At 47.5% G+C, this 54,968-nt stretch overlaps 1 protein-coding gene across 2 annotated transcripts; it reads left to right on the top strand.

The window, feature by feature from the left end:
* The first annotated feature begins 1,651 nt into the window (after window positions 1-1,651).
* LOC144158866 (uncharacterized) lies at window positions 1,652-40,778 on the top strand. 2 transcript variants are annotated; one of them, XM_077690036.1, is made up of 8 exons: window positions 1,652-2,402; window positions 19,589-19,715; window positions 21,365-21,498; window positions 23,796-23,895; window positions 28,574-28,779; window positions 34,852-34,992; window positions 35,924-36,041; window positions 37,496-40,778. In XM_077690036.1, the coding sequence occupies exons 1-8, from the start codon at window positions 2,342-2,344 to the stop codon at window positions 37,728-37,730; spliced, it is 1,122 nt and encodes a 373-aa protein (XP_077546162.1). In that variant the 5' UTR covers window positions 1,652-2,341; the 3' UTR covers window positions 37,731-40,778. The 2 variants fall into 2 exon arrangements, with proteins under 2 accessions (XP_077546162.1, XP_077546163.1); XM_077690037.1 differs by lacking the exon at window positions 34,852-34,992 and having other exon boundaries at window positions 1,666-2,402.
* Window positions 40,779-54,968: the final 14,190 nt, after the last annotated feature.

Here is a 54,968-nt window from a genome sequence, read left to right as displayed (position 1 = left end):
GATGCGAGTACCTCTAAGCGAGGACAACAAAACGTAGTAGCGTCATAACGAACCTGGAGGGCATAGGCTGTCTGGGAGCGTCAGTGGCAAGAGGACTAACAAAACAGCAGGCTCAGTTCACTTGAAACACGCCGACAAGCGCTTTACTCTTATGCCGGCGAGGACGAACTGTCCGGTGCCGTCGGATTGGCCTGAAGCACCGGCATTCTCACATTATGAATGACAGCCTACCATTGTCCCTGAAGAAGAAAGTGTATGACGGCCGAATCTTATCGGTCCTCACCTACGGGGCAGAAACGTGGAGGCCCCCTAAGAGGGTTCAACTTAAATTAAAGATGACTCAGTGAGCAATGGAACGGAAGATGATAGGTGTAACATTGACGGACAAGAAGAGAGCGGAGTGGGTCAGGGAGCAAACGCGTGTTGCAGACATATTAGTAGAAATTAAGGAAAAAAAATGGACGTGGGCAGGGCATGTAATGTGAAGGCAAGATAACCGTTGGTCATTAAGGGTAACAGACTGCATCCCTGCAGAAGGCGAGTGTGGAAGGGGAGGAAGAAAGTTATACGGGCAGATGAGATCAAGTAGTTTGCGGGGATAAATTGGTCGCAGTTAGCACAGGACCGGGGTAATTGTAGAATAATGGGAGATGCCTTTGCCCTGCAGTGGGCGTAGACAGGCTGGTGATGATGATGATGACCTTAAAAGGCGAATTCCTCCAAGCGAGGGGAGAGGAAGGCGGCGTCATAAGGAACCCGGTGGACACAGACTGCATGGAAAGCATCAGCTGTAACAAACAGATCTTGCTGATGAGAAACTTGGCGGAAAGCGAAATCCAGTCGTAAACTAAGGAAGGGGGGACAACCTGGTCGCTGTCGTTGGTTCAGCCTCAAGCTCCGTAAGAAACAAATTCTTCTGAGTGAGGACAATGAAAGACAACGGCATCATAAGGAACCTGGTGGACTTGGACTGGCTAACAAGTGTCAGTGGCAAAATGCTAGCAGAATAACGAGCACAGCGACGCCTATAAGCGAGGACAACAAAAGGTAGCGTCTTAAGGAACGCTGTGGACATAGACTGTCGGAAGAGCGTCGGAAACGTTGCCCGGTAAGCGCCGTTAGAAAGAGTGATGAGTCCCGGAACAATCCCAAGGGGAAAGCCCAATGCCGCCTAAATGCTCAGCAATTAAACTTGAATGGGTAAGCGTAAAGCCGCAACCGTTAGACAGAAAGAAAGATAACGAATAAGGGACAGTAAACTGCCGTCGTAACACAACCTAGATAACCCCCGACAAAAACGAAAATCTACAGCCGCGTCAGGTGACAGATGAGCAATTAGTGACTCAACCGCGGAGCGGAGGAACCCGAGGAGGTTCCCAACAGGCCTTGTTGTCCTTCAGTGGCGTTGGCAGGGGGCCACACCCTCAAAACGGTTTCCAAACGGGACGCTATTAAGCGGAGATGCCGCGGCGAAGCTTCGTCGCCTTGTGGGGGGAGAAGGAACGAAAGAGATGAGGCGGCAGCTCCGGTAGCACGGCACCCCACCCACCCGGCGTGGACCAGCAACCAAGCGTGTCCATGAGGTGGGAGGGCAACGGCGCATGCGTGAGGAGGAGGCCTGGACCGTTACGGCCGAGCGACTTCCCCTCGCCGGGCTTGTGAAGTAAGCGCCAGCACCGCCGAAGAACTCGCGCAGTAGTCGAAACAATTGGACGCCGTGTAGAAGGCCGTTCGGCGGCAGCTGCAGACGACAGTAGCAGACGACACGCGACCGTAACCAACTAGGCGATCACAGGAGACTAGAGTTTCGATCGGTGCGGTGCCCGGCTTTGGTACAGACTTCTGGAACGTATTTTCTCCACCTGTGGCGTTAATCCAGCATTTCGTATTAAGGTATTTCAGGCGAAAGACCAATTTTCAGGTGTTTGTTATCAAGGATTCACCGGTCGTATTATCGACTTTCCGGAGAAAGAAGTGCCATCAGCTTATCAGCTCACGCCTAAAGCGAAGCAGTATTCGTCGCCGTGGGGCTGAGGATGCTCGTAAAGGACTGTTCAGTGACGCCGCTGGAAGTTTACTGAAGTAATTGTTGTCAACGCGGACCCGTGGATAGCGAACTTTAAGTTAGACTAGGAGCTGAGAAGAAGGAAGTCAGCCTGACCGTCGCCCCATCGATATCAAAGAGGCACACATCCAAGGTGACTTCAAATTCCGCAGTGCTTGCGAGGCTACGCACCACTCAGGACTTCGAAGAGCCCGAGATTCGTCCACAGTTTCAGCTGGGACCAGCACCGAGGATCTCCCTCCGTAACCACACTCCTCAAAGACAATTCTCGCTGCCATGTCTGAATCATCTGTGTGGACGACGGTGGTGCTGGTGGCATCCACCCTCATCTCACTCCGTAAGTGATTCCTCTCTTTTCGGTCTGCCGGGATCTGATAACGAGATTATTAAAGCCCCGGAACTTACCGCAATTTATACCCTAAAACCCCAACTAGTACATCATTAATCGTAGAGACTGCACTTGGATATTAGTGTGCTAGCGTGAACTGGAGCACGCATTGAGGAAATTTTTGAAGCACTTAACCTGAGTTCTGTTGTAATAGGAAATTTCACTCGTTTTTGTGGCAATTCCTTTTGAATCATAAGCGGTCAAAACTATGCCTCGGAGGACCTCCTTGACTGCTAATTCTGGGGCTGCCCGCATGGACTATCCGGCACCGTCATTCGTTTTTTCGTAGGGTTCAGATGCCCAATCTTGGAGGGAAAAACGTCCGGATCCACCTGCTAACTTCTAAGGACGGAATCTGTGGCAAGGGCGTTAAGAGGCCGATTCGATTTTCGGGCAGACGCGTTTCTGACACATGAATGTCAAAACTTGATTCAAGTTAGGGATAAGAAACCGCAGGTAATTTGAATTATTACGTATCAATGTTGTAGTGAAAGTTTTGTCCGAAATTATAATTCTGGGTCGTAGCATACGTATGATGCAGCAAAAAAACTTTCATTCAACCTTTAATGGGAGAACAACATTACAAAATCTACTAACCTGGCGAGAACCTTTCCAAAGTTCGTTTCCACGTCACTGCAGCGGGTGGCGACAAAATCAGGCTAGTCGCAATACGTAGTGCTCAAAAAGAACAAAAGCTGCATCTATTCCACACAATAGTGTGTGATGGATCAGGAACGCCCATTTCGCATCCGTTGTTTGGAACTGACTGTTTCATGTATTAACTACAGCAACAACTTCTAAAAGAAACAGCCGTTCCAAATAAATACATAATCAGTTTTTTGTGCTGAACCCCGATGATTAAGAGCATGTATGCTACCAACTCACACAGTGCCGTGGCTTTAGAAAAAAGTGTTTACGAATGAATGGTGGCTTTATCACTTAAATGAAAGCTCTCCCACTGTGCTATCGTAACAAGGACCACCACGCAGCCCTGAATATATGTATTGTTTAGCTTAATTCCATCCGGACATTTTGATTGGGAATAGGCCCAGACAGAGTACTCTATAACCGATAAATCTATGCTTAAAGCGTACAACCTTCGGCAAAATTTTTCATACAAAATATTCACTAACTAAAAACTTGAGTTTGGGCTAGTTGGTTCCATGACATATCGGACTAAAAAAAAACATGCGTTCGGGCTAGTTGGCTACATGACCTATCGGACTAAATCTGGAGTAAGGGCTAGTTGGTTTCATAAAATATCGGACTAAATCTGGAGTTTTGGCTTTTTTTTTCCATGTCATATTGGACAAAAAAAAACATGAGTTCAGGTATGTTTTCTGCATGGCATATCGGACTAAAGCATGAGTTCGGGCTAGTTAGGTGCATGACATATTGGAGCGGACATCTTAATTTGAGACAAGTTGGTTGCATGACGGTAGCGAAGAGTGGTGAATATTGGGTCAAACAGCCCTTCGTGGCACTGCTCGAGAATGAACTTAAATACCCTTATGGCGCATGTCACTAGATAAGATAAGACAAGTTATTTATTTGTCTTTGTACAGCACAAAATACAATACGATACGTGACGGACGGAAAAAAAGCTGCCCTTTGCAGCTTGAGCACCACTTACGCCCTACATAGGGCAACAGCAGTGATCTAGCACGCAGAGACGGAGCGACTGCATTTATCCACATTTTTACACAATAGCGACGGTAATATCAACCGTGTACATTACTATAAAAAGAAGCAGCTATAGAAAAAAAACCTATACAAAGCAAAATTGGTAAACCGACAGACCGGTAACCAAAAGTAAATCTTCAGTAATGAATAAGCCTGATTACAAAAAAGGCAGAAAAATGTACATCAGCTTTGTTTCCATTTTCAATGAGATTCTCGTTATAGAAATATTATTTTCTTCCAGTGTGTTTAAAAGTCTCCGTAAGGTGTACAAGACTGATTGGTAAGAATGACTGGTGCGACCGAATTTCAATGACCACAAGGCACTATGGCGTACACAGTAAGCTGGTTCATGACGAACAAGCTGAAAGATTGACAACATGGCACTGTTGTTGGCGACTACAGTAGTTTTGTACATTGAAAGATTTCTGAATGCGTAGAGTGAGGTCACCTTAAGAATATTAAACTCAGCAAAGTATTTGTCGGTATTAGCATTCCACTCCACATAAGCAATAAGCCGTATTGCTCGTTTTGCACTACAAGAATTTTCCATTTATTCTGCTTAGTTGTTCCCCAAAGTGCATGGCAGTAGCCAATAACTGGCAGCATAAATGCACTGTATATTAATCATTTACCCGTCTTGAAAGGCTGTATCGCTGTCGACGTATCATGCCATTTATATTCATTTTTTGTACGTATGCCGTCAATTTGCACGTCCCAATTTAGTGTTTCTGAGAATATAATACCCGAGCATTTTACACTACCCACGATCTCAACCCTATTATTACTGATCACAAGTTCAATATCGTCACCCGGAATTTTATTTTTTGTTTGAAGTATCACAGCCTTCGTCTTGTTTTCAATCTTAAGGCAGTCATTATTGTACCATTGACGAAGATAGTCTAAAAATTTATTGCCGTATATCGATAATTCAGCCACGGTAGGCCCTGTTACTAGCATTGTAATGTCATCAGCGTAAACCATAAGATGAACTGAAAGGGGGCCATAAGATATATTTAAGAACAACTGAGGACCCAAAATGCTACCTTAAGGTACTCCAGACAAAATTGACCTTGCATTTGACAATGAGTCATTGTAGTCTGCACCTGTATTCTGTTTTTTTTTAAATAAGCCTCTATGGGGTATAGGCAGCTTTCTCTAATTCTATAGTGGCTAAGTTTACACTGCAAAAATTTTGATGAGGTCGCAGGCTTTTGACAAATCGATATAAATTCCGAGAACAACATTTTTTCATCTCTAATAAGTTAATAATGATTTCTTTCTGTTTCAGTCAGCGCCATTTCTGTATATTTATTCCTTCTGAATCGAAATTGACATTCGGAAAGAATTGATTGCTTAAGGCGGAAGTTATTTATCGTGGAGTGAACATTTCTTTCTAGGGCTTTCGATAACACAGGGAAAGACAGGCCTATAATTCGACAAATCCGAAGTAGGGCCACTTTTGTGCATAGTGACTACTCTTGCAATTTGCATTTGTTTAAGAAAAAACCATTCCTCAGTGACAAATTCTACACGTGTACCAACACTGGAGCCAATAAATGCATTACGTATTTAAACGGCTGAATTTGAAAGCCATCTATATCCTTAGATTTACTGGAACGTAGATTTGTGAAAGCTGACAACACTTCTGTTTCACTTGTTGCGAACATAAACAGGGATACTCCAATCCTTGGCCCCTCACACACCTAATCATTTTCAACTCGGATAGTGATTACAGTATCCGAGTTTATAGTATCCGAGTTGTGTTGCCTACATCTTCGTGAACATCGTTTCCTATTTCTATTATTTTTCCTTCTCTTTCCTTCTTTATTTTTTTTGTTTCATATTCTCTTCTTTATTCTGCCTTCCTTTGGAATGTGACGTCATTCCTGTTTGTAATATATAATGCACACCGCAGTAATTATGCCCAGTTGTTAGTCAGCGCCTGTATTGTCTTCTTTTTCTTTTGCTCCCGTCCCTTCGCTATTTTCACTGATAAGGTAATAGAGAGTTTCCGTGCGTTTCGTGCATTCCGTGCATTCGGTGTTTTGCGTGCATACTGTCAGCACCTGGACCCGACTGCGCCTGCGCGCGTGGGCACGGCGGGGAGGCGCAGCCAATTCCCTCTATGTTCGCACCATTCGCTATAAACGGATTTCACAATATGCGAGTGCCTCTTCTGGCTGCTGGTTTATCAGCACAGTTAATTATTTTCGCCATTACCGAGCACGTGAAAGTGTGTTCCAGAAGTATGTCAGCTGTTCCAAGTGTATGTAGAAACAAAGGGCGAGAAAGAGGACGCAGTAGCAACCTAAGTCTTCTTTACGGAACGAAAGCTGTCGCCGTTTTTTAGGTCATGCATGGTGACAGAGGTTGCAAGAAGTTAAAATGCCCCCCCTCCCCCCATTCCGAGACAACTAATGAAGAAGTATAATTACTGTCGAGCCCTGTTTCGTCGAACACAGATGTGGTCAAATTTTTCCGTGTAGTATCGAACAAAAGTCGCAGGGGGAGACCATAACAAGGTTTAATAAACAAAAAAATACTCTTTCCTGATATTCCGAACGCCGGAAAAGGGTGGGCAACTCTGGGTACAGGGCATTTTAGCTTTTTTAAGTCACACGAGGCATTTAAACCCTTTTAGGCATTTCAACTCCATTTATCCGACGGATTATTGAACTCTGGATTTATCCGTTTATTGTGACATAACACATGATGCGCCTATCAGGGTTGCTAGTCAAGTTCTTCCCTTTTATATACAAGCTTTCTGAAGCAACAGGATAGCGCTGTAGCAATGTGCAGATTCGCACCTAATACCTCACCTCATTCCCGATCTTTGCACTAGTATTAACAACTTAGTGACTTTGTTTTCAATGCACCCCTCCTACAAAGCGGAGAACTACGAGTGATTATTTATCTGATGTTTTATGATTCTGCGCGTAATTCAATTAGAAGGACTGGGGACCTTACGATTGTAATGCCATAGATTGAATACATCCTAGCCGGTTCGATAACCAGGACTAATGGGAGGCCAAAGAATTTATTTGGTAAATAATAATTTCTCCAGGAGTGGCAGAAGTGAATATTTCTTGCGATCGCCGTTTTGTTTTGACAGGTAAGGAACACGTCGTTCGGTTGTCGTATAATCGTATTTCAGGGTTTATTGAACATGTAGACACTCTTTTTTACTTTTGTCGTTTGGAGAAAAAGCGATTCGAGTGCACAACCATTAAGGACGCCAGAACTTCCTAGGAGGATGAACTCAACATTTTGGCTGGTTTGTTGCTTCATGTCGCTGAACTCATAAATTGTTAGTATCTTGTTAAGTGTCAACTTCTTGTAACGTAACATAAACTTGTTAACATCTTCTTAACATCAACTTTTAATATCTTGTTAACTGTTCACCCCTCAGATTTTATTTCGTTTGTTACGCGTAATCTTCAGTCCTCACTCGTCGAGGCTAACAGTTATAGCCGCCCTTCCTCCCATTCCTCTTCCCCTCCCCTTCCTTCCCCCCCCCCCGTTTTCTGCACCAGCACGAGTACTGGCTGTGGACATTTGCATTTCTTAAAGCTTTATAAAATCAGGACATGTTCTGGGCCGTGTTTCGCGTGCAGTAAGGCCATCCTGTCGACTGCGCCAGTTATCGTTCCGCTAGCCAGCTTTCTGATAAAATAACTGGTCGCACGACTAAAAAATAAAAAGAAAAAATAGTGTTTTTTTTTTCTGTGTGCGTTGCGCACGCGCAGAGGGTTTATCCTGTCGACTGCGCCGATTATCGTGCCGCTAGCCTACCCTCTGATAAACTGGCTGCCCAAAAAACCAGGACCAGAAACCTGAAACCACAAGAAACCAGAACATGTTCTGCGATGCATTGCGCATACACATTTAGTTCATCCTGCTGATTGCATCAATTATAGTGCCGCTAGCCGAGCGCACCAATAAAATGATTACCTCAGAACAAAGAGATTACAGAATAGTTAACAGGATGAAAATTCATCGGAACCTAAATGGGCCCTGAAACACTTCCGATAAACGTTTTCACTCTTTCTTCGCGCCTGGAAGCACTGCTGAAGCTATAGTTATCGACAAAACGGAGCGGCACTGCGTGATTTGCTCGTCAAAGCAGGCACGCCTTCCGTTTCCGCTTTGCTTTTGTGACTTTCTTTTTAAAGTGGCTATCGAATGCGTTCATTGCATGCTGCAACTGAAGAAAAACCGGCCAACAGCCGCTACATCGCTCCAACGACGTAATTCGAGCGGTCGAAGAACGCCAAGACCAGGAAAACGAGCAAAATCCTTTGAGCAAGTTTCTAAATTATCTGATGGGCATAGAGTAGTAATTTTTGGCTGAAGTACTTTGCGACCTCCTAATCTAATTACTGGACGTGTTGGCTGACTACGTTCTGCAAGCATTTGAGATTTAGAAAAAAACCAGTTGAAAAAAGTGTTGCAGGGTCCCTTTAATACGAATACAAGGGACCTAGCCGTAGCACAAGGACAAGAAGAAACGACAGCGTCACTTGAGGCCCGCAGCGGTAGCGCACCACGCCGCAGCCGAAGTGTTCGCAGCACTGTCAACAATGGGACAATTTTCCTCCACCCTTCCCCGCCGCTCCCGCACGCGGTCGAGGTCTTCGCCAAAGTGCCCCGCCACTTTTCCTTTGTTTGCTCGAAGACGGCAGCGCAGAAGCCGCCGTGATGACTCCGCCGCCAATCCAACAAGCAAAGACAACAACAATATCGCGGAGGTCGGACCAATCAGCTGAATGTGATGCGCACTTTGCGTGGTAGTTCGCGGACATGTCCGAGATACATACGTTGATTCTGTGCGGACGTCACGGCACGCTACTATAAACTATGCTAGGCAAGACGGACGGACGGACGGACGGACGGACCGGCGGGCCAGAGAATTGAAGTCGACGGCGAGAAACTAGCGGCCGGAAAGGCTAGCGGGAATAGCGAACGGCGGCGCAAAACCTGATATTACGGTTGCCGCCAGTAACGAAAGGATGTTACGCGTAGGCTAATGACGGCTCCAGAAATAATTCTTTTCCGGCGTTTGTTTCCGAAGGAACTCCGGTAGCACGCCAAGACCCTTCCAAGGCCAAGGTGGGTTGCGCGCCCGCTTTCGGCGCCAACGGAAAAAGACGAACATAAAAAAAGGGGAGGATGTCAGTATGTTTATGCTGACGCTAGGCTTTTTTTTTTTTTGGTTTAGTTTCCAAGAAAGCAATGAAAGGCGGAAATGGGAGGAACAGGGCCACGGAGTTCATAACGAATTTGCAATGATACAAGGCTTCACCGTCTGCTAGACGAACGTTCTTTTTAACGGAGCCGCTCCGCGGACACGTGGCCACGCAGTAAAGCATGACGTCAGCGCACAAGTCGGCAGAAGTGACGTCACCGGTAATTGGGATGACCGAGTCACGCATGACGAGCTCGCTCAACAACGACTCATCTGATTGATGGCCGAATGTGGAGTAATCGCTGCATTGTTTTAATTCGTCGAGAGAAAGGTAACGTGCAGCCGGCAATCGTTGACGTGAATGAGGAGGAGTAGGACGAATTATGACGTCACGTGGTGAATCGTAGTTACCAGCCAGGCAAATTTGACAAGCTAGTGCCAAGGTCGCACGCTAGCCATCTCTGAGTTGAGACCCGCCTGGTATGATTCAATCGTTGAGTAGTTCATAGGTGTGGCATGTAAGAAAAGTAGCAATGTAGCAATATGGAATGACAATGAAGGTGTGTCACCATGTACTCATTTTTTTCTTTTGTCGCGACCAAAAACTGTGGCGAAATTTTTCTTGTGGTCCAAATATTCGTTGTTTAAAGAATTTTCGAACGAATTATTCCTCGTTTACTAAGTCTTATAAAAAAGTTGTATAAAGTCATGTGGTGGCCAACCTTTCCCTTCGCAGAAACTTACTACGAAGTTTCGTTTTTTTTTTGTTTCGCCATGAACAAGCCACGATTTCTTGTCCGTAGTAATCTATAGTTTTCATCAGTTGGCTAAAATTCTGGTACTTTTATGTACAGTCATGCATAGTGTAAAAGGCTAAAACGGCTCAAGAAAAGCTGAAAGCCATCTCAAGTAGCAAAGGCTTGATGCGGGCAAAAGGGTTCGACATATATCAAAAGGTTTTAAAGCGCAAAAATATACACAAACGGAGAATTAAGCATGACCGACAAGACGGCACTTCAAACTGAACTTTATTTATAAGAAAGAAAACTGTATTTATATCTTCACCACACGCGACGTCAAGGATTACGTTCTGGTTCCTTCAGCAGGAATTAATTCTCTCTCTCTCTCTCTCTCTCTCTCTCTCTCTCTCTCTCTCTCTCTCTCTCTCTCTCTCTCTCTCTCTCTCTCTGTAAGGGCAATAAACATTTCACTCATGCACTCCTGATTCGCTTTCTTGATAAAGTACGCTTCGAGAAATTCTCGCTCCAGCTCATGGCTGGCCCCTCACAGAAATCTGGTTTGCTTTATCATCGGGATGCAGTCGCAAGTTATTACACTGTTTCGATATGTGACCATCAGCATTGTTCTTTACCACCCAATTATGTTCCCGCGGTCCGTCTAGTGACATTTCGGAGAGAGAGAGACAGTGAATTCCTGAAAAAAGATACAGAGAGTAATCATTGACATCATGTGTGCGCAAAATAAAAGTACAGGTGTTTTTAATAGTACCTGAGCTACACGCTCATTCCAAAGGCCCTGGAAAGGCCGTTGAACCTGTTGTCTATCGAGTGCCCTATTACACTACAGCTGGAGACTTGCGGGAAGTGGCATAACAAGACTCCTTGGTTTATTAGTTACCGCGGCGTGTATGCAAATAGGACGACGCGGAGAGGCGGCCAAGCGTTTCCGTGTACACACCGGCGTGCCTTAGACGGTCCCGGGCGTGACCCATTTTCGACAGCTCACACCGTCGTTCTCCTCAACGTATACCCTTACGCTCATCAGGCCTACTCGCCTAACTCGACGCGCAGTCACAGCGTGCACACACAATGGAAGCTGTCGAAGCTTCATACGGTCTTTGCAACTCACGTTTCACTCGCTGTGGGAAATACCTCATCCCCGGGTGCGGCTAGTTAAATGGACATCCTTAATTGTGGCGTTAGTCTATTGTATACACTTACCGAAAGAAGAGGGGCTTTTAATGAACAGTGATGTGGTGGGCTGTGCAAGTTCGTTGTGTTCGTCTGTAAAAGATCGCTATAGATATGAAAGCGCACGAATAAACTGTTCAATGTGTACTTACCTGCACTCATTTTCTCCTGCTCATTCGCGCATGCTCGTTTTCATACTCGGGCTTGTACTTGTACCTCACGCGTACTCGTACTTGTTGTAATAAAAGCTAACGTGGCCGTGTGGGCAAGTTTGGGAAGTCCTCTTACCTGGGGATATAACATGAGGTTATTAAGGAAGGTGAGAACGAAAAAATCCAGGGCCATCTCCACTAACGTGAAACCTGGGGAGGGGCGAAGCATGCAGAGTGTAAGTGGCACCTTGGCGTTTTTGCCCACGGAGACGAAATCGTCGGGGTGTAGAAGTATACAGTTTTGCTGTAAAATCTCTTGTCTTTGAAGCACGAAACTCTCTAACGCGAGGCGTAAACGAGTGTCTAGACTTAACTCATAAAAACTTATCAACTTATGTTTTTAATCCTAGAACCCGAGATTACTTCTCAAGTCATGACATGTGTTTTAGCAAGCATGAGTGTGGATGCGTGCGCGGGAGCTCTTGAAGATTTGATGCTGGCTTACCGTAACTAATTGAAAATCAAGGTGCGACCAGGAACGGGTGAACGCGATATCGAGTAGTTCAAAACCAATAGTCCCATTTGACGACAGTGGGTGGTCATAGAGTAGATGTACTTACGAAGAGTTCACATTCACTCTCAAGTACTTTGCCATTTTTTATGAACGTGTGCTATCATGAGTGCCTACTCCTGGTTAAGTAGGGGCTAAACAGTCATTCCTCAGCGGCACAGGGATCACATAGAATCCAGTTTGCACTCATGACTACTCCTCATGGTCCCATTTTTAGGCTTGACCTATACTCTTGCCTTTAGCCTGGGCGTGAACATACCAAGTATCATTGTCGCATGCGAGTTCGTGTGAGTTCGAGTACAAACGAGTACAGTCGTACACCGCCCTGGCTGGATCAACGCTTTCCGCACTTACCGTCCTCTTTCTTCCTAACGTCAGGTAATTCAGTCACAACTTTCGCACTGCCCGGAAGGTAAAGGTGGTACTCAAGTCCTCCACGCTGGTTTAAACTGTTTTTCGTCAAAATGTTCAAGCTACGGCACGCCAAAGTAGAATATTATGCTACAGCTAAACCTGTGGACGACTGTACGATAGCACGGAGAAATCTTCCCATGAGTCCTCATTGGTATGGCAGATCTTTATGCGCGATCCCAGTTTGCCTCACGATACCGTCCATGTGTCATTGCCGCTGTCCCGTACTCTCCGAGTGGCAGTCACGCACAACTGTAACAAAGCTCGTGTAAGCCCGGACAGGCTGCTCAGAATGCTCTTTTCTTCTTGACTTCCGCAAATTAGGAGTCACGGCAATTGCGCCGCCCAAACGCATTGTGGCTTGCAGTCACAGCCCACCGCTCAAATTCCGGCTGTATGCTCACAGCATTGTGAGCGGACATAGCTGTGATCTATGTACAAGACACTGAGCATTTGTAATGTAGTTCCCTTCGAATTGGCGCTGTGCAAGCGACAACCGCAGGATCCACGCTGAACCGCGTCGTTTTTGTAGCGGGGGCAACACTAACCGAGGTTGAGCAGTTTTGCGTGGCTCCTGAAGAGCCATGCTGCGCATGCGTGAGGAGCAGTGACGTCACACGGCGCACAGAACGTTGCTCGCTGCCCGGCGTCTCACACACCCCACGCGCCCAGCTTCTTCGCCGACCTCCGTTCTGCACGTGGCGGCCCGGTCCACTTGATGATCATGCGAGGGGCGGCCGGGTGTGGAACCGATGGCTCGTGCGTGGCAGCAACACCGGCGTGCGCCTGTGGAACCAGCTTAGCTGTGGTGCGATTGGTGACGCTGCGCCGGAGCCACTTGATAAATAAACATGTGTCACATAATGAGTATACCACGTTTTTTGCACGATACTGGACTAGACACACGTCTTGGTCTCCAGGAGTGGCATTCTTCGGTACTATGCACTCTTAGCTCGAGGAGTGGCTTCTCGCATAAATTTGTGTCTTGGTGTGACGGTCGTGTTTTTGTTGTTTCACTTCCCTATCGTTTCTGCCACGTTTTCATTGCGTGTTTTTACTTTTCATCTCGGCGCAGTAATGGAATTCAAGGGACGATTTCATGCGCCTACGTGTGGGCTATGAAACGCGCAATAGAACAAGGATATACGAATTAACTTAAGCCACCTGGGTATCTTTACCGTATGACGCAACCCCGACGCACGCAATCCCGACACAGCATAGTGCGACACCTTACCCGCTAACCTTATTTATGAGGCGCCCTGTAGTAGAGGGCTTCGACCTAATTTCGACCACCTGGGGATCTCTAACGTGTGCCGAAATCTCGACACACGGGCGTTCTCGCTTTTCGCCTCCATCAAAAATGCAGCCACCCAGGACTCCGCCGAGTGAGTGGTTCAATCAAGTGACAGACAGACAGACAGACCAAACATTTTGCGCTTACAGTCATCCAAAAAAGACTCTCGTCTTTAAAAATTGATTTCCCAGCGTATAGAGACTCTCAAAAGCGGGCAAATGCATTGGAAACCCGCTCCCAGAAACGCACTCCACGCCAACACGCCTCGCCGTTTTACCAGCAAGCGTGCAGCCAGCAAGGCCCAGCCAAGCGAACCGCCCACTGCGTACCCACAGCGGTGCAGACAGCGAAAGTGGTTGTTGCGCTGGCCTCGGAGGACGGTCGGGCGATTGGGCGGCCGACCTTCCGAGTCGCGTGGCCAGCGGTGCGGTACCTGACTCGGCCACGGGGCCCTCGAGAGTGCCGAGTCATCGCCGCCACCGCTGGCGCACGCTCCGCGGAACTCGGAACTGACGACGACGGGAAGGGGGCGGGTCAGAAACCCTGCAAACGCGGCGGCTCCCGACACGAAGTCCGCAGAGAAAGGCCTAATTACGCTACCGGCTAAGACCGCGCTACAGCCACTGTTTTTTTTTTATCGTGTGCTGACGTATAACGGAAAGGTGGAAGGACGCTCTACCCTGTTCTTGGCGGTACCGCCACGAACACCGATGAGCAGAAATAACGATAATGATGATAACGATAATATATTGTTAGAACTTTTTTGTTGTTGTTGTTGTTGTTGTTGTTGTGAACGTTTATTTGCACGTGGTTCTCTCCTTACGCTGTGCGGTGGAAATGGTTTTGGAAGAGAGGAGGGTAGGAGGACAGGGCGAGAGAAAGGTGTGGCCCAGGGACGATGTGGTTTGGTTCGCCGGGATGTTGTTTTAGCAGTGGGAGACTGAGCTGGCCAGCCCGGACTAGGAATCCTGGACTAGGGACGCTTCACCACCACCCTTTCCCTTTTGCTCAAATAAACGTTTTCTATTACACTCTCACCGACCAACTCAGACCGTTACAAGCCCCGTAGTCAAGGGGCCGGTGTCCTTCCCTTCCGTCTTTCGTACTTTTTCTTTCTCTTTTTCCTACTTTTCTTCTTTCCATACTGCTTGCTTGCCTCTTTTATGTTGTTGTTCTTGTTGTTGTTGTTTTTGTTGTTGTTGTTTCTGTCTTCATTCCTTATTTCACCACTCCTGATTTCTTCAATCAAATTCCCTTCGCGTCTTTCTGCGTCTTGTTTTGTTTTGATAAGCTCTGGTTCTTACACTCGAAGTTGAAGCCACCAGGACCGAGGGCGCTCGCGAAACTGAGGAGGCCTAACTCAGTGGTCCCTGTTTAGGTACTTTTTTTCTTCTAGGTTGGGAAGACGTCGCGTCTTATAGACGACCGTTTCGAAAAAAAGTAAAATTTGATAGTTCAGTCTATAGAAAAACCCGATGAGAACCACTGCTGACAAGGAAAAAATCACCTTTTCCCTCCTTTTGCCCCTGACTTGGTTTTTCGAGGACCAAAAAATAAATAAAACGCTGCAGTGCCCTTGACGTTGCTCCAGCTGCAGTAGCAAGAACACCAAGATATGGTATACATCTCAAAGTTATAACTTTATAGGTTAACGATTGGGGAGACTTGTTCTCGACCTCGAGCCCATAGCCTGTCGCTTGAGATGCTCATCACCGTACGGCGAAACGTCACCGTACAGTCGTAAGCCACTTCGAGCTCATTATTTCACAATGGCCCGGACAACGAAACCGTACAAATGGAGTGGTTCGGGAAGAATTCTGGAGAGTCGCAGCCGCGGCCAGTAACTCGTACACGCCGATGTCCGGTCGCTTAGTTGCGCATGCCGGCTCGGCCGCAACAGGACTAACAATTCTCCTTTACGAGGCCAGAACAAAGCCTTTAGTGCCATTAGGGTTTTCTGTCAAGCAAGGCAGGTATGCGAATATTGATAATTGCACCTACAGTCTTTGTCAAAACTTTCTAGGCCAAACGTGTGCCCTATGTACCGCAAATAATTTAAATAATAAGCTTAACGTTTAACTGCCACAAAATTATTCTAGTGCAGTAAGAAAAAACGGTGTATTCTCGAGCTTTTTCGCATAAAACGTTTTAGCCTCGCTCAAGACGTAGGCGTGCGCAATGAGTTTTTTTTTTCTTTTTTTTTTGCGGCCAGTGCACTTTCGGCGTGGCCTGTAAAATTCTGACAAAGACTGAACGTTCCATTGGACGAGCGTGGCAACACATATCGGACTTATGCGTTGCACTTTATACATTTGAATGTTTGTGTATTGCAATATAGTACTGTGTGTGCTTTGAATACGATGCATATATGTTTACTGCGTGACATTCCAATGTTTGTAGACGCATACATTCTATGGGCATATTGGTACTGTATGTAAGCGCATATATTTTACATAGCATATTTTTCATCAGCAACGTGGGATGTTTCCAATGTTCTAATGCGATTTTTATTTTCTTTTGGCTTCCTGATTAACTGTAGAGTTTAACAACAGCGTTACTTGGATTGGATTTGATTGGATTGGCTACACTGGCCGAGGTTGACCAGTTTCGCGTAGTTCCTGGAGAGCCGTGCTGTGCAAGCGCGGGTATTGGATTGCATTACATTGCATTGCATTGCATTGCATTGCATTGCATTGCATGGCATTGCATTGGATTAGATTGGATTTGGATTGGATGATAAGCAGCAGTAAGTATGATAATCAGCTAATCCTAGACAACCAGGAACCTAAGAATAACCAGCTGAACCTTAGCTCACGGTATACGTATATCATGGCATAGCCACTCGGCTTTCGAAGCCTCTGGGTTACGCCGCGGCGAAGGGACCGTGACAGGCTACACCGTAACGCCGTGGCGATACGCTTGGTTCCATCGAGCAAGCTAGGACAACAAGGCGAGCGCCTAAAGTGATGTGCACTTTAAAAATGGGAAGAGCCAGTGGCCGTGGTAGAACGGGCTGTAGACGCTTGGAACCTGAGATGGTAGTCCACGGCAAACCCGCCCCGCCAGGCTACTTGTAAGCCGGCCACAGCTTGCGGGATCTGGACAGCCGAAGGGTACGCTCAACGGGACGACGCAACCGAGCGACCACCCGCCCTGCGTGGCTCGTAGTCTCGAAGATCCGGGAGATGTTCATGAGATAAAACTACAGTATACTCGGGACAAGCCAGACTTGAAAGGACCCCAGTATTTTGTATGAATAATCAGAAGTTTGAAATACCAGAAGTTCTTGTAAAAATGACTCGGGCAACATGCACACTTGTGTTGCAATGAAACATTCACATATATTTATAATACAACATTTACACAGAGAATTGAAGTGTCAGTTACACTTTGAAGAAAATAATCACGAATGGATCACGGGTCTGTCCCGCCTGCCGTCTTGTTTCTTTTTTCTTCCTCGATCCACGCGTGGTTGTTCAGGTGGGCGGTTTCGCTTTGACACGCGTATACAGGTAATCGGCTTTATATGCTACTGTTAGGGATTTGAGGAGGCAAATGTGCAGCTACAAGAGCCAAATGCAGCAGATATTTTCCGGCAAGGACAAGCAAACAGTACCAATTAAACGAATTTACGCAATGAATCAGTTTGAATTCAGCGGCTTTAAAATAAGTTTGAAACAACGCGGGCCAAACAATATTTTCAAATTTGTTTGAATTAGCCGAAATTTTGAATTATCCGAGTTGGAATTATCGCACGGCAACTTCGCGACACCACCCCCTACGGAAAAGAGCGCCCCCAAATTTAACAAAGTTGTGGAAAACGCTTAAAAAATACCCACATGAAATCAACTAAAAATAACCCGCCGGGAACAAGATTCCCACAGTCCTAAACGCAGGGAAGGCGGGGGGGAGGGAAGGGGCGGAGGAGGGAGGGAGGAGCGGTTACGAAATCCGAATTCCTTAGCGCACTGGTTTTCGGCGGCAATCATGGTTGCGAAGAGGTACCGAAAGAGCCAGGCTTGCAGTTTCGCCCGGGAATCTCACTAGTTTGTTCTGAGCTGCGACTCTCCGTCGCCTCGCGCAGCGCGTGCTCACGGAACACCCCTGTGTATGAAAGCCTTGCACAGGAGTTAGGCATGCCAGGAGGGAAACGGGCCACCAAGGGAGAGTAGGTGCGCTTTCCGGAGAGGCTTCCTGGGGTTCTAGACAAAATTCTAGTATGGTTTCCAGCACAGGTGTTGCCTTGGTTGCCGTGCATCAAAGCGCGACAAAATTTAGGTGGGTTGAAGCCCGATAAGACCCCCCCCTTTCGCTCCGCCCCTGAAGCTACTCACAACATGGGGTCGGGGAGCGCATGTCAGCCAGACGGGGCTCGAAACCTTAAATTTGTACCTATATTTCATACGCAGTTTTGACAGGCCACATCGCTCATCTGTGTGATGTGTGGTGTGCGCTCGAATACGGCGAAAAATTTCACCGAAAGTTCGCACTTGCGTACCTACGCAAGTCTCAAGCACACAACTTTATCCGACCCGATAAGTCCTCTGGAAAGGGCCTCAAAACATCGATGACTTGGAAGAGCTAGCCCACACTATATACCCTGCATCTAACTCCAAAGAGGATTGAAAGCTATCAACCTTTTCATCCGTTAATCTTTAATAAGATCATGCCACGTTCTGGGACGTGTTGCGCATGCGCAGTTACATTTTCCTGTCGACTGCGCCAATTACAGGGCCGCTAGCACAGCCCACTGGTAAAATGGTAGCTCCAAGGGCGAAGAAGTTAAAGAGGTCTATGGAACAGACATCCCACTAGATAAACAAAAAAATCATTGAAAACTATAGAACAGGTACCTCACGCATTCAACCTTCCGGCTAAGGCCGAAAAGCATTGACGACTATTAAAATGCTATCTGCTCTACACGTTTCTTACAACGTCATTCCTATTATACAAGACATTTTATTGAGAACACCCAAGGAAACTTCCCCAGTCGTGTTGTCCTTGACATCAAGGCTGCGTTTGGCAGCGCTTCCCGTGAAGCTGTTTGCCGAAAGAAGGCACGCTGAGGGCTGCGGGGCGAACGTGTGCTTGACTATATGGGGCCATTTTGCGAGGTATGTTTAACGATATGTCGACAGAAGGCGGTGCCGCCAGCCAGCGTCCGGTCAGAGTCCCAAGCCCAACGGTTTTCGCTGTTTACCTTCTCTACCTTGTACATGGGCTGACTAGACTTGTTGTACCTCTTTGTATGACGACGATTCTGATGACAGGTTCCCGGGAGGCCGGGAACGGCACCAACATGCGTTCAAAGTGGCACAAATTTAAGTCATTATAGCAGTAGCGCAATATCTCGGCCAATTCGTATTGTTCTGTAAAGAAGAGGTAACGGGGGCCAGTTGGTGAATGTTGCTTAAACGAAAAAAAAAAAAACAGCGAGAAAGGCAGGACCAAGGAAGACTAGATACACGGAGCTTCGCTCGCTTTGCCTTCAAAATGTGCTGCGCCTGTGTAGAAAGTGTGACGCATCCCGTTAGCATAGCGGCGTAAATAAGCGTAGTGGCGGAAATATGCACACAATAAATTCCGTCGCAATGGCAGCATCCCTCACATTCATCTGGGCTCACTGGCCCTCACCATTTAAAACACGTTCTGTCATTATTCCACTCACTGGCTTGGTGGCGAATTTATCTTGCTTTATTTGTACCGAAACGACTCGTATGATACGCGCCTTGAGTAAATCAAGCAGTGCCAGTTTAGACGTTTTTACATTAGATAACTGTTGCTACCTATCGAAAGGTTGCTTTACTAGAACGGTTATACCTGCTGGCGCGCAGAATTTGAAAGAGATTAAGAAAATAAAAACAGTGTTAGAGGTTGTAAAATCGAGCATGCATGGTCTTCTGCGCAGGCGCCGATCCCGCGTTCGGCCAGACGTGCAGTTTGGAGCGGGCGCAGCAGTGCCGCGACGACCTGATGAGGCAAGTGCGGCAGGAGAGCCGAAGCTTCAGGGGACAGGAGATCACGAACATCTGCAGGTGAGCCTTCTTCTCAGGGGACGAGGGAGAAAAAACAAAACAAAACAAAAAACAAACAAAAAACATACGAGTCATTGTACTTTGTATAAAATACATATTACACACATGGTTAGAGAATCTACACGAACTCTTTTTTTCATCACTTGGTAGTGGTAGTGATTGTGGATTTGTGATTACTCAATGAAACCCGAAAGGACTAGAGTTTTATCCTAGCAGAAAAACAGGTGGCCGTCTGTTCTCCTCGCGTAGATGCCCATGTACTGAGAGCAAGCGGGAATTCTTTTACTTCTACGAATTCATTGGGGAATAACTAATGATGACAAGTAAATAAAACTAGGCGTATTGATAGAGTCGCCTTAGCGGCCAATTGTAATTTAACTGTTTTGGGGATAGTTTTCATAAAGAAAGAGTTGCAGCTGTTTATGCGGAGCATTCGCGAGAAAATTGTCTTTGTCACGAAACCTTTTTTTGTTAGCGAACATGAAGAATCCACGGAACCCTTCCTATATAAGGCTTCGCTTAAAAAAAAAACAGACTTCAGGGACTTGTAATGCGGGAACAGCATCAATAGTATGTATTCTCCAATGCCCTGCAACTTTCCTTGGGTGGAAGACTTCAGGGACTTGTAATGCGGGAACAGCATCAATAGTATGTATTCTCCAATGCCCTGCAACTTTCCTTGGGTGGAAGCGCAGGAAAATGAGCACGCCTTGTTTATATATTGTCTGCAATATATAGGTTACCACTTTCGAATGCAACAACTTCACTACAAGTATAGCCTCGTTATACGTGCCCTGACTATTTTTATTTTGCTTGCATTGAAACAGTTCTTGCTGATCTTGTTGTCCTTTTTACTAATTTTTTACCCCAGTCAACTGGACCACCATACCCCCGTGAAAATGGAAAGAGCATTTCTAGCAAAAAATCATAATTTCCGGCTTCATTTCTGACTAGATTATTCGATTCTAGCTGGAATCGACAGCTTCTAACTAGAAAAATTCTTAGTCTAGCTAGAGACGATTATTTCCAGCTTGCAGGATTTTTTTTTTCTAGGTGGACTGAGAAATGCTAGCTGGAAGTATAGCTCAGTCCAGCTAGAAATGAACTAGAAAGTGAATTTCTAGCGAGAAGTTCTGCTATTTCTAGCTAGATTATTTCTATCTAAAGAAAATTTCTGGTTCAATATTCCAGCTAGAAAAAGAAACATATTTTCACCTGAGATGGTAATGTTTGTTTGTTCCTTTGTTATTATGTACCACGTAAGCTTGTTTAAATATTGCTTTCGTGGTTCTCTAGCTGCCTTCCAACACCAAAACTGAGTAACTTAAAGTGGTTCTCAACAGTGTTTTGTGACTCAACCGAATTCTTATCTCACTTAACTAAATGACTAAATATTCTATTTATAGTGTTTTTAGTTTCGGCCTTCTTTCTGTACGTAAACTCCTTGTCAGAATAGTATATACTTGAACATCTTGAAACAACAGCTCAATACGGACAAGTACACGAGAAGAAACTAAGGCACACCCAACCGTCGACTTTCACTCATGTCCGTAAAATTATTGCGCTGTGCTTCAATATTTTCAAGACCAACTACGAACTATCCTTCAACAGCATATACAATTTACAAACAAACTGAATCGGTAACGCAGGTCCGTCCGGGACAACATGGCGTGCCTGATGTGGCACTCGTCCAACTGCCAGTCGAGGGACCAGCAGGAGAAGAGCGGTGACGTCATCCTCTCCGCCAAGTCCTTCCTGGACAGGTCCTGCGACCTGGACGGTGGTACGTGACCAGTGCGTGAATTGGCCAGCAGGAGCCTCGGAATTCACGCATGCACTCTTAGGAGAGAAAGGGGACTTACCGCAAAAGAAAATGAATGACCGGATGCGTAATTACCCTCAAGTCACCGCTTCCCGTTCGCCCGATGCACGGGAGTACGTCGTACAAGGCCAGCCGTGCTTTTTGACCATTGTGACTGTGACGCGCGCACTTAGGAAGAACTGATTTATTCAGAAAAGGAGGTGTAAGCGCGCAAGTTGACGTTGCGTATGAGAATACAATAAAATTAAACCTGAAAGTCCCTATTATTAAACAGTTTTAGTTTCACGTGCGTGCAGAGTTCACGTACGCAAACGTGAAAAGTATACGTAGCCCACGCGCATGCAGTTTGAAACCCTTATAGTTACACTAGAGTGTACTAGAAGAATCCTTCTAGTACACTATAGTTACACCTACGCGCCGCACCCCGCGCGTAGTACACATTAGAGTGTACTAGAAGATCCTTCTAGTACACTCTAGTGCTATGATGCAGGCACTCTTTGCCCATAGCCGTGCGTTATTCCTAGCGCCATCTACTAAAAGACACAGACACTGCGGTAGCCACTCGTGATCTCGCGATCCCGTTGCTATGACGACGACAAACGCCAGTTCGTCAGGCTTAACAGCTGAAAAATCGCGCTCCTATCTGAAAAGCAAAAGCTTTGGTCGATTTAAACTTTAGTTGAGGGTAAGGATGGGTCAACTGAGGGCAAAACAAATAGATTAGAACACGATATCGGAACGAGGGATAAGCGACGAAGCTATTATCGCTGCGAGGCGGGAGGGCAGGGCTCCGCCATGTTGCTCAACTCTACGTACGGAAGCAACGTAAAGACCACAAAGTAAAAATTCGAAATTCACGTGCGTCCGTGAGACTCACGGCGACCATTCGCGTTCTGAGGATGCGCACTCGTCATCTGTAAAAGCTCTGCGTTCGTGAAGCTTCTACGCACTAAAACTGTCTATTAGTCCAACCTGACCAATACCCTTTTCCATCCTTGCCTTACTTTTAACATAACCTCCCTTATACCTGTACTACGCGGCTGCTTCAAAGGCCTTCCGAAGGTATTCGTACCAATTCTCTATCGAATAATTCTAAATTAACAGGGCGCACGTGTAATCGAGCGTTCAACTGCCAATTGAAAGTTGCCATGGCGTCGAGGGGCCTAACAAACATAACCGAGATTAGTTAAGACTCGTGCAATCTCCCACTAAAGTCATGCGCTTTAATTAATCCGCCCTTCCTCGCGCGTAAAATTTCAGGATACAACAAAATAAAAATCAACGCAAACAGTAGAGAATACCGCATCAGCTATTGGGTAGCCTGAGAAATGAATTTTTGTTATAACAGTCTATCTTCGGAGGCTTAATCAAAAGTAGCCTGCAATTGTGAATAGTATTTGACAGGCATCAGCAAGGTAACTTTAGCCCGTGGAATCTTCTTTATCACAATGCTATCGTAGAAAGTCCCTCTTCCTTCTAGATACAATTTATAATACAGAAATACAGTAACAAAATTGTTGCGCCCACCTCCCCGCGAGGGGAACCCTGTGTAGATGCGACGCATCGTGGGGTTCACTTGGTGTTTCCGTTGGATTGATTCTGAAATCGCGTGAAACGTGTCGGGAACGCGTATGATTATTGTTATTATGTTTTATTGGCCAATCTTTGTCAATCTCTTTGAGTGGTATGCTTGGGGCTTCGCTGTCGCAATGACCTTTACTCCATCATTGTTGCTGTAAGTGGGAGCTTCTTTTCTTTTATTGCAAGTGTTAATCATTGCCCCATCATGCGTTGTATCAGTAGCATCTTGACGTAGTTTGAATGAGTCAAGGATATAAGGCGCGTTCGTAGCGTTCGATTCTCTCTCGGTTTTGTGGCGCAGTTGGAAGAGCACCATGTACCTCGCGTTCCGCCCACAGGGTCGTGGGATCGAAACCGGGCGCCGCTAACTATTACAATTTTATAGTGTAGGGGGAGGGGTGTGGACGGACAACAACGCCGTATGGAGGGACAAGGCGAGTGAATGACATGCAGTCGCATCTAACACAATAAATGCCGAAAATAAGCCCAGTCGGTACAAATTTTCATAGTTTGGCCTATAGCTGTGCCGTAAATGTAAACGTCAGGAGGAAAAATTTCTCGCATCTCTTGCGATTGCTTCGCGCCAGGGCGAGTCCTGTCCGCCCTTTTTCTTGCATTTCGTTTTTTTTTTTCTTTCTGGGTTCTTATACGAGGAACTCTGTCACTTATGCACGCAGGCTGGCGAGTGAGCCGCTGCTTCCAGTACGACGACGTGAAGCAGTGCGAAGCCAACTTCGTGGCCGGCGGCAAGGCATCTATCGTCAGCGACTCTTGCAGGTGACGAGAGCGGCCAACGCCCATCACGCCTCGCGCTGCTATTCCTTACGCAACGCTCACCGCTGCATACTCATTCATTTCAAATGAGTCTTCCCTGAACACACGGGTGCGCCGAGACCTTGTTATCCCTGTGGTGTGCGTGAGTGACGTCATACTGCAGAATGAAACAGAAAGAAAGGAATACGCATTCTTTTTAGTCCTCCACCATCCTCTTTTTGCGGATGTTGTTCTCCGCAAGTGGCCCAACTCACGACGCCCTTCAGCGCTGCTGCCTCGTAGTACGAGTCAACCGGCAGCGGTGGCGTAAGCGGACGCATTTGTTAAAGGTGATAACATCGCGGGCGTATTTTTGCGGAGGTGGTCATTGACGCTTTCTCGGAAATAAGTGTGCGGACGAGAAACGGACACATCAATTTCGCGCGGACGCGAACGGTGGAGCGTTTTAAAAGGTACCCGCGTAATCGTTTTACGCGGCCCAGCAAGGTAGTGACTGCCATGTTACTGCACTGTAAATTGATTTACAGTCCTCTTTCTATAACTAACACCATTACACCCTATAAAAAACAAAAAACGCCCTTTCAAAGGGTGTAATTAACGATAAAACACCCTTTAGAAGGGTGTATTCGTGTTCTTGCTCGGTGTAAGGGTGTTATAAACGAAAAAATATCCTGGAGGTTGTGTTTTTCTTTGTTGTTTTTTTGCTAGAAAGTAGGGGTGTTATAAACGACAAAATACCCTTGAGAGGTGTTTTTCTTTGTTCTTTTTGCTACGGAATAAGGGTGTTATAAACAATAAAATACCCATGTTTTTCTTTGTTCTTTTTGCTAGAAAGTGGGGGTGTTATAAGCGACAAAATTCTCTTGAGGGGTGTTTTTCTTTATTCTTTTTGCTAGGGTGTAAGGATGTTATAAGTGACAAAATACCCTTGAGGTGTGTTTTTCTTTGTTCTTTTACCTAGAATGTAAGGTGTTTAAACGACAAAATACCCTTGATGGATGTTTTTCTTTGTTCTTGTTTTTGCTATGGTGTAAAGGTGTCATAAACGACAAAATACCTTTGAGGGGTGGTTTTCTTTGTTCTTCTTGCTAGCATGTAGGGGTGTTATAAACTACAAAATACCCTTGAGGGGTGTTTTTTTGTTCTTTTTGCTAGAAAGTAAGGGTGTTATAAACGACAAAATACCCTCGAGGACTGTTTTCTTTGTTCTTTTTGCTACAATGTAAGGGTGTTAGTTATAGACACTCACTTACACCCGTGAGGGCGTAAATCATTTTACAGTGTACCGTGGCTGTACTATCAGGTCGGCAATGCTCAGTAGGCCTTTTTTCAGACTATTGCTGAGCGAGCTCTATATCATTTGGCGTAGCTAGGCAGTCAACGTCGCTACTGCACTGCTCCGTGAAGCTACACGCGACTATAGTTGGCCGAAGACCTCGTTCACGCCACAAGGTGGGGCATTACCGCAGATTGTGATGACAAGCCGTGAGAGTGCGTTCAATTCATAATTCCAGGCTGTTATTTCCAGCGAAATTCATGGCGGTAGAGACATGTCAGGACATTGCGGGGACACTCATGGAAGTGAGCAAGTTGATTTATATACCGTATTTGCGCGATTCAAACGCGCACCTAGCTTTTTCGCTAATCGTAGCTTTCAAATTTGTGTGCGCGTTACAATCGGGCGCAAAACCGAAATCGGCTTCTAAGCGTCCAGCTGCATCACATCACCATGGACATGAACTCCTCCCAAAATCCCACTCAATCTAATCCAAAACAATCCGTCAACATCACGCAAGTAAATTTTGGCGTACCCATTCCCCAATGGACGCGCCTTAACCAGCTGTTGCACATGTATAGTGTATTTCTAAACAACCTTTTCAATTTAAGATGTTTTTCTTTAAATTTCCACGGGAAAGCTCACCTTCGCGTTACAATCAGGGGCGTGTAAAAATCGTGTAAATACGGTACAAATACCATGTGGTTCTTAAATGCGGGTCCGCGGACGTCAAAGGGTCCCGTCAGAGAATTTCAGGGGTCTGCGAAGCCCGCCTCAATACTCTCTTTCCCTCTATGCTGTTCTTTATTTTTGACAAACCTTGCCGGCAACACAAAATTGTTGCTTTGTTGCGCAACACGTAGCACACGTTGTTGAAGCGCGCTTGTTAAAGTCGGCTTTTTTGCATAACACATCAGCTGTGGGAGAAAGCGAGATGCACAAAAGGAAGGCATATAACAGATCACGGTTTCGGCGACTTTAGGTGCAAGAGGGAATCCATTGGGAGATCCAGAGGTGGGGGGAGGATGCGGGGGCGTTCGGATGTCCTGAACCCCTCCTTAATTTTCTAATTTATACTCGCAAGATGACCCGTCAGGTCGTAGAAAGTCTAGAGTGTTTTCGCGAGAGATGGTATAGGCGTGGCCGGTCTAAAACTCTAATTTTGACATATATTTAATATATCGCACCTCGTACAAAGAGCAAAACATTCAGGAAGTTATTTTGTGAAAAAATATTTCCCTTAAAAAAAATTTCCCAAAGCCGGCGCGGTCACTGGCGCGTTGAGCGGCTCGTGGAAAATTTGAAACTTTTACCCCTGTTAAACAAAAACTACTGCAGCTATCACCCGAGTTCTTTTTATGTAAAGACTTTGTATACCCTAAAATATGTTAACGTATTCGTGCTTGGCATTCGGAGCAAATTCCTTTTAACAAAAATTCCGAAATTTGAAAAAAAGAAAGGAAATTGCCTAAATTCCAGCGGTCGAAGACTGCGAATACCGGGAAAGAGAGAAAAACCCTTTTGAGCAAGTTTCTAAGTTATCTGATGGGCATAGAGCAGTTTTTTGGCTGAGGTACTTTGCGAACCCTTGATCTAAGTACTGAAGGTGTTGTTTGACTGGGTTCTTCAAGCATTTAAGATTTCAAAAAAAAAAAAAAACTTGGAAACAGTGTTGCAGAGTCCCCTTAAGAGTCGCCTGCTCCGCCCTTAACCATGCTCGAACCCACTCCCCCGCTTTTGAGAGACTGGGCTTGGTCAGGTGTGCGTCAATTCAACGCTTGCACAAATAAGTCGGACTTCCCATTAACATATGTGCCGATATTCGAAATGGCAAGCCACCGCCAGCTGTGGCAATTCAGCCGCCAATATTTGTGTTCACTGTCGCCGTGGTGTGCTCGTCAATGACGTCAGTCCCACGCTGCGCAGTGAAACAGTGATTGGGGCGTGACTAGTAGATGGTGACATCGAAGAGAAGCTGAAACGAGCAAGGCATGCTCACAAGCGCTCCGCCACTGAAACTCAAGAAGAGATGGCGCCGGCATTGGACATTCATCTGTGCAGAGTCGGTGAGGCAGTAGTGGCTGCAGACAGCCTCCTGTAGGCACCTCTCCGTTCCGCTGATTCTTACAGAAGGAATTCTAGCTGGACGAAATGGGAAAATAAGGTATAGGGATGAGAAAGGCCAGCTTGGGGATTTCATACATAAAATCGAATAAAAATCTAATATCCAAATTGAACAATATTTTGCCCGGGAAAAATTTTGTCCTGGCTGGAGGCCACATACACGGCTGGGGGCCACATAAAACCCTGCAAATGGGTGTTGGGTGAACTCACTGAGCACAATTCGACTGAGTACAATTTCGTAGCGCGCACAGCAATGGAGAAAGTACGGACCGCGGAACATACCGGCGAAGATTCATCTGGCGACACTGGTGGCGCCATCTGGCACTGCTCCTGAGAAACACATGGACGTGCGTTCCCATGGCCAGTTCCAGGTGACTCCACAGTACCTGAGCGGTGCGCTCGGCGTGGCGTTGTTTTTTTCCACGGCGAAATTTTTTTCCTGTAGTGGCTTTAGTGTTTCATTTTCCATCGCGAAAAACAAACATCCACGTATTCTTGGGAAAAGAACACTTGGAATATCACCGACGTATTGGTGTTGTGCCTCCGATATGCGTAATGTTTTGTTTTGGCTAAACAATGTTGACAACTATGAATACTGCCACCACATCTAAATGTTCAGAAATGTCATTGCGTATGGGTTGTATTCATTGGCGAGGCTCGCATGCAGACAACCATGTGAGTGCACCGTCACTGGTTACGTCAGGCTGGGATGAATTGTCCGTGCCAAGCACATGATGTGCGTTGGACGTTCGAAACTGACCCCACCAAGCGCAAAGTAAGGCTTCGACTCCAATGTGAGTGCGATTAATAACATCTCTATTGGCACCAGCGTTGAGAATCGGGTTGAAACGGAGCAGACGACGAACGCCGGTGTTTCTTTTTTCTTGCGGTGTGCGAGTACAGTGGCACAAGCCTCGCCATGTCCGTGGCGCTTCGGCCATGTCTGTGGCTTTTTCCAGGGTTGCCAAGCGAAGAAATTGACAGCTAAATTTTTCAGTGAATATCATCTATATAAACGGTTTGTTCAACCTCTGCATTAACTTTGGCCGGTCGGTTGAATCGAGAGACAGACAGACAGACAGACAGACAGACAGACAGACAGACAGACAGACAGACAGACAGACAGACAGGCAGAAAGACAGACAGGCAGACAGACAGGCAGACAGGGAGAAAGACAGACAGACAGACAGACCAAAATTTCCGTGGTAAATAATCCCAAGAAAGACTTCCGTCTTTAATAAAGTTTTATCTCTCTCTCTATCCTCCTCTCTCTGGCTGCAGGAGCTACGTGGCGTTCAAGCGCTGCGTGAAGGAAGTCGCCGGCCGGAGGTGCTCGGTGGACGAGGAGCGCCAGCTGTCCTCGTACCTGGTTGACCGTGCGCGGGAGCTCAGCTGGCAGTGCGGCGCCAGTGCGGGAGACGCCAGGGACGTGCACAGCATCTACCGGTCCGCCTCGCCCGCGGGGGGATACGCCCCCTACACACAGGGTAATTCAGTGGTGCTGGCGCACTGGGTCAGGGTATTATATAGCCGTTTTCCAAGCAGAATCAACGCCAAATGGAACACGAACGCATACGAGCATGCAAGGAACATTCTTACCTCGCAATTTCCTTTCCAAAGAGGCAAATATACAGACGAGGTTGACTGCCGATATTTCTCGCTTCAATTGCGCACGACTCCGGCCGCAGCGAGTTTAAATCCAGGCATCATTGTCCGCGTTTGATTTGTCGTTGGCTGTATACACGGCGTCAAATTTATTCAGAGGCAGTGTATCAAAACCTGACTGTAGCATCTCTGTTGTCCAAATGTGACTGCTTCAGCTGGTTCGTTAACCAGAGAAACGGTCTAACCTTGAATTAATGCTCACAAGAAGACGAAGGGTGGCTGCAAGGACAAGGGCTTGTCCGTGTAGCCACTGTCTTCATCCATCGTCTAATTGATCGCGCTCCAATGGAGTACCAATGGAGTACCAACTCAATCCAATGGAGTACCAACTCGCTCAAATTCTCACGTTAATAGGTCTAACCTTGTATACAAATGTATGATACTGTTTACACAATGTACTACTATCGAGGCTAAAGTGTGAGCTAAAAACTCACAAAAAGAATTCATTAAATGCAAGATCAGGACCCGTTGTCGAAGGAACTACACGGGTCGCCGAGAAACATGGATAAGTAATAGTATCGCTTTAGAACCTAGCTTATAAGTGCATAACGTACAACCTCCACCATGAATTTTCTAACACTGCAGTCTATCGTACCAGGCACAGTGCGCATAATTCACGCATCTAGAATCATATGTGAAGAAAATTTGTTAATGTGTACGTATCACGGCGCAGCGACTATAGTCATTAAGACAATGCCCTTAAAACAATGAAAAGCACCCAATCAGTCGTACGCATCCACGGCAATTGACACACTACGAAACAACTACCAGGGGAGAGACAAAATGTATTTATTAAGGTAGGTTTGGGTGGGGTGGTTCCTCATTTCAGGTCGCCATAGGTAGCACAAGCATTGGCCAGGAAAAGTTTACAAAAATTTCATGTTCACAGAATGTTCAAGTGTTCTATTTTTCTAGCACGAGTGGTTTTAGATTCGACGTTGGTATAGTAGTAGGGTATACCTGATATATGTGTCATTTCGCTTGTGATAAAAGAACTACGGTATAAATGGTGTCATTCACTATTGTTTAAAATTTGTCATTATAAAAAACACAATAGTTTTGGGATGTGAATTCCGCGCTCATCATTTATGTAAGGAAGATTGATAAGTAACCTATTTTATTTCATTACCCATTGCTTTGACCAAGAATTGTATAGCTGATATTCATTTTGTGTTTTTCGTACAAAAAAGAAGACGGAAAAAAGTTCGTTTAACCCAATCCATCATACCATAAGCTAAGGAAATCATCGTACTAGCGAACACTAAACAGCGACAAAGGAAAAGAGGCGACGAAACATACGCTAGAACTTCAACTCAGTTTATGCAACAGAAACACGAAAAAAGGCTATATGTACATGAAACGTGGAAAGGGTAAAAAGAGCAGCGAACACAAACAAAATAAAATAAAATAGAATCGCACTCGTCACACTTGCTCATATAACAGAGCCACCTCACAGTGCCCGCCAGTATCACTCGGCGTAAATTAAACTTACACGTGTACTATAAACTTACCATAAGCCCCGTGCACAGCACATCTTGCCACGATAGTTCGGGAAGCAAGATTACTTTTTTATCAGTTTATTATTGCGCTTGATATAAAATGATAGAATGCTTCACAACACTTGCAAGACGTCATTTGTGCCCTGCGCAGATATAATAGTTCGTTGGATTAAAGACAGCAAGAAAAAAATTGAGTGTGAAGTCGTAGCGGCTAAGTAGGTAGCCAACCCACCAGAAAAGACAATCGGAAAGTGGAAACGTCCACGAACACAATTACATCACAACACTCATTCTTTGGGTAATGCATGCGGTAGGTAATCTGGGCGCTAAATGCGCCTAAACTTCTCGGTAATGGCGCGGCTTAAAATGCGTCGTTAGCCTGGCACCACATCAAACAAGCGGATACATTTAAGCATGTTCTCTGGCCAACTTGTGAGTGGTTTTGTTTCCTAGCGCTCTTACGTGTAAAAAAAGCCACTAACACTGAAGCTATTTTCATTGAGCCGCTAAGCATACACTGCAAAAGCTGTAGGGCTGACTTCAAGTCCTTAAAAATGATCGCATGCCGCACTCGAGGCGATTTAGTATTCGTTAAAGCCACCCCGACCGCAAAACACTCCGGTGTTTTAGTTGACGCCATGCGGTCGAAAGGAGCAGCCCAAAAAACATCAAGGCGGTGATCCCAAAGGTACCGGCGCTGGCCTTCAGTCCTATGTCAACAAAGCCGTCATTAGGTCTTCCTACGTCCGGTCCAATAGCTCAAGTACCAGTGCCCTCGTCTCGGCTACATTGAGTAAATGGCCTTGAGCGAATGCCACGGACAGCTAGTGCGCACTCCAAACTCTCGAAAGACCAAGACAGTTTCGAATGCTGCTGTTATTTCTGCCACTGTCTGTATAGCACACTCGGAGTGTTTAGTGCCACGAAGTATGTGTGATTGAATCCCTAAGCGTAAGCACACGAGCAATAGAAAGGGCAGAGGCGTCATTGCTGTCCACCAGCCGAACGAATTCAGCACGAAAAGTACACGTCAAACATTACCTCAACGTCCCTCGGACCAACTCGTGAAGAACAAGGCGACGTCAGACATTTTCGATAAACTGCCCATAATATGCGGCGGAGCGGCCAGCTTTGTTTAGAGAACTTGAAAATAGCGCCGGCCCGTATTCCTCTTTGGAAGTTGTGCTGCTCCCACACCGGATTCCTAAACGAGTGGTCTAGCGCTGGTCCTGCGGGTTTGTGACTCTTGGTGGTTTGGCGCGAATGGTTTTAAAAGCATGCTGTTTAGGCGATGTACAAACTGCTTTCGCCTGGAACTTCACAGCCCTCAGCACATGCTGGAACAAGGACGAAGTGGCTATCATTATACAGCTGGGATTGCCAGCGGTGGAGTACATGTCAGTCCAGAAAAAAAAGCGAGAGTCCGTGAGCGGTGTTGCATGTTATGAAGCTTGAAAAATGGGACCATTTCAGCTTGACGTCTAAGCTCAATTGTCGAAGATGAAAAAGAACCACGGAAACCACTGTTCTGGTGGCCCTGTACCCGGTAGGGCGCATGCGATGTCATTTCAGCTGTGTTGATCTTTAAATATTTTGGTTACGGATTGTCTCAAAATGGGCTACTATTCTTCCGTTGACAGGTTTTGTAAAGTTTGTATTTGTACTTTATGCTTCGGGTAAACGAGCATGGAGGTGATGGGAAGGATAAAAGTTAAAAACCAGGCAATAGGAGTCATTTCGATTTCGCCTTGTAACAGTTAGAATTCAGAGTCTACTGCATATGGGGTGACTTTGAAGGTCAGTGGAAGAACCAGCCCTGGCTTTTTAACGCATCTTCTTTATACTGCAGACTTTAGTCTCACAAGACCAAAAAGGTGCGGTTCCACTTGTTCCCATCTCGACGGACAATGATATTCTGCTGACTCAGCCTGGTGTGTCCTTGCACGATGTCTCTGGAACAATACGCGTTTCTTTTCAGCACATTTGGGATAAGCGTTATCTACAGTGCACTGGGTTACTGTGCTTCACGATGAAATTGACATCAACACCGCTTAGAACTTACCAACAAACGTGCTCGATATCAGGGCAAATGAGACCCTTCCTCGGCGAATTCTCACTCACCCTTTAAGAAGCCAGGATGTAGGCCGAAGAAGAAGCAACGAGCAGCGTGGTTCACTGATCCACAAACCTTACTAAATTGGTGTCTTGCATAGAGGAACGTGTAGGCTCTTCATATGAGCCAAGCGGTAAAGTTCCTTGGATGCGGAGCCACATGGGGAAAACAATGCCGCGTAAAAACATGCTTCCAGAATAGTATGTCATTGAGACATTAGATATTTTGCTGTGGCGGCGCAGTTCTGTCGTAGGCAGCAGCATGACGGTGTATTCAGAGTACAACGGAAGAGGACTGTGGTGGACCACCTTGCTGGACCAGTGGGCACGGAACAAAGGCGTCATATCTGTGCCCACCAGCTGGTTATGTGAACGTTCCGTACTCACATGACGGTCGATCACTGACTAACACACCGAAGAATACCGATGGCCGTTTTTCTACTCCATCGCTCCAACTGGAGCTGCCCAAGTGTTTCAATAACCCTTCACGGGTAAAAGTTCGCTCTGTGGGGCTCCAAAACAAAGATGTTGACTCAACATGTTGATCTTGAGGCTTGTGTTCAAAAAGCCAGTCGTTGTTTACATATTCACGCTTAACACATTACGTGATTATCATATCGTGGACTCACGTCGTTGCAGAGGCGCTTTAAAGGGCTGACTTGTTAGCACCCTTATTGTGTATTCACGATTGGCTGCGCTCCTGATTAATGAAATACACACAGAAGATGCAAGACAGTAAAGACGCCTCATTTTCTTCACTTGCACGGCTAAACGGGAGCGTGAAACAGTGTTCGGGTGTTGCGTAATGTTTTTGAGGCTGAATATATTTCCACAGACGGGGTGTAACGTGTGAACGTGTGCGTGAGTGAGTAAGTGAGCAAGCGAGAGAAAGACATAGCCTAACGTGGACTGCAAAGGCAATGGCACCTACGCTATTTCAGGAGCCACTCACACTGGCATCGTGGCCGCACTCCCAGCCCCCATCGGCATGAGAACCATCATGCAGAGCCCGCATCCCGTTTCTCCTACTGCAATATACAGTAACGGCACTTCAAATTAGCTGCACTAATTCGAATCTCATTTAGTGACCTTCCGTGGGTGTACTTGTGTGCGATAAGTTAACTCCTGGTTTTGGGGTGTTTCCCTGGAAGGCTGAAAAACGTTGCTTATAATTAAACCTCCCACTTAGCGTGCCATCGCCCATATTACCACATATTATCATGGTCCTATTCTTCGCCCTAAAGGCTTGCTGTGTCTCCGTCGTCATCCATCAAGTACTACTGGAAGCTGCTTCATGTGAACGCTGGTGTACCCAAAAGGGTAGCATGAGCCCGGAAACAACGCCGCGACCATAAGTGAATGTCGGCATAAGCACAGAACCAAATAATCTCGCCACTTCTAGCGGCACTTCCGGCACTTCCGACAAGCGCTTCGAACAGGATGCGCCATCCCTCTAGGATCAGACCGAAGAGGCACAGGAGCAACTGACGTCTCCTCTTCCTGATCCCAGAGGGCGCAGCATGTTCTGATTCAGCCCATGTTGCAGAGCCCTGCCCGGTGCCAACGTCACCAACATCTTATGATGCGGGCACACTCAGCTGGCTGCTTTGTGGCTTTGCTGTGGTTCTGTGAAACTTGCAAATAAATTCGCACATGTTAGTTATTACATACAGAAGGCTTTCGCTGCGTGAAAAATAAATTTTAAGAATGTTTGATTATGCATACAGCGGCTGGGGGCCACATAAACCCTGCAAACTAGATGGTCATCCGCTGAACCCATGAGTCCATCTGTGTGCTTTGGTTAGCATTGATCAATGCATTGTATTGTGTGGTGTTTCACGGCATGGTCAGGATGTGCTCATTGTTTATGTTTAGTAAGCGTGTTTCCATTAAACAAAATACAGGAGGGCAATTAAAGGCGTGATGAACAACCAACTTGGCACGGTGAGGTGCCGTCTGTTCCTTGACAGTCATATCCATGCAGCGCTAGCGCTATACATGTTTAAAGAAGCGTCACAACTATGATGTGTCCGCGGCCCTACAATTGGTAGCCGGCCGCTGTCTAACAAACTTGCAGCGGCGAACCCCATCACAAGAACGCCTGCTCAGCTGGGCCCTCCCGGACAGTCTCATGCTGACCATGGCGCCATGATGCAGCCTTTGCACCATTAACCCTGTCTTCCCCGATGTTTTGTAGCCAGTCAGGGCTCGGAGAGTGTGAGGGTGCATGATCCTGCCCACCCGCATGTGCATGACCTGTGAACCCTTGGCTCGTCATCCCAGACCCGCCGGCCTACTACCCCCCTCGGTACCCGGGAACCTCCTCCACGAGCCCCCCGCTGCAGCCGCTGGCTCCTCTGCACCGATACAATTTCTCGGCCGTTTCCGCTTCCGCGCCCACTAGCAGGGTGTCTTCCAACGACGGTACGCTCCTACACGCACCTGTCACTACCTTTTTTTGCACTAGCTCTTTTCTTTTATACCATGTACCTCAACTGCGAGATACACCTGCATGTCTCCTGTGCACCGGACTGAACTAATCTAGAACCAGCGGAGTCATCAATATCTATTTTGCGTTTTCAAGAAAGGAAAGAAAACTTTGCCTTCTTATTTTAGTGTTACGAAACGTGTGTGGCGCGTGCGTTGTATGTGTCAAAAAGTACAGTTAACCTTCAGTGCTGCAGTTTTGTAACATTAAAAACCCCACGTAGCATTCTCTGTAAATAAAATTGCTGCTTGCTTTAACAAAGATAGTGCTAATTCACTCATGTTGTAATCACCATGCTTTGATGTCTTAAAGCGATTTTTGAGCTACGAAGCCGATTCGACTTACATTTCATGTTTTATCTGTGCTTATTAACTCGACATAAGGTTAATTTTACTCCCGCAATACCTATACCTAAATATGCACTTGCTTTTACGTAACGGGCATTCTAACCGAAGCCACAAAGAAGATAATGCTGAGCATGAGGCCACCATCTTACATGACTGCTTGCTATTGCTGCAAATAAACGAAAGCAGAATCTCCGCAGTGACGTGGACAATGAATCGGGGATCATCGGCTCAAAGGCCCTTTATAGCGAAGATAACCTACACAGGACAAATTGGCGGGAAATTTGATGTGCAGAAATGAAGCTGCTCACGTACGAAAGAAGAGGAACAGCTTGAAAGCCATATACTACCAACGCAACGTGTGAACTAACGGTAGCAGAGATTTAATTGTGGCAGTTACAGCTCGAATCCGAGCGACATCGTTGTACCTAAAGGTGCAACCACACCTTTCCTTTAATGTGTCAATCACTTGTTCTCAGCGTCGTTCTCAATGTTGACCCCTCTCGTCCTGTGTCCACGGCAGATTCCTACTGCATGCTTCGCGCCAGCGAGTACATCCAAGACTGCTCCAGGGAGCACCAGAAGCGACAGTACAACGCCAGGAGGTACCACTCTGACGACAGAGTCAAAGAGACCTGCTGGTGAGTGGAACTCTAAAGTGGTTTTGATAATAAAACCCTTCGTCACATTTACCAAACACTCAAAGTCGTACACAGGACGCCTTCTGCGCCAGTGTAACAGCTGAATATCCAGTGCTACGTTTTCAAATCAAATGAAATGAAATCAGTCTATTCCTATCAGTTTTTAAGGCACACTTGTTTTGCAGAATACATTTTAAGTAGCTAATTCTACCTCTTATCACGTCACTTCAGACGACCTATGCTGACTTGACGCTATTTTTTGAACATCAGGCCTCAAACCAACGGCTCAGGCCACCGCAAGATTTGTTCTAAAATATGGGTTGAAGATACCCTTACCACCATTCCGATGAACAGCAGAAACGATGAATCATCGTCGCATTCAATTACTGCGCGCCTTTTCTTTGTCGTTGAGATTGAATTAGATGGTTGCGTTTCGAATAAAAACGTATGGTCGAATGACATTAATGCGCGCGGATTGTTTTTCTTTCAATTTTATTTCGGTGAAATCTACGCTGAAGTGTAGGATTTGCAAATATGAGCTCTTCACCCTTAGTTTTCTGTGTTCAGTCAGGAAAAAACACAGGCCGAGTTCAAGATATTTGGAAGCATCAAATGGAATTCGAGCCTGACAGATCGCGTGTTGACAGTTATTGAAAGCTTGAATACAGGCACACCATGTATGGAAAGACGGGTGGTTTTGAAGGGAAATTGCTGCTGAATTTTACTGCGACAAATAAGACTGCCCTTCTTCGTAAGATCGCATGCTGCAGTATCAGGCATATCACACTGGTGTCACATTTTAGTACATTTATGTGCATTATACAAATGTACCGATTACTTTGCCGATATAACTTCAGCTGTTCGCTTTGCTTAGTGACGAAGTTCTGCGCAATGTCAACTATCTCGGCAATTTGTTGTGTCTGTCCATCCAGATCGTAGAAACTGATTTTATGCTCCGAGTCAGGAGCTTCTCTTCAAGTGTCGGAATTAGCTGGTACCCACCAACCTGAGCTCACAATCAGCCAAGATTAATGGGTTTGTCGTGACAGCAGAACCTTCTGGTGTCACGACAGAAATTTTTTTAGTGAAACAGGAATTCTTGTTGTGTACATGCCCTATTCCTACCGTCATTTTAGACTGGATATAGTATACATCTCTCTTTTTTTACATAAGACATCTACATAAAGCATCTAAAGCTGGCGGTGGCCAATTGCTTACTTAGCAATCTACGGACAAGGCTAATAATTATATCAACCACTACTGACCATTTTCACATGGTTCTTTCGCGATTCCGTGAACAATGAACGTATTGCAACACCCCCAACTCCCCGTATTACCTCAGATATGTTTAGCGCGTGCAAGTTCGTTGTCACCAAGCACTCCTTTTTTCTCCTCTCACGTTCCCACCCTTCTCTGCCCTCTTCGCCTCGTCCAACGCGTCCTGCTCTTCTCAGCGCCACGCTGGCGTACCGGGAGTGCATCAAGGTCGTGCTCCACGACCAGTGCCGGGACGCCGGCAGCTCGGTGATCGACAACATCCTCTACCAGCAGACGCGCGAGCTCGACTACGAGTGCAGGGACTTCAACGCCTACCGCTGCAGCGGATGCGTCGCAGGGGTCTCGCGGATGGTGCTACTGGCAATCGCATCCCTGGTCGTTGCCCGCAGCGTCAACTTCGCCAGCAGCTGAGCCAGCGACCGCCGTAGTCCGCGGAGCATGCCAGCAGGCCTATCGCAGTCCGGCCTTCTACTGTTCTACTACCAAAGCAGTTTGCTGGCGCCTTTTATACCACATTTGATATGTGAATTCTTGCGAGGTTTGTTAGATGGATTAATATGCCGTTAAAAGTGGGTGCAGAAGGCGAGCGAACATGAGCTAAGCTAATGTAATGCCTCTCAATGGCTACATTGTGCAAAAATAGCTGTACTTCCTGGCACACCGCATGTCATTACAGCCGCAGCAAAGGCAGCTTCTGTTGAAAAAAAAAAGAAGAAGAACAAGGCTCATAGCTTAAACGAGCGGGGACGAGACGCGATGGAAGAGGGAAGACCCCCAAAGGACCAACCCTGAACCTAAACTAGAAGCAATTAAACCAACTCGCCATACTCTTAGAAGAAAAGGTCCCTGGGTCGTTGCCGCGACGTCGCAGCGGCAACGCTTAGTGAAGGCAGCAAAAAAGTTTTATTGGAAAGTGAGCCACCTCGATAAAGGGAGAAATTTGTCCAACATAAACATATACATAGCCAATTTTCAGACCTGGTAGCTAATCCGCCGTCTGCCAAACGTCTTTAGAATCAGGCGAAAACGTGTACAAGGACCAAAGCGCGTATCAAAGCGTACATAAGAATGTCCTAGCGAACGGCCATCCTAAGTATTTCTTTCCTTGACATCCGCTGTTGTTATCTCAGGCATTGTCGCGGGCCCATTGATTAGAGAATAGCGTGGTGCCTTGCGCCTTGTAGAGGGGTTTCTGCCAGTTTGAAAGCGGTGGTGAATGCATTCCAAAATCCTCTCTTGTCGAACCGGCGAAACATCGACCAACAGTTCGTATGCAGACCTCTTCCTCACAAACTGTTCGTTTGAGCGGTTCTCTCCTATCATATGCTCCTTAGTCAGTTTGTCACTGTCAATGAAGAGTGCATTGCCCCTCGGCTTCCCGCACTTCCGAAGCGAAGTAAAAGCAAACCCACATTTCCTGCAAGCCTCGTGTACAGTTGGCACTGGATGGCAGAAGTGAGACATCCTTGAAAAACAGCTGTTATGGGTCCAAAAATGAGTCCCAGGGATGGAATGGGAAAAAGCAGCTGCAGTTGATGCAATGCAGTTGCTAAAGTGAACTGCATCGGTCCTTCTGGGACACTAAAAACTTACTTAGCGCTGTAGTGGGATGTGGCGTCTGAAGGTACGGGGTAGGCTGGGCTTTAACGTGCGATTGGCAGAGAGAAAAAGTGACGAGCTGTAATTAGCACAAGAATTATGCTTGCCTAGCAGAAGCTATTGTTGCCGAAAAAAACCGAACCATGGGTCCTCAACATTATTCACTTTAGACGGTCGCCAAGGGGCGAAGGGCTCTCAATTAACAACAAACTTGTTCACAGAGCTGCTGCTTAACTCCAAGTTTGTGTGCGAACATCAGAGGCAACCATTTTAAAACTAGGAGTTGTGGAACATTGAATACTTTTTACACCTAAGGGCGCATCGAGGTTTGAGATTGCTGCTTGTCGGGTTTTTTTTTTTTTTGTTCTGGCCTGCTTTGTTCCTGTATGACATTACCAGTTGGTGCAGGCTCACAATGTCGTTAAACTCCGATTCTTTGCGTGGCATCTACGAATTATTGAATCGAAGGAAAACAGGTAACGAAAAGCGTCACGCAAGTTAAGCTTAATCACAGGCCTTAGTGTAGTCATTAGCTTCATGCAATGTAAGAACGAGGTTTTGAAGCAATAAGGCAAGCTGGATGTGCAGCGAGTGTTGATTTGCCTTCGCCCATAGAGATTACCGTTCACAAGGAACGAATACAAGATCGATAAAAGCCGAGTCCTCTTCATGAGACCGTCTAAAGTTGGTACGGCTCAGAAAACGTAGACAATGAATATTATAACTGGACTGTAGTCATAATCAGCAATCTGTGGTTGCAAAATACACCGGTACCGGAACCCGCAGCTAGATGGCTGAATATCCAGTCGAGCTGTTGAAATTAGGCGCTATCATGGTTGCCATAAAGAAAAAGTATGTCGTGTGAAATCCTGAGCGTAACTTGCCATCTCTTAATTTCCATTTTTGTTGCTCCTCCCGGACAGGGTCATGGCGTTCAGTATGCATGATAATGTTATCGTGTGGTTGGTTATTTCAATGTGTTATCATGTTATCATTTCTTTTCTATACTGGGGCTCACGCAGTATCGTAAGCATCCTCGGTGCTAACAGCTCGCATTCATAACTGTCTCGTCAGACGTTGTTCACTTCTTTGTCCTGGGAGCTGCCCTTTTATCAGTGGGCTGTGCTAGCGGCCCTATAATTGGCGCAGTCGACAGGAAGATGTAACGGCGCATGCGCAACACAGCCCAGACCAAGTCCTGATCTTATGAAGGATTAATGGATAAAAGGTTTATACTGGCGTATTAATTGATTTCCCAGGTAACCTTGCACTACATGATAAAAATCAACTGGTTCATGCGCAGCCACTCACGAAAAGCTCTCCACGCAAAGCTTGCGTCATTTCTTTTTCGTGCGTTTGCATAGACAACGCCATTTTTCATGGGTGAAGCACTTTTAGTAATAGTTGGGACATCATATGTTTTGTTTAAGAAGCGTTCACAATGCCTCCCGTTTGGTCATCCATCGTAAATGCCCGCCCTGCTTCGATGTCTTACCTCCCCTGTTATCTGCGATGCAATATCCAGTCATGACTCAACACATTTTCATCTGCTCTGCAATACGTCCGTGCACAATTCACCCGCTTGGGCATTAATCATCACTGGCGGTCGCACTGCACAAGCATCAAGTGTGTGACTGACATGTTCGGAAACTGTTTCAACCGATACTTACCGTTCGCTATTCTATGATCGATGCTGTTGGCCACCCTGGCGTCAGTTGCTGTTTTGTACATACTATTTTAACGTGACAGTTTTGTGACCACTATTTTTATGTTTTCAGGAATTTATCCATGCTGTTTTTGTATGATGGTTGTTATTTGTATTGTTTTACCGAATCAATAAATTGACTGAAAGCTTCACAAGACGTCTTGTGCACTGACCCTGTAGTAAAGCTATCATTCCTGCTCCGCTTAGCTGCTTTCCTTTGTTATTTTTTTCTAGCTACATTCGGCACTCGCCGTCAACATATCGAAAGCGATAGCCCATCGTGTGACACCGAGAGTAATCAGATAAGTAAATGTTAGCGTTGTCCATGTCCATTTCGTTGCCGTGACCCATTCTCCCGCTGAAAATTCCAGATCACGCGATGTGATAGTACGGAGTAAGCAACACGGGGAAGAATAGAAGATAGGGGGAGAGATACAGATAAAACAGAGACAGCGATATAGGTTTCAAGTGCGTGTGGACACAATAACTCTTTTCTGAAAGATAACAGATTTATGAAGAAACACTGTGTTTAATTCTTTGATACAACCGAGTTCAAGGCACTGTTGATCTAAAGCAAAAAGATAACGTACACCTTTCTTCTCCCTGTTTTCACCAGGTCAGGAAAACGGCAATGGCTAAAGAAGAACGCGCTTATTTTGCCGAATGCGCAGACCCCATTGAGGTAAAAAAGAAGATGGATAAACTTAGCAAAACTTCGCAGGACCTTCTCAGCAATACCGCTTTCGAAGACTTGAATTATATAAGGGTTTCGAGAGAGATACACTGGCCCCATTCGGCGTGCTGCACATGAACTCAAACGCAGGTATGAAGGCACACGCACGAGCACACATCATTCTGTTTTTTTTTTAAAGAGAAAGCTTTCTTAGTGGGACTGATTGCGTCCTGTCCGAAAAATGATGCATTTCCACCCATACGGGTTGGTCGACAGAGAAGCTATGGCAAGTTCTCTGGACACACGGCGTGCGCGTGAAACCGGGATCCCATTCTGTCAAGACGGTTAGTTCAGAATAGCGAAAATGCAACGGTTCTAGATAAGACAACACACCCATCGATCATGGAGGAGAATAGTACACCTTTATATCACAAACGTCGTATCGGTATGCATTTAGATCGTTCGTTATTTAGTGGGCACAAAATGGTCACTGGGTTTGTTCTTCGTCTGCAATTTGGGTCTTCGAAGGTTTGACGATTGATTGGACGCAGTGATGATTGGAAACAGTTTCAGCGAAAGTGTTGACGCACATTTGACGCAGTTTTCAAATGAGAAAGCTTTCGGGCTTCTCTTAACTTTCTTTAAGAAAGGGTGGTAAAGTTTTTTTGCAAGCGACCCAGTAATGCTTATAGTTTCAGCAGATTGCGATGGCTTTCCATTTCGTCAACCGTACAGACACAGTCCTTCCTGTACGGCACGAAGCACCAATTAATGCAGTGATAGGCTTCAGCTGGGTGTAAAACTATCTAAAACATACCGAACCTCTGTTTGCTGCAAAAAATGGGTAAACGTACTTATTTAGAACATGTTTGCACCAAATCACCCGAATAGAAAAGAAAACACGCAGGATTGCAGGAATCGAACCGAGGTCGCTCAAGCAGGAACGGACTCTCCCTAAAGGCCACGAAGACCGAACAGATGTCCCTTTTAGCAGTTGTTCAAAAGAATGGGGCTAGTGCTGAAAGCAAACGAACAGATGGCGCTAGGTGCCTTCGGTGAGGAAGGATGAGCGTTTAAAGTCAGCTTCACTTAGCCATATGGCTAGCCATATGGCTAGCTAAGCTAAGTGCGCGAGGAACGTCGCGAGCTGCAGTGGCGCCGCCCACGGCGGCTCGCTATTGCAGCGCCAGATTTCACTCTAGTATATATTAGTATGAAACTCTACGGTTTAAGCTTGGGTTCCACCAGTGCCTGGCGTCGCTCAATACTCGGCGCAGCAAGATGGAGAGGAGGAAAATGCTAGGGGCCGAGAAGTGTGAGGGAAAGGGGCGAGGAGGCACAGAACCGACGAGCACGTGCGGGGAGTGCGTGCCTCAAGATTGATTGATCGATAGGCTTTAATGAGAAAGTGGCAAGAAGCCCTGGCGGGGAAAAGGGAATAAGGGGTTTGGGGTGGGGAGAGGGCTTACATATTATTGGAGGGTGATAATATTCAGTTCTTGTGTAGTGCTCTTTAGTTAAAAAAACACATTGAACGGCAATACAGTGAATGTGCACAAACTGGGAAACATCTGCAGATCTTCCAGAGGATGCACTGAAGAAGGGACCGGCGTTAACGTAGGTGATTGTGTTTGAAAGAAAAATAAACACACTGAAGGGCGCTACTGCGAATGTGCATAAACTGGACATGGGGGGCGAGGAGTGGTTCTCGACCTCGAACAAAGTGAGGGTATAACCATATTAAATAAAAAAGGTTAGGGTCAGTGTGTGATTGACAAAATGTACATTTTGAGGGAGAGTGACTACGTGGATGAGTCCATTTACGGATGATATCCGGAGTATAGGCAGAGTTCGCATAGGCCTTATTAGCAAAGATCTCTCCTTGCCTATTCGGGCAATGAGAGTGGAAATGAATCCTGGTGGCGATGAGTCAAATAGCCATTTCCTACTCATCACTTGTATTGTCGGTATTGCTGGGGCCAAATAGGAAGGGATGCATCCGGTTGTGGAGGAGAAGGCTTGTTATGTGGTGGGACAAGAAAAAAAGATGACCCCGTATGTGCTCCTTTCGTTGCAAATGTCGGCGAACGGCGATAGTCCACTGGCACCCTTCCAAGTAAATGCCTTTCTTCTCTTTCACCTCACCTCTCATGCTGTTCCTCTCCCGTCTCGTTCCTCCCAAGACAACACGCTAGATGTTTGCTCAAGCCAATTTAAATTTACTGCGTTCAACTGCTCCAAGTCGGGTGCCTCGATGCCAGCGCTGCCGTACGGCGGAGACGCGCGTAAAGGGGTATTCACACGACGGTGCGTTTCAACGGAAAAATCCGAGGGAGGTCGTGACGTCACCGCAGGCGGACTTCCGCTCGGCCAGCTCCTTCGCTCACACAGAGGATGCGTCTGTCGGACGGACATCAGTGTTTGCAGTCGCCTATCTCTAAAGCAGAGCTGCCGTAGCACAGCCGATTCCGCTACTGCGGCAATTTGTGCTAAAGCCCCTACGAACTGATCCTGTCAGCCGCACAAAAATTGCCCGTGGACGTGATGTAGGCGCTGCCGCGCGTAGAGAACGGCGCGCGACGCGCGAGGCAGTGGGTGGGGATGCGCGCGCTGGGAGCAGCCGGCCGGTCCGCCAGATGTTAGGCTTAACACTGCGGCGAATATTCGATTGCCGCTCTCGCAAGTGGCGCAGATGTCGATTTTTAATGCAACTTTCCATCACATCATTATCCCCTTTCTCGCATGCGCAGCTCTGTTTGCGTCTCGGGGAGCGATAACAAGCTATCGCTCGAGCTACCTGCGCCGGTCTGCGCCACTTAGCTGCCGCGGCCGCCGCTCGCCCAGCGACCGTGCTGGTGGCTCAGTGCGCCTGTCGTGTGCGCGGCGCATTTTCGCGTCCATCGTAATAAGAAGCAATAAAAATAGAGTGCCTGCAACCGCTCTGGAACTTGAGTCGCGGCCAGCTGCCCGAGGAGCAGACGAAATCCCGCCGCCTCCGCCGCCAAGCATCGGATCGTTTGTAGCTCGCGAGCAGAAGCTCCGACCTCCGATGGGAGCTGTGCGCCGGAGAGAAACCGTGACGTACGTATCACGTGATGCGCACTCCTAGGAGGCAAAGGGCGGATTTCTCCTTCGTGTGAATACCCCTTGAATCGAGGCACCCTACTACAACGCTTATATATAGAACCACGTTGCCCTACCCCACGAGCGTTTCAAGCGGAACGTGGAACCAATCTACTGGAACCTTTCGTTACTGTTGCCGTATGATTTCTTAAATGCTGCCAGGAGCTATAGTGGCGCGGGAACAGCAGGCGACGGCTTTCTGCAGTTGAGGTAGTACTTCATTTGCTATCGCAAAAACCAAGCATCCATAAATTTTTTAATAAAGGAACTCTGCAAATACCACTTACGTGTTGATTTTTTGCCTTATATTTGCTTATATATATTTGCCCGGGTGGCTGAATAAAGTCACGGACGGACGGACGGACGGACGGAAAGACAGACAGACAGACAGACAGACACACAGACCGAAATTTCTGCGTTTAAGTAGCCCAAGAAAGACTATCGTCTTTAAAAATGCTTCCCGTTGCCGGAATCGAACCATGGGTCCATCGCGCCTTGAAACTGGCGTTTATCCGATTGCGCTATCCTCGCATTGAGGGCGCTCAGCCTTTTTTCGGGGTTCTTAGTGCGGGAGTCGGCTTTGGACTACGGCGGAGTTGAAGTGGACTTTGGCTTCGTAGTTTGGCAGTTTCGATATTGGACTTAAGGAGTTTGGATTGTGAATTTAAATTTAACTCAGTTCGGATGGAGATGGCTTCGCTGTTTGAGCATCTTTCCCTTGAGAAAGGGGCCAGTTAAATAAAGACCACCTGCTCCGCTGTTTCCTCAGTCTTCGCTTCTCAATGGCAAGATGGCCGAATCTTTTCAGGTGCCATATTAGCTGTTTACAATGGTATGGGACCTTTATAATTGTCATTTTATAATGGGACCTTTGCTAATGGTCCGGGACCTTTTATAAACTCCCCCACAAGACGCCATGTATCCGAACAAAGCCCAGTATACCCAGCCACTGTAAAGTCGGCTTCCCTAGCATACGGGTGTGTTTTACAGTGGCGCTGTAGATTTACATAAAAATATGAAGGCCCTATGGCCTATAACATGTACCTTCAATAAACCCCATGTTTCGAAATAAAGGCAGTCCACGACCCCTCAGCGTCAGCTTCACTACTGTACATAAAGGCATTACTGAAAAGACAGTCCTCGAGGTGCACTTTAAGGAGAACGACATGCAAGTATGACGGCCCAAGGCTCTTTTATTGGAAGAAGAAAGTGTATGACAGCTGCATCTTACCGGTACTCACCCACGTGGCCGCAACTTGGAGGCTCACTCTTAAACTGAGGACGACTCACCGAGCCGTGCAACGGAAGATGATAGGTGTAACCTTAAGGGAAAAGAAGAGAGCGGAGTGGGTCAGGGAACAAATGCGTGTTAGGGATTGGTTGGTTGGTTGGTTGAACTTTATTTGAGCCCATAAAGGGGTCACCATCAAGGCGGCCAATGGGGCGGTCCCCTATTCTCGGGGCCCGTATGCTTCCAGCACCTCCACGCCCCGAGCCACGAGGGCTATGTGGGTCGGCACGGTAGGGCTGGACCGCAAGATCTCCCATCGCTCTTTGGGTGAAGGGTTGGGTGAGGTGAGGGAGGTGGGTGGTGATGGGGGTAGAATCTGTGGGATGGGGCTCTTTAGGGACGTGCACTCTGCAATGACGTGACGCAGAGTGCCTCTTTCTTGTTTGCAGAATGGGCATGTGTCATCATACCGATTTGGAAACATCTTATGTAGCATTGTTGGATGTACTAATGACCCTGCCTGTATTCTTCGTAGTATTGTTTGCTCTTTTCGTGTTAGTGAACGGTGAGGCTCTGGTAGTGTACACCGATCCTCTCTGTACATCTGTGTTATGTCTGTGTAGCTCGTGACCGGGATCGGGTCGTCCTCCCCTCCGCTTGACTCCTCGTGTGCCCGGCGTGTCATCTCTCGGGCGTGGTAGTCAGCGATGGTGTTGCCAACTAGTGAGGAGTGAGCCGGGGTCCACACGAGCTCGACGGCTTGTCCCGTTGGCTCTTTCTTGTTTACGATCGCTAGTGCCGAGGAGGAGATGGAGCCCCTTCGGTAGCTGCTATATGCTTTCTTGCTATCCGTCACCACAACCTCGACGCCGGGTTGAACGAGCGCCAAGGCTATGGCCACTTCTTCCGCAGTCGTGGATTCCCTGGTCCTCGTCGAAGCCGAGACGACCAGTCGGTCTCTCGTTGTGACAACCGCTGCCGCCCGGTCGCTGCCCTTCTGGAGGGAAGCGTCTGCGTAGAGGACGCGGGAGTTTCCCCCCAATCTTCGCGCTAGAGCTGTTGTCCTGGCTTTTCGTCTGTCATCGTCTATTCCCGGTGCCATGTTTCTTGGGAGAGGCTTCGATGTGAGCGCTTCCCGCCATTTGTCTGGTAGTTTACTTGTCGTTAGTGTGGGTTCGACTGTCCATCCCAACTTCTTGAGTACCTGTCTTCCGTGCTCGGTCTGACTAAGCCGTACTCTCTGACTAGAAAGGTGGGCCTCCACAAGTTCGTCGACGGTGTTGTGGACCCCCATCTGATACAAGCGCTTTGTTGATGAGTATATGGGGAGTCCCAGAGCCTGTTTCATTGCCTTTCGTATTAGTACGTTTAGTGCCTCTCGCTGTGTCCTCGTCATCTGCAGGTACGGTGCTGAATACGTAATCCGCGAGATGACGAAGGCCCGTACTAGACGGATGGCGTCGTCTTCCTTGATGCCACGGTTGCGGTTTGCTACTCGCCGGAGCATACCCAACACTTGCTCGGTCGTTGTTCGGACCTTAGCGATCGCTGCGTCTGCTTTCCCATCGTTCCGTAGCATCAATCCCAGTATACGACACTGTTGGGTTGGCTTGACTTCAACTCCATCGATTTGGACAGTGATACTGCATCTTGTCTTGTTGTTGACACCTGGTTGGACGAGCAAGAGCTCGGACTTCTGCGGTGCGCAGCTCAGGCCACACGATTTGGCATATTCGTGTACCGTCATGGCTGTTTGTTGTAGTGTTTCCTCCATCCACCCTTCAGATCCGGCTCTTGTCGTCCATACCGTAATGTCATCTGCGTAGAAGGCGTGGTCTATTCCTTCTATTTGCTCTAATAGCCCTGGCAGGGGTAAGAGGGCCAGGTTGAAAAGCAAGGGTGAAATCACAGACCCTTGAGGAGTGCCTCTTTCCCCTAGTGTTATGGGGTCTGATTTCGTCCCGCCGATGGCTATTGTCGCAGTCCTGTCCGTGAGGAAGTCTTGAATGTACTTGAATGTTCTGCGCCCGCACCCCGTCTTGTTGAGGTTTCGCAACACGCTGGCGTGCGTCACATTGTCGAACGCTCCTTTGAGGTCTAAGGCTAGGATGGCTCTTGGTCCGTTCTTCGTGGCTTGCTTGACTACCAACTCGTGGAGCTGCACCATGACGTCCTGCGTTCCAAGGTGTTTTCGGAAGCCAAACATTGTAGCTGGAATTTGTCCTGTATCTTCCAGGTATCCCTGTAACCGCCGTAGCACCATTCGCTCCATAACCTTTCCGACGCAGGAGGTCAGCGATATCGGGCGCAGGTTGTCTACTGACGGGGGCTTCCCTGGCTTCGGTATGAATCTTATTTCCGCATCTTTCCATTTGTGTGGTAGCTTTGAGGTCTCCCAGGCATTGTTGATATACCTAAGGAGTTCGCTCGCTGTCTTGCCGCACATGTTGGAAAGGTGCTTGTACGTTATATTGTCCGTCCCTGGTGCGCTCTTCTTGTTGCTTTCATCTATTGCCGACCAGAGCTCCGCCATGGTGAAGGGTCTGTCTAGCTCGCCGTTTTCCGGTCCCTCATACTCTTCGGGTATTGGGTGAACTCCTTTTTCAGTCTGCAGGTATCTGTTCTTGAGTGCCCTGAAGAATTCGTTTTCGTTACCGTCGTACGTGTTGAGTACCTTGGTAAGGTTTCGGTTGGTTGCCGTCTTGCTCTGTGCCGGGTCTATAAGCTGGCGTAGTAGCTTCCACGTCTTTCCCGCCGATAGCTGTCCCTGTAGTCCTTCGCACATCTTGTGCCAGTTCTCTCTACAGAGCTTCGCTGCGTATTCAGCAATCTGCTTGTTCAGGAGAGCAATGCGTCGTGCTAGCTTCCTGTTTCTTCGCTGGCGTTTCCATCTGCGAGTCAGCGAATGTCTAGCTGCCCACATATTGGATAGCCTGGCGTCGACGAACGGTGTGTCCGTCGTTGTCGTGATCTTTTGGGTGAACTTGCGGAGTGTTTCTTGCTGTTTCTTTTCCCACTCCTCGTACTGTTGTAAGCTATGCTCGACCTCTGCTCCTGTCTCCTCGGCCGCGTCATTGCCTTCTCGAGTGTACTTCCGCATCTTGTCCCAGTCTGTAATCCATGCCTTGCCCAGCTCGGCCCGGTATTGGGGACCGTGGATTTCGATGCTTATGATTTTGTGGTCGGATCCCAGATCAACGTCGTCGCACCTCCACTCCGCTTCGAGTGTCCCTGCCATCCATGTTAGGTCCGGTGTGGTGTCGCTAGTAACACTGTTTCCGCTTCTGGTGGGGACGCCCGGTTCGTTAATGAGTGTGAGGTCGTGCTTTTCCATCGCTTGTATGAGTTCCTTGCCTCTCTTGGACGCCATCTTGTAGCCCCACATAGGGTGTGGTGCGTTGAAGTCACCTAATACAAGGAGCGGTCTGTCTTTCGCGAGCTGTTTTGCTTCCCTCACTATCACGTCAAAATTGCAGAGGTGCTTTGCTCCGGGTCTACAGTACACATTCAATATGAACATGTTCCTTGCGCTTCCGATGTCGCGTGCGTGTATCTCTATAAGCGTATGTTCGCATCCGTGTTGCGCCGTGATGTGCTGGGTTGCCGTCACGGTGTTGCGTACGAGGATTGCTGTGCTTATTTCCGATGGGTCTGTGTATGTTATGTATCCTGGTAGGCGCGGCTTCCCTCTCGTCTCTTGCAATGCTATGACGACCGGTTGCCGTTGTCGATCTTGTCCTCCCATGTGCAAGATGAGTTCCTTATCCTTGTCCCTTATACTTCTGCAGTTCCATTGGTAGATGACGGATACTTCCCTGCCACCCACCCGCTTCTGCGCCCGCCTATTGTTGGGGTTAGGCGTCATTCTTTGTGTTATCGCCTAAGCGACCTCGCCTCTTCGCGATGGTCTCCTTGAGTCTTTCTGCCCTTTCCTTCTTGAGGGATGCATATCGGTTGCGGACCTCCATGGCGTTCACCCTGGCTGCTAGGCGATCGTGTTTCGCCTCAAGTGTGGTCATGCGGTCTTCTAGTCTCCCTAGCGCTGCCAGAATGGCCGTCTCTCCAGGTGACATTTGGATCTGTTCTTCTGCCCTCGGCGTCGTGCTTGTCTGCTTGTTGGTACCCTGTGGGACTTCCTCGGCGTCCATCTCCTCTTGTTTCTGCGGTCCTACGTTCTGTGTAGGCGGTGTTGGATGGGAACAGCGGGGGGAGGCGACCTTTTCCTCGGCATTTTGCGTAGCCCTTCTCTTTTGTCACTCGCTATAGTCTCCTCATGTTTGTTTGATTCTTTCTGGTGCGATTTATTCTCAATTTTCTCTAGCCTACTCATAAGCTCCCGAATTAGCACGTTCTGTCTTTCGATAACGTTCCTTAATTCTAAGATTGTTGCGTTTTCGCTCTGTGTAGCTTGGAAAGGGGTAGGGGATTTGAATGGGGGGGATTCAGGGGGAGAGGGGAATTCAGGGGTACGAGCTTTGGGAGACCCATTGGGCCAGCCCACCTTTTTGTCGGCGTTCCCTCGCTGGTCTCCGGGTCCGCCCCTTGATCTCGAACGTTCACGCTCCGCCACGTTCTCCGCACCGCCTCGACGCCTTGAACCGCTCCGCGCAGTCAACGCCGCTCGTCCAGCTGCTTCCCAGCGCCGGTTCCCTGCCGTCGCCGCTGGCCTTGACCAGGAGCGCCCTTGACGACCGCCTGCGCCGCTCTGTCCCCTGGATTGCGGTCCTCGGCTGACGCTTCGCTCTCGTCGCAGCGGTGGGAACTCCTCGTTGTCGTCTTGCGGTTGTTGCTGTTGTCTTTGCTTTCTATCCCACTGGCGCCTCTTGACGACGTATGGGACCTTGAACTTGTTACCGCACTCTCGGTTTCCGGTGGCGTGCTGTCCGCCGCACAGCTTACACTTCGGTTTGCAGCGTTCTTGGTGATCTTCGCCGGGATTCGGCTCCCCGCAGGCGACGCAGACCCTCGTATCCGGGTAGGGGCAGACGTCTGTCCTGTGACCGACCTTCCCGCACTGCTTGCACACATCGAAGTGCTTGCGGTACAGGACGCATCGCATCAGCATTGGCCCGTACTTGATGTAGTTTGGCACTTTGGCACCGTCGAATAGCACGATGACCGCTGTTGACGTGCCAATGCGGTGCGCCTGTAGCGCAGTGGGGTTGGTCGGATTCACAATGTTCTCGTTGATGTCCTCGGGGGTGTCTGCGACGTCCACGCCCTTAATTACACCTTTCACTGTTCCTTCAGTAGCGGCCCGGTATGTCCACACTTCGTGTGTTATACCCCCGACGACCAGGTTCTTCATTCTGTTGTATAGTCCCGCTCGTCGCTCGTCCGGGGTACTCACGACGATTATGTTCTGAGTCGCGTTACAACAGATCGTATCTGCTCGCGCTTCTTCCTTGGTCACTCCCGCTGCCGTTATTACGGCCATCATGATGGTCGTGGCTCCCGTGCGAGCGATGTTAAGGCCGCCACGTGGCCGTACAATAATCTTCGCTTCTTCCCTGGGCATTGCTGGCATGCGTGCTGCCCGCGTTATTGCCGCTGTCACTCGTTTCGCATAGCTTGCTCTTTCCCGGGGTCGGGATTGATGTTCTGTCGAAACGGACTCACCGGCTTTCGGATCGGTGCCGACACGCTTGGCGCGCCTGCCGGGGGCCGTCCACCCCGCCGTGTCGCCGGGCACGAAGTCTTCGCCGGGTACTTCAACGCTTGTCCTCCCTTCATGGCTGCCGAGTTGCAGTCCCATTGTTGTTGTGGCCGTACTCACGTCCATTTCCGTTGTTAGATCCATAGCGCACCGGCGGAGGCTGCCCGGTGGGGCAGGGGCCGCCCGAGGCGGTCAGACCTAGCTAAGCCTAAGCGTGGCGTTCGGTGCACAGAAAGTCCAATAATTCCCAAAATCCGGCTTCCTCCGCGTTGAATCCGGTGTCAATTCGCAGCGGATAATGTCCTGCGACTCGCCGAATACTTTAAAACAGCACAATTCAAGATTTCACTGCGGAAACAAGCATTTCCTCGAGAGCTGACGTGGAACGCGTCCGCTCGCTTCGGCGACCGCAGCGCCCCGTGTTAGGGACACACTAGTAGAAATTAAGAAGAAATGGACGAGGGCAGGGCATGTAAAACGAAGGCAACAGATAACCGTTGGTAACTAAGGGTAACTGAGTGGATCCCTAGAGAAGGCAAGCGTGGCAGGGGGCTTAACAAAACTGGTTGAGCTTGTTGGTTCATGCTTATTGGAAAGAATAAAATGGGCGCTAAGCAGCCGAAGACGAAGTAGAAACACATACCACATGCAGGCTCCAACTACCAACTGTTTGTTCATGAAAACCACGCTTACTTATACACAGGCCAATAGTACAGATTCATGATTACTGCTACGATTTAACATTTGCCTATACCGCCCACAGATAAAATATTAGCAGCATTTCACATGTCGGCACACAGGCGCACTACTGATACTGCAGACACAAAAAAATTGCCCCCACCTCCCCGAAGGGAATCGTTAGGAAGTGCGAATGCATTTCTTGCGCCGAGAGTACACGGCGTAGTAATTCTGCCATCGCCTTGAGAGGCGCAGTACCGGCGAGGGGGAGCTGTCAGGCGAGGGGAGAGGCGCGCGCCGAGGGTGAGTGCAAACCTAACGGGGGGAGAGGCGCGCCAGCTGCAGAGCATGTGACGTCACGGCGCGAGGAGAGGGGGAGCAGACGCAAAGGCGCCAGCGCGTGGTCACGTGGCAGTGTGACGTCACGGCGCGGAGAGCGGTGCGGGGAGCGGCGCGCGCCCGCGCAAACCGCGGTGAGGAGGCGGAGTGCGCGCAGTCACGTGGGGTGTGACGTCGCTGCGCCGTTGCTACGGACGCTCCTCTCCGCTCCTCGCGCCGTTGCTAGGGGAGAGGAGGAGGAGCATTGCGGACGGCGGATTCACGGTCGCTTATAAAGTGCATTTGCACTTAAAACCATGACGACTAACGCACCTTCTACACGGGGCGATTATAAGCTGTTTTTAATAAAAGACAGCTCTTTATCACTAAGTGATAGTGACGGCGTGCTGACGCAGTAATACCCCGCTTTTTTGATGAAGTAAGGTGCGATTATCTCCCTTTCCATACTACGGTAGTGCGCCTGTGTGCCGACATGTGAAATGCTGTTACAATTTTATCTGATAGCCGTCAGCAAATGTTCATTCCTGGCAGTAATCTTGATTCTGTACTAATGTCCTGTGTATAAGTAAACGTCGTTTTCATGAACAAACAGTTGGAAGTTGGAGCCTGTATGTGGTATGTGTTTCTACTTCGTCTTCGTCTGCTTTGCGCCCATTTTATTGAATCTTCCCAGTGGCAGGGGGCGGCAGAAGGTTAGATCATAGAGTTTCTTAGTAAGTATACTAGAGAGGAAACTGCGGCTGGTAATCCATGTAGTCATGGGGGTTTATAACAAGGCCCCCCTTTTTGGATTGGGCTTGGCATGACAATTGGATTCTTAAGCGGTTTTGGGGATTTGCTTTCTTCACTATGCATTAACCCCTCTACGAGCTCCTAGGGAGCCGAAATCCTTGCTGTTCTGTAGTAGCTGTGTTCGGTGAAACAGCAGGAAATGTGGGATCGCACCTGACGTTGGCCATGCCGCAGTCGAAGGACGTATGACTGAGGGGGTAATATGCCGCTGCAAAATTTGTAGCTGACGAAAAAAAAAATTTACTTCGACGAAGACAAGATACGACAGATACGGGCGCCTGAATCCGTCCTATCTTGTCATCGTCCACGACTGTTTAACGCCACGTTTTATTTTAAAGACGATAGTCTTTCTTGGGCTACTTAAACCCCGAAATTTTGGTCTGTCTGTCTGTACGTCCGTATATCTGTCTGTAACTCGATTCAGCCACCCGGCTAAAGTAATAGTCTTATATACCTACTGCGCAATAGTCTTATATACTCACAGCCAAATGTAAACGTCTAAGCCCGGTTTATATGTTCATACTTGTCAACTTTGTTCAACAAGAACAAGGAATTACGCAAATATAGGACAAGAAATTAGTTTACAGGGGATATTTACGGTGTTCCTTTATTAAAAAATTTCTGGGTGCTTGGTTTTTCAATAGCAAATGATATTCTACATCTACTGTAGAAAACCGCCGCCTGCTGGCGGCATATGAAAAACCACGCGGCAACAGCAACGAAAGGTTCCACTAGCTAGGTTCCACGTTCTGCTTGGAACGCACGTGGAGCACGGCCACGCGGTTCTATAAAGCTTGTAGTCGGCCGCCTCCATTGACGCGCGTCTCCGTCGTACTGTAGCGCTGGCATCTAGGAACCCTTGTCTGTGCAGTGGAACGCGGTAAATTCAAATCGCCTTGAGCAAACCTTTAGTGTGTTTACTTCGGGATGAGCGCGATGGAACAGGAACAGCATGAGAGGTGAGCGGGAAAGCAAAGGGGGGCATTTCCTCGGCAAATGCCTACAAAGACTATCGTCTTTTAACGGCAGTTGCAACGAAAGAAGCAGATACGCGGCCAATTTTTTTCTTGTTAAACTGTAGCTGACGGTCGGTGCACCGGTTCACCACGAAGGTGACGTTTTCATAGGCACGCTGCAAAAACTTTCCAAACTGTTCAAACAACTTATTATTTGCAATAATGGTAAAGTAAATAACATAAGAGTCTATAATGTGTTTCCTCCCATCGTTCGTAACTACCACCTTGGCCTGCAAAATAGCAGCAACAAACGTTCCGGCAAAAGTACGCCTTATCTCCTTTTTCCTTAGTTTTAAAGAAGCCTGTTTTATTTTCCACTTACATAATTGCAGACTATTTTTCGCGTTTTTGTGCAACTTTGTTTAAATTTGCGGTCACTAAAACGTTTCAATCCAAGCCAATGATGAAATTTAGGCGAGTTCATGATCCAATGGCGGTCCATGACGACACAGACGGCCTTGATGTGAGCCGCATAGACGCTAGCGCCAGATTCCTCTCTAGTGTATATGTAAGAAACTCTATGAGTTAGATTGGCAGATGAGGTCAAGAAGTTTGCGGGGATAAGTTGGTCGCGGTTAGCACATGGCCGGGGTTATTGGAGATCAACGGGAGTGGCCTTTGCCCTGCAGAGGGCGTAGATATGACGACGACGACGACGACGATGATGATGATGATGATGATGATTAGACCCCATGTATCCCTCATACCAAACGCCCTTCCCTCGGCCCCCTAAACATCGGCTTCATTACTATACAACACTGCGTTGCACACAAGTCATGTTTAGGGGCAGTACAAGGAGCCCCGTATCAAAATGGCATTTTTATATGCGGCGAGAGT

This window comes from Haemaphysalis longicornis, unplaced genomic scaffold, assembly GCF_048455015.1.
Source record: "Haemaphysalis longicornis isolate Haplotype H1 unplaced genomic scaffold, Haemaphysalis longicornis Haplotype H1 scaffold_10, whole genome shotgun sequence".
NCBI lineage: Eukaryota > Metazoa > Arthropoda > Arachnida > Ixodida > Ixodidae > Haemaphysalis > Haemaphysalis longicornis.
This window is presented reverse-complemented; position numbering and strand designations above follow the sequence as displayed.

Bases quoted from the DNA above. Each gene is read 5' to 3' on its own strand.
- LOC144158866 (XM_077690036.1), top strand. From the start codon at position 2,342: ATGTCTGAATCATCTGTGTGGACGACGGTGGTGCTGGTGGCATCCACC. The intron at 2,403-19,588 runs GTAAGTGATTCC...TCTTCTGCGCAG, and splicing joins ATCCACCCTCATCTCACTCC to GCGCCGATCCCGCGTTCGGC. The intron at 36,042-37,495 runs GTGAGTGGAACT...TGCTCTTCTCAG, and splicing joins AGAGTCAAAGAGACCTGCTG to CGCCACGCTGGCGTACCGGG.